The 72,089-nt window shown below is 41.5% G+C and overlaps 1 pseudogene; it reads left to right on the top strand.

Moving 5' to 3' along the window:
• The first annotated feature begins 31,957 nt into the window (after window positions 1–31,957).
• On the top strand, window positions 31,958–52,031 carry LOC147452048 (putative alkaline/neutral invertase B; annotated as a pseudogene).
• Window positions 52,032–72,089: the final 20,058 nt, after the last annotated feature.

A 72,089-nucleotide genomic window follows, 5' to 3' on the forward strand; every position in this document is an offset into this window, starting at 1 on the left:
AAAGTTATGTCTTTGTGAGTGAGTGTATTGTGCACGAGAGAGAGTGAGAGTTTCATCTTGACGCTACACGCGCACCAGTGGTCGGAATCGAGTGCGGAGAAGTGCAACCTGTTGCCCCCAACGAGGGCTACGCACCAATATCTACATTGTGGGTGTACGGTCTGGTTTTGCGAACTCGATCCACGAGCTACATCTGGTGATTCGGTGAGAATACGTCATCCGTTTTTGCATTTCAGCATATCCACGCGTTCGCATCGAGTAGAGCTACACATTAGGCACTTTAGTTTTCGGAAACAATGACCTACAAATTTCGACCAGACATCCTACGTGATTTTGCACCAGGTGTTTAGGGTTGGGATTTTGGTTCATGGACCTTAGGGAGAGCGACCTATTGGTGTTAATAGGGTCTCCTTCCAGTTCTGTGGCGTTTCGAGAATGTTTGATGGGTATTTGGCTCTTGAAAGCGTTGTAGGAAATCTCCTCTTATGCACTCCTGAAGGCTGTAGCTTAGACATTGGGTAGAGACCTCTGTAGGAAGTAGTCAAGAGTCGGTCGAGTGTAGGTTGACACCCTATGCTTGCTTCCACGCGCCTGCTGGTCGAGCTTTATCATTAGCTGACAAATCTTGTTAGCTGAGTTCTCGATGTGCTTATGTTCGTTGCGGCGTATCCGCCAACATTGGCGCTGCTGTCGAGGACGAAAACCCTAGGTAGGTGACCGAGACTAGTCCTTGAGGATAAGGATTCTCTGGCTTGCCAGAGTCATGTTTTACATTTAGATAGGATCAGAGGGTGGAGGACTCTCTAGGTCTTAGGAGGAGTCTAGGGAGCGAGTGTCTGGCCTAGATCCTTTGACTTAGTGTTAAGGCGGTTACGCCGCTAGCGGAAGCTAAATAGCGAGAACTCAACCAACAACAGAATTTGTCAGACGAGGACGGAGCTTGACCCGCAGGCGCATGGAAACAACTAGGTGGGTGTCAAATCACCTACTCGACCTTCTAATGACAATCACTACTAAGGAAATCAAATCTAAGCTCTAAAATACGCAAGTGACTGAAATCCGTACTACGAACAAATGCTATACGAAACAGGATCTAGAATCATCGAATCGATCTCAAACTCAAGGGGAAGTCTATACACTAGGTAAGAACAACACCCTAAAGACTTGAACTGCAAAATCAACCTATAACCACTCCGTACGGTAAACGCGTATGAAGACAGGCCGAAAAATACAGGTGACCGAAACTTGACCCCGATGGTACGAATGCGTAGCTCTACTCGTTGTGGTTCTATAGATATGCTGCACGCTCTATTCCGACACAGGAGTTGGAAGAAAACTCACACCGAAGCTCGTAGGAACTTACCACACGTAGAAGCCGATAGTGCGCACTCTTGGTATCTGTGTGTAGCTCTCACCGTTGCTAACACAATGGTGGTGTTGCTTCTCCAATGGCGGCCCCGTAGCTCGCGTAGCAAGGAGATAAGACTCTCTCTCTCTCTCTCTCTCTCTCTCTCTCTCTCTCTCTCTCTCTCAGACACAGTCACGGCGCTCAAAAACTCACTTTGATTAATAATTGAATCCTCCTTTTAGGTTACAAAACTTTGGCTTATATACCTCAGCCTTGGAGGTGAGAACATCTCTAGTTATTTACATCAACAGGTGAAATTACTTCGGGATTACAAGCTGGAAACTCAATTGAGTCCCGTTACTTAATGAATGGCTCAAATCAAAATTAATGTCGGAAAGACATTTATTACAATCAATGGTTACAAAATGATGGGTGTGAGCAAAAATGCGGGTGTGATCCTCTGCTGGCTCAACACTCCCCCCCTCCGCGTTCATGTCGTCCCTGACATGAATTTTAGGCTTGATCAATAGAGTCCTGTCATCTTGAGCATCTGCAAATGTGATTCGTAGCGTAGGTTGTCGATGGTCAAGGTTGGGCCGAATATTTTGCTTTCGTGAGTGAAAAAGCCGGTGTAGAAAGCTTCTTCGAATGTTTGCATGTGGAAGCTAGGCAAAAACATAATTCTTTGGTATAAGAGATGTAACACCTTTGGTGATGGCTGCAATGAAAGATCATACATCATATCCGTCACTGTGTCGGCCGTCGATAGTAGACTCGAGGTAGTGGCTTTATCTGGCGCGAACACTTCAATGCATGCTAAGAGAGTCCTGCAGATTTTCTTTAGCATCTGACACGAAAGGTCAGGAGAGCCAGTAAAGAGTTTGATGGTGCCCGTTAGGGTTTTCACCATGTAGGCTTTACCTATTCTCTCTCCTTCCTTTGGTCCTGGCATCCTTGGGTAATTAAGCCAATTTGGCTTCTTTTCTGCAATCCTGCCATGCTCTTTCCAGCTTCTGACTCTTGGCACCGGGCAGAAGGTTGCATCCTCCCGAATCTCCTTTGGAGCCTCTACCAAGTAGATGAGGTAGGCTGGGTATTTGTTCAGCCAACCTTTCCTCCATCTAGGTTGAGAATCTACAATCTTCTTTGATTGTTCATCCTTTGTGATGTCGCCTTCGTAAAGAGCGACATACTGCTCCTCCTCTATTCTCTTTTTCGTCTTTATCACTTCAAATTTCATCAGAGGGAAAGGCAGGCTGGGTTGCATCCACTCTTCATGGAGCACTTTTGTGTCTAAACCTTGAAGTCTAATGGAGATGAGGAGTCTCCTTTCCCATTCCATTTCCGCCTTGGCACTTTCCTCTGTTGACTTTTCTATTTGGTCCTGGAGCCTGTGTTCTTCTTCTTCAGAGATTCCTGAAGTTGAGGCCACTTCTTGAACTGGGGCTGGATCTTCAATTGTGGTTGCCTCTCCAGTTTCTGGTAGCTCTATGGCTGCTCCCCCTGCTTCTTCTTGTGGTGGCTCTGTTTCTCTTCTTTGTTGCTCTTGGAGGTCTTGGAGCTGTTTGCGGAGGGCCTCATTTTCTGTCCTTAGTGTTTGGTTTTCTGATGTGAGCCTCTCCTCTGCAGCCAATGATCCCTCCGCCATGTGCAATCTTTGCACTTGCTCTAACCTTAGCTCTCTTTGCAAACTTCTGACCTGATCTTCCAGAGCTGTTACGAGGGCTCCCTCTTGTTCTGTTCCTGCTCTGCTAGCTCTAGGGGTGGTCCTGAGTCTCGTGATTGTCCTTTCTTGAAGTTCGACTCTTTCCCTTAGCTCAATGAGCTCATCCTTGGCTGCCTCCAGCTCATCTTCTATTCTCTCCTTTGCTTCCTGTGAACTTGTTACCTCTCTTGAAGCTTCGGCTAGTTGGAGTATCAAGCCATCTCTCTCGTTTTCTGCGTCGTAGAGTGATGCTTTATGACTTTCAGATTCAGTCATAGCATTCTCTAACTTCTTCTGCAACTCTGCTTCCTTTTGTTTTGCTGTCTCAAGTGCTACTTCCTTTGCTCTGGATCTTTCTTTAATCTTGCTGAGCAGTTCATGCACCATGTGCATGTCTTTTTCATCTTCATCTGTCAACTTGACAGCTCTTTGTGCCACCACCTCCAATGGCTTCGGCTCGTCCATTTTCTCTTTACTCTCCATTGTACCCTTTGTCTTTTCCTTCGTCCCTTTCCGATCATCTTGTTTCCGTAGGGATATCCCATAAACTGCCTCCAGGGCCTCTTCTTCACTGTATCCGATCGCTACCAGATCCTCATAACCATCTTTCTTTTGCTGAACTGGATCTATCTCCTTTTCCTTGGTCCCGGCCTCCGGCTTTTCCATAATTTCTGTTTCTATTTCTATTGTGGTTTCCTCCACAATAATTCCATCTTCTTCGGGCTTGGTACAACAGTAGAAGAGGGCTGATTGTCCTCAGTCATCTTGGCTTTCCCTTTGTTTGCTTGCCCGTCTTTCTCTTGAGGTTCAGTAGACTCATCTATTTTTTTCTTCCCCTTGTCGTCCTTTTTCAGCTCAGCTTTTAAAAGTTGTACTTCCTCTTCAGTATAAGGCTCGACAGGTTGCTGCTCCAGTATGGCCTCCGACTCCTCATAAGCTCTAATATATTGATCATATTGATCAACATGTGGCCTGGCTGAGCTGGTTCCGACTTTAGTGGGGTCTGGCACCCACATTTCTTCAAAGTCCCCCTTTAGAGCTCTTTCCGCTCTAAACTGCTCTACCAGCCTTTCCATTCTTGCGGCTTTTTGACTTTTGGTTTGCTTGGGATCGGCCTTCTTCTTCGCTTTCTTCTTGAGCGGCTCGTCCACAGCCTCTTCAGGTTCTGAAACCATTTCTAGTTTTCGGCGTGCTCTTGTGGACGCCCTCTTGGATACTTCTTGCTGTTCTTCCTCCTCATCGGCTTCTCTAAGCCACTCATTCTGGGAGGGAATCCGCGGCCCTTGATCTCTAGCTCCAATAGCTTCATAAGCTATTCTTGTTAGGATTTCTCCTCCTCCTATGTACTTTGGTTTCTGGTTGTGCATGGCGATTACTTGCTCGTGGATGTATTGAGCATAATTCACCTCTTTTGGCATGTTGCTCTTTAGTGCCCATGTGATGGTTGTCGCAATGGCATGGGGTGGTGTAGTATACTTCTGCGGTCTTTTACTGCACACATGGAAAAACTGGTTGTATAACCGGCAAAGGGTTGCCGCTCGTTGATCTGCCATATCTCCGTAGGTTGTATTTTGTTTCTTTGATCCATAGACCTCTATGGCCTCCCTTCTTTCTCTGACAGAACTCCCTTTGTTGTGCAGCTTCAATGCATCTGCAATGAGCTGTGGAGTGATCTGTACTTCAACTGTTTCTCCATCCATGGCTGTCAACGTGGCTTTCCCATCCTTCTGAATGGATGTTGCCAACTCATACACTCTTCTTGTGTCTACACCTGATGGTCTCGAGGTGAAGAACCTGTGTAAGTCAGCCTTTTCCAGGTATCTGCTGATGTTCTCTGATCTGCTATAATCCACTAATTCTCGTGGGATCATAGGCACATCGACCGATTGCCCTTGAGGATCTCTGAAAGTCCCCTGGTAGATCTTTATTCCCTCTTTTTCTAGTACTGCTTCCTCCACCCAAGTCTTGGTTGGCTTGAGGGTTTCTGTTGGAATATCAAAAGGTTCTGCTTCTGCAAGAGCATCCTTGATGGTTGGTCTTTTTCTCTTAGTTGCCGATGACTTAGCGGAATCCATGGATCCTGTAACTCCAATTTCAGAAGTTAGCGTCTTTTTAGTACTGAAAGCCGAAATGAAGCTTTTAACTATTCAAATGACTTGAAAATTGAAACATGAGCTATTCAGGGCCTAAGGATGCAATGTAGGTGAAAAAATATGCAAACTGGGCTCAAAAACATGCTTGAGACATCATACGCGTATGATGTCTTTTGTGTCAGAATGACTTCATATTGTTTGTGCTTGTAGCTGATAGTGTATACATGAGTATCATATGCTTGGATATGAGTTTGGATCCCATTTGGTCAAGTTTTGGCCAGTTTAGTCCGGTTCAGGCTCTTGGAAAAATTTTGAAAGGGAATTGGATTTTATGATCCAAATTGGGTAAAACTTGGTGGATTACTTTCAAATGGCATGTAGAACACTTCTGTTTGGTGGTTGAAGCCTTGAGGTGCCAAAATCACATAGTGAGACATTATACGCGTATGATGTCTTTTAGTGCATTTTTGGACCAATTTTCTCTATAAGCTTGGTTTTGGCTTTAGATAGGCTTATTCAGTGGATTTATCAAGTTTGGATAGAATTTGGACTAAAAATGGCTCTGGAGACATCATACGCGTATGATGTCTTTTTCATCAATTTTTCATGGGATTGGTTCTGTGGACTCTCCATGTGCTAGTGAAGGACTGTTTATACTCAAATCTTGGTTTGGACTTGAATATGTTGGATTTGGGACAAAAATAGGCTTTGTATGAAGGATTTTCTCTTAATTGGGCTAATGGGGTGATCCACCTGACCAAATGGTTCCAAACTTCATATGTAGCATGTATTAGATATATATAATGGATGTATGATGACAAATGAGCATTTTTGGCTCTGTAAGTGCAAATAGACATTATACGCGTATGATGTCTTTTGTGTCAAAATGGTGCTTTTTGGTTCCAGATAGCTTGTAGATGTGTTAATCAACAATCCTACAAAGTTTCAATGAGTTTGGAGTTATTTTGACAAAATTAGGACCAAAAATCAATTTTATGGCCTACTTTGCGTCTTTTTGGTTTTCCTTGGGTTTTCTAACTCCAATTCTCATGATACTTGGTTCATAGGATGTGATTAACATGTGGAATGAGACTATGCACTCAAATGTTGAAATGAATGTGAAAATCATGCTGTGAGACATCATACGCGTATGATGTCTTTTCTTGAAATGTTGGTCTTTTTGTGCAAAGAATGCTTTGTGCTAGTGCCCTGAGCCCTGCTAACTAGTTTTCAACTTAAAAAGTCATCAGTTTAGCTAAAAAGCCCCCTTATAGGCATTTCAGTCTCCGAAGTCGTCTTTTTGCCTTGGAGTTGAATTTCTTCAACTTTTCTTCTTGAGAGTTGCATTTCCAGCTCATTGGATATGTTGTGAAGCCATCCAGTTGGTTGGACTTGACTTTGGCTCCCCGTTCTCCATCTTTATCCATTTGGTTGCTCGAAAGCGTCTTTTTCACCATCGGTAAGTGAATCAGCTTTCTTTTGGGTTTTGCTTGCAAACATAAGTCATCCATGTATAGTTGAAACTGCTCGTGAAGTTTCATGTCATTTGGTCGTCAATTTTAGCCGTTATGCCAAAATGACGCTTTGTGTGTCCGCAGCCAAATCGGTTGTTCTGACTTACTTTTGGTGATCCAAACCTGGAGATACTCCATGGTTGCATTGCCCTCGATGTTGTTAAGCTTCCTGAGAAGTTTTGTGTCGTTCCGACAACTTTTTTCTGTTTGCCTCTTGCAGGCTCTGTTGACCTAGGGTTTTTCCAGTCGTTCTTTCTCGAGCTTTGAGTGCTAGAAACTCATCTTCTATGTTAGGGTAACCCACCTCTGAGTTCTTGCAAGGTTTGGTTAGGCGGTTGTGCCCCTACCTAGCGTTCTTCCCCATTCCCCGTCTGCTCTTGTTTCTTGGTTTTGGTGAGTTTTCGCGACAAAAGTTAACGATAAGCATCAAAAGCTTATGGCAACGATTCTACCTCTCATGTCTGGTGTCCTCTGAGCTCTCGTAGCAGTTGTAGAAGGCGGTAGAAGGTCGGATGCTCCTGTGTGCTTTTTGCTCTCTCCAAGAAGGTAATAGTGGAAATGAGCTTGATAGTGAAGTGAAAAATACTTAACTTCGGGCTTCCCGGATCACTTGTTACCAAATTTGACATGTGCTCCTATCTCATCGTGAAATGCACTTTAGGATTTGAAATTTCTCAATTTGGATTCCATTTGACCTGTTTCTGAGTAATCTGTCCACTTTGCCAAAATTCTGTCATTTCGGGCTTTCCACAACTTTTTCAGAATTGTACCCAATTTTTACCACGGGTTGCCCTTGTCATTAGGATCATCACCGTCTATTCTTTTCTTCTTTCCGATCTCATTTCACCTGCTTTTTTATTTTTCTTTTATTTTTATTAAGAAAATCATAAAAAATAAAGGAAAATAGCAAATTGAAGCCAAAAAATTCCAAACATACACGATAAATAGCTGGTAACCCTGTGTATATGAATATACACTTCTTTGTGATTTTTAGACTTGGATTACCATTTTTTTCCACTTTTTAGCTCCAAAAACACTCTTATTTAGTGATATTTACACATCTAGAGACCCAAATTCATCATTTGATCTCTTCTTGTTGCAAAACAAGCTATATAAGGGCATAAATATTATCAATATCCGCAATCAAACATAAAAAATTGCAAAATCATGTAAGACACTGCCCTTGTAATATAATTTTTTTTTCTTTGTTTTTTCCGCTTGTAGCTGCTTTGTAGCTCCTGTATACCTCCCCCCCTCCTAGTCTGAGTCCTCCCGGACGACTATGAAGTGTCTGTGGGTGAAGCATTGTAGTTGTTTTGGTCATAAGTTCCCAATGCAATTGTAGAGCGATGATACAACAGTCTTTCCAATAAAGCTGCTCTTTGTTTGATTGATGGATTGGTGGTCGGGTTTTGGGTTGGTTTTGGCAATTTGGTAGTAGAATCAGTAGATGGATTCTTCGTTACCTTGTTGTCTTTTTTCACAATCCAAATCTGCTTCCGCTTTGCTTGTGCTTGCCACAAACTCTTTGCGACCCAAACCTGCTTTGTTCTGTGTGTTGATTTCCTTGGCTTGAAATACCTAGGAGTTTCCGTTGATTGTATTGAAGGGAGTTCCTTTTTACAAATCTTTGGGATCCAAATTTGCTTGCTATAGCTTTGTGCCGTCATGAACTTCTTTGGAATCCAGATCTGTTTTACTGTCCTTGATTGTCGGGGATCACTCTGTTGTTGGTATTGAAGACTCTGTTTGTGTTTTCTGGCACAGCCTTTTTTGGTCTCCATACCAATGTTGACTCCGTTTTATCCCAAGGTTGAGCTGTTATCTTATTGCTTGTCTTCCTTATCCAATGTTGAGAGTTCCTCGTCGACGAGCAATCCAGTTGTGTAGAAACTTTTGGTTGCCATTGCTTCTTCTTTTTCTCTGTTTGTTGTTTGACCTTGTCCGTGGATTCTTCCTTTGGAGTTGGCTCTGCTCCTTTGGTGAACTTAACTGATTGACTTTCACCTTCGTATTTGATAAGCACTGATTTAGAACTCCAGTCAATCATTGCATTGTATTGCTTCTGCCATGGTTGTCCTAGCAATAATGGATGTTGTGTAGCTTGGTCTTCAACCACGTAAAACATATGAGGATACACATATTGGTTAATCTGTATATGTAAAACTGTGCATCCGACAGTTTTGATTGAATTCTCAGAGTAACTCTTTAACTCTTGCTTGGCAGTTTGTAATTTCGTGTCATTTGTCAATTGTCTATACAAACTGAGTGAAGTAGGTTAGCTTGAGCTCCTGAATCCAATAGTGCTCTGGCTTTGATTTGGTTGGTTCCTACTTTGCATTCAATGATGGGTTCTTCTTTGTCATTCCCCATTTCTGTTATACTAACTGCGTTTATTCGTATTGCTCCTTCATTGCGCTGTTTCTGACGCAGTAGTCTTCTTTTCTCCATTCTTTCCTTCGCCTCAGCTTGCGCTTCCTCTACAATCTTTTTCTTTTTTTGGACACGCAGCTTTTCTTGATGTATTTTGAGAAGCATGTCTTGGGTTAGCGGCAAAAGATACTTTTTCACTCTGCATCCACTAATCCAATTGGGCATTTCTTCTCCGTCTAATGTAGCAAGCTTGACGGCTCCACTTGGTGATAGATCTTTAATCACCAGAGGTCCCATCCCTCGCTTTTTAAGCTTTTAGCATGCTGTTTCAGAGTGTAAACTAGGACATAGTCCCCAACTTTAAACTCTTTAGTCCGCACATGCTTATCAAAAAATTCCTTTTGTCGCCTTTTTTGAGCGTAGATGGAAGCTACTGCTTTTAGGCGAAGCTCATCTAGCTTTTCCAGGTCATCTAATCTATCAGAGAGCTCGTGCCCTGTCCATTCTAGATCCTTAGCCACCCTTAAGGTTGAAATCAAGAATTCTATTGGCAAGATAGCATTTAGCCCAAAAACCATGTTATATGGGGTCGTTCCTATTGATGTTTTATATGCTACCCTATATGCCCATAATGTTGAATGCAACTTCTGGTCCCAGTCAGTTCTCGACTTAGATACAATCTTCGTAAGGACCGTGCATATGGTTTTGTTTGTTGCTTCAGCTTGTCCGTTTGCTTGTGGATGATACGGGGCTGATTTCCTATGGATTACCATGAATTCATCTAGAAGGATATCTATCACTTCATTTATGAAATGTGTGCCTCGATCACTCACAATTTCTATTAGCAATCCATATCGTACAAAGACGTATTCATATAGAAATTGTGTCGTGGTCCTGGCATCTGCTTTTTGAGTTGCCTTTGCTTCAACCCACTTTGTTAGATAGTCTGTAGCCACAATAATGTATTGTGCATGAGTCTTATATGCAGGAGGTGAAATGGGTCCAACATAATCAATCCCCCATTTTGCAAAAGCCCTTGCCCCCATCATTGGTCTAAGCGGCATATCATCTCTTTTAAGTGGTACTTTGGTCCGCTGACAGTCATCACACCGTTTAACGTATTCCTCAGCGTCCATATGTAATGTTGGCCACCATATTCCTACGGCTAAGACAAGTTTTGCTGTCTTATCACCTGAGAAATGGCCTCCACCTACTCCTCCATGAGCTTGCTCCAGGATTATCACATACTCAGACTCTGATGCACAAATCCTAAGCTGGTTGTCTTTACCTCTCTTATAGAGTTGATCTCCTATTAAAGCGTAATCTCTAGCTTCTGTCTCTACAGATTTCTGACGAGCTTTTGACGTTCCTTCTGGGAAAGTTCTATTTGTGAGATATTCAACAATATACTGACTCCATTCTGGAGCGATCATTATCTGATATAATGTTGAATACTCGGCTGGCGGTTTTGATGAACGTACAATACATACTGTGACATATTCATGTACGCTTTCTTTCATTCCTGGCCAATAGACTCCCAATTGTAACAAATTCCTATATGTGTTCCTTCTTGAACAATGAAATGCACATTCCTGAACATGTGCTTTGCACAGATATATATTATATTCCTCAGGATTGATGCATAGTCGTAAAACATGATCATTTCCCAATTGATACAACCTTCCTGCAATCAATTGAAGATTCTTGGATTGCTGAATAGCAATATGTTTCAGGTTGTATTCTCTTCTATCGAACTCTCCTCCATAGGTTAATAGGTCAACGACATTTTGAGACCACTTAGGTATCATTTCTATGTTGAACAAGTACGCGTCTGGCATGTCGTCATCTACTCCTATAGGGTCTTCTCCATTCGTCAATCGCGAAAGATGATCAGCTCTAAGATGTGTTTTTCCTTTCTTTACTACTACCGTGAAGTCGAATTCCAGTAAGATAATGAACCATCTCACTATTCTCCCGGTATTGCATGGTTTATTCACTAGGTAGAGCAAGGCTTGGTGATCCGTAAAAAACACAAACTTGTTGGCTAGAAGATAATGCCGAAATTTCTTCACAGCATATATCATTCCTAATCCCTCTCGCTCTGTTGTGGTGTAATTCTTCTCTGCATGGTTGAGCTGTCGACTGGCGTAACAGATAGGAAAATCCATGTTTCCTTCTTCTGGCTGAGCCAGAATGCATCCTATTGCATATGCAGAAGCATCTATGTGCACATGGAATATCTTCTCCCAATCTGGTGATTTCAAGACTGGAGCAGTAATGAGTGCCTCTTTCAATTTCTTGAATGATTCCTCACACTCCTCTGTCCATTCAAAGTTCACTATTAGCCTGTAAAGTGGTTGGCCTATTATAGCGTACATGTAAATGAATCGTCTATAATATCCGCAATGTCCCATAAAGCTCTGTACTTGTTTCGCATTGGTTGGTCTAGGCATATCCACTATAACTTTTATCTTCTCTAAATCCGTGGATATTCCGTTTTGTGAGACAATATGTCCCAGAATTCTGCCCTGTCGGACCATAAACACACATTTCTCAGGATTGAGACAAATGCGATATGTCCTACATTTCTCAAATACTTTTCTTAGGTGTTCTAGATGCTCATCTCTCAGTAGAGAATGTACACATAAGTCATCCATGTATATTTCGAGAAACAGCCTTAAGTATTCTTTGAAAGCATGCGTCATCAGCCTCTGGAAGGTTGCGGGAGCATTGGTTAGACCAAAAGGCATAACCGATAAGCATAAATTCCCCACTCCGTTGCAAAAGCTGTTTTATGTTGATCTTCCAGTGCTATGGCTAGCTGGTTATATCCTGAAAAACCATCAAGAAAGGAGTATGCTGTTTTCCCTGATACACGCTCTAGAACATGATCAGTTATCGGCAGGGGATAATTGTCCCTGATTGTTGCAGCATTCACTTTCTTTAAGTTGACACACACTCGGAGTTTTCCGTTCTTCTTAGGTACTACCACAATCGGAGATACCCAATCAGTGTGTTCAATCTCGTATATGAATTCAGCTTCCATTAGCTTATCTATCTCTTCTTTGATTCGCTTAGCAAACGTATCATTATATGTGTATGGTCTCTGTCTGCTAGGCTTTGCGTCTTGTTTCAGTGGGATTGAGTGTTGGCATATCGATGGGTCAACTCCCTTTAAGTCCTTATAAGACCATGCAAACACATCCCTATACTCTCTGAGAAGACTCAAAAGTCTCTCTTCCTCGCCTGGAGACAAATCTGTGGCTATGTACACCGGTCTAGGTGTCTCACCTGGAGCTGCTAAATCAACTTTTTTTGCATCCTCCGGTCCGTCATAAGATTCGTTCTCCTTCCTCTCTCGAATAGGTGGGGTTAATATCACCTTCCTATCCTCTATTGTGAATTTCCTATAGTGAGAGGGAACATCCATGTTTTCCTTGATTTTGACGTTTTCGTCCTCTCCACTCTCAATTTCTGTCGTCCAAACTTCCTTCAGAGTTTTCTTGAGCTCTCTGTACTTGTTTCTACGTTCTAACTTGGACTCCGTGTATTCTCTGTTGCGCTTGTTCTTTTCTGATTTTTCTGTTTCAGTTTTCGTTCCATTCTTTTGAACTTGATTTCTTGAGCCTCTTTTGTCTTTTCGTAAGCTCTTTTGATCACTGCCTCTCATTCTTCCAGAAATCTTATCCTTAACACAATCTTCAGCCTTTACTAGCATTAGGAATTGATTTTTTCCTCTTATTCTAGGCATCGGATTGGTTCTAACCCCTTTTGTTTTTCTCTTTGCTCTATAGCGTTTCTGGCGTTGTTTAGTTTGGTTCGGAAAATCATAAAATCGGACATCCGTTATAGTTTCTTCGTTTCCGCTTGAATTGTCCGTTGACTCGTTGTCTGCTTCATTTCCCCACTCTGGATGATCGGGAATGTCGTGAAACACCTCCTCTTCATCTTCCTTTTCCAGTGTATCGTTCTTTTCAGTTTCTTTTTCGAGCACAGTTCTCAACATGAAATACGGAACCACGTCGTACCCGTCCTTGTCGCAAAATTTCGTTGTGGGACCATTCGGAATTGCACAAACATCTAGGGTTGCTAGAATGTGTGTCCATTCTAATGGTTCAAACGTGTCCTCTGGAAAGGGTTCTCCTACATAAGTTTCGTCTTCGATAGCCCTTTCTAAAACACATTCTTCTCGTTTCAGACTTCCACATTTCGAAGCTCCACACATCCATAACTCCTTGGGTTTACCTAACCAAGCTGGAAATTCGGATCCCGCCAAAGTAGCTGAATCAAACTCCTCTACCGGTGTTCGGTTCACATCTTTGTAGCTATGGTCTTTCAGGTTCACACGTGTAGTGGTTTCCATATTTCTCAAGTATATGTGATCGTAGCCCCAATCTTGGACCATTTTCAATTGTCTCATGAATGGTCTTCCCAGTATGATATCATAGTTATTCTCCTTGCCAAAATCGACAATAGCGAAAGTATGTTCGTATTCAATGCCGCAAGAAGTCACTACAACTTTCTCTAATAACCCCATAGGTTTCTCCATGTGTCCATCTGCTAATTGGAGTTTCAACCTAGTCTTCCTTATTGCTGGTTTCCCCCATTTTTTCCAGATTTCTTTTGTAGCAATGGCTACCCCAGCTCCGCTGTCTAGTATTGCCATTGTGTTCACTCCTTGGAATTCAACTGGTAAGGTTGTATTCCCCTCTTCACCTTCGCAATACTCTCCGACCTTGTTTAAGGGTACAGGCTTAGCGTTCTTTTGTGGCTTGCTCAGCTCCTCAATGCTCTCTTGCAATCTCGATGTTGGATCTTTTATCCCGAATTTCTCCAAGCATTTTCCTACAGTGGTCCACATATGTGGTCTTAGCCTCAAAAGCTCAGCTAGAGTGATAGTGCATGTCACTGGTGTTGACAAAATCTCTATCAATCCTTGCGAGTCCATGACTTTTTCTGATGAGATTTTTCGTGAGGGAAGTGCTCTAATCTCGGATTTTGCTTCATACTCTCCTAAGTATGAAGGTAAGGTTTTCAGTGAATGAGGTTTGCTCTCCATTGTTCTAACAGAGCCCCCATCTCCCCAGTAAGATTGCAGATCCAAGTCCACTTGAGATCCTGCCTCAAATTCCACTATGGGAGGATTCCTGATGTCCTTTTCCCAATTTGTCTGATTAGCTTGGCAACTTAGCTCGTTTGCAAAGTTTGCCTCTCTCACTTGTTTCCAAAATTCATTGTAATCCTCATCTTTTCCGTAAATCCTCTGTATGACTGGATGAAAACTCTCTATCTCCTGATCGGTTGTGTTCAATACTATGCGGTCATCCTTTTGTGTATTTTCAGGCTTTTGTGCACTGGGAGTCTTTTCAGCTACCCGTGAAACGATAGTCTCTTGCTGAATTGGGTTTTCCTTTCCACAATTCATTGTTTCTTTTGGTGGTTCTAATAAGGCTTGTGCAGTCTCGATCATTCTCTGGCACATTTCAAGTCTCTGCTTTTCCAATTCTGCGTTTGGGTATGTCATCCACCTCTGTTCTTGTGTTTGGTTGTTCTTTAACCTAGCTTCGTAAGCTCTCATCAGTGCGTCCAATGGTTCGTGTACTTTGTCGACTAGCACTGATCCCCCTGAGCTTAAGCTCGTTGTTTCTTGGATACTCTTTTGTTTCGTTCTTTCCGGGCTCATCTCTCGTTTCCCATTTTGACTCTCAAGTTTTTCTAATCTAGCTTTAGTTTGCTTTAGTTCCTCACCTAGAATAGCGTCTTCACGTTCTTTTCTCAACTTCATGCGTGCTTTTCTAGCTTTCCATGTGTTTTTCTGACTCCGCGGTCCGTGACTAACCACTTCAGTCGCCAACTTTCCATTCTCAGGTTCTCTAGTGGTTTTCTTAGCTTGAGCTCTAGTAACAACTTGCGTTGGTATCAGAGTTTCATTTTCAGACCCACTGCTGGTAGGAATAGTTTCTAACATATTCAATGTCATCTTTTGCACTTTGTTTGGATTCTTTGAACAATCCTCAATGAAGTGAGTAACCCCACACTCAGTGCAATAAGCGAATGATTTCCGTATGTGGGCAAACATTCATCAGATGGTCACCTCCACACTTGTAACAGGGTCCTAGTGCTGGTCTTGGTCCCATTTGATTCGTCCTTTGTGGATAGGATGGTCTCTGTCCTGCTAACCCTCCATGAGCTATGAACATCAAGGTCCTTGCGTCCAAATTGTATCTCTCTTCATCAGAAGCACTTGTAACTGTTGGTGTTCCAACATTCCCCATCATGCCCCATGGTTCTGGTTGTTTTGGTTCTTCTGGTGGGTAATACACTGTCGAAGACATGTGTGCACCCGATTCTTCGTAATAGGCTTGAACAGGCACTAAGGCTTGTTCTTCCTGATTCTCTAAGGTTGGTGCATATCTAATGCCCACTGGTCTTGCTCCTGGTAAAGGTGGTTGTTGTCCCAATACCGGTTGCGGTCTTTCTATCCCCATAGGTCCAGGTACATTTCCCGTTGGGTATCGAGGTACTGGATGTACTTGAGGTGGTGCTAATTGAGCAGGAGGTGCATACTGGCGCTCCCTTACATACCCTTTGTTGTAATAACACTCCTCTGTTGGATGATTTGTCCATTTTTGTTCAATAGCACACCATTTCAGTGTTTTTGGCAATGGTTTTTGGTATGGTGCCATTCTTTTTAGAGCATCTTCTATCATTTGCTCTACATTTGGCATGGTTGTTGTTTGAACATTCTTTTTAGTGGTAGTCTCGCTCGCTACGGAGGAGGAGCTACTGGATGCAAAATCTGTATCCGCTGACACCTCTCCATAAACCGTACAGTTATCCACTAAGTACAATGCCTCTCTCGTTACTTGCTCGAAACTTGTACAAGCTTTCAAGTGCAAGTCCTTCTTGAGAGTGTCGTTCCTCAGTCCCTCAATAAAGAGAACAGATAGTCTGTCATCTTGTGGTCGTTCACGTACTGGACATCTCTCAATGTATTGTTTGAAGCGAAGTGAAGCTTCCTTCACTTTTTCGTGTTCTCTCTGTTTAAAAGCATATATTTGTGAGACCGTATTGTGCTTAATCCCTCGTTTTGAGAATTCCTCGCAAACTCTCTTAGCAAATGGTCAATGTCATGGAATCCCCCAATGTTCATTGGTTGAAACCATGTCAATGCAGTACCTTCTAGAGTAAGACCAAATCCCTCGTATTGTGTATGGAAATCTGTTATCTGCTCAGCTCTTAAAACTTGCTTAAAGAGTGACACATGTGCATACGGATCTCCTGAACCACCATACTTCTTTGGCATACACTTGGCTACTTGAGATGGTCTCATACGTCTATGATCTGCTACCAATCTCATTGCTCCTGTGTCTCGGCTAAAGCTTTCTCTAGCATCATGGACTTCATGGGTTACCCTTGTCGGTTCCCCCGCCCTGAATCTACTACTAGGAGGTAAATGTGATGGTTCCGCTTCAAACCTTGGACCTGGCGTGGTATAGGTGGGGATTGGAACTGCACTACCTCGATTCGTCTCCATTGACTCTCGGAATGTAATGATCCCATTGGTCCGAGCTTCGAGTCCCAAGGTTGACTGAAAGAGTCAGCAACCTGAGTTCTTTGTCCTCCTGTTGTCATTGAGTTTTGCACTCCATTTGTTGGTGCTGGTCTATGTGAGCTAGAAGTAACATAATACTGATGTAGTGGTCCCCCAAAGTATGTATATCCTTCTAATTCTTTCTTGCCCATTGTTGAGTATTGCCTGCCATACTTATCGTAAGCGGCAATTTTCACTTCCGATCCCTCTGTGTAGGTAAAGACATAGAGTCTTTTTTGGTCTGTCAACTCTCCAGTGTAGGGTTCTTCACATCTATAATAGAGATCTTGCTCCCCATTATTATATTTGTACAGCCCCACATAGATGTTATCAGTGTTGATCCTTGTAGTTTGATTCTCTCTTCTTAACCTCGCATTAGGGAAGTTCATTATTGGTGCTTTCTCCTCGAGTTCTTCATTTATTTTGGCTTTGGTGCCCATCAATCCCCACTTGTCCACAATGTTAGGGTTTAGGACTACCAAGTACATGGTACCCTCGTCATCTAGATATCTATCTCCGCTATAGCTCACAGGCACTAAGTCCTTGAACTCACTAGGTCTTTCTTCTATCTTTACACAATAGCGGTCCATTCCATCTTTGTAGATCTTGGCACCTTGCTCATTGTCGTACTGGTATTTTATGAACAGTAGCTTCATTGTGGCGGAAGGGTTTGATGATCCTGCTGCCATATTTTCTCTGTTGTTCAAGTTCAAGTGTTCCAAGTTTTTGGTGAAAATCTCGTAAGATCTCTCCGAAGAAGTATCAGAGACACTTCCTTCAAAGATCGGCTCTAATGGTTGCACCCAACTTTGGTTTACACTTCCCTCGGTTGATATGACACTTGCTGGTTCCCCTTGTTTTGGTTGATTATTCCGGAGATTCCTGCCCGATCTCAAATTCATCAATTCCCCTAAAGGACTGTAACTTTTCCGTCTCGGCAATTTGTTTTCCCCAAGTTTTTGTGGTCAGAATTGATCCAAACTGATTGATACTTGGTCAATTGTTTAATCTTGTCAGTCGGACAACTTCTGTTTCATCAAGTGAGAATTTTGTTGCAGTTATGCTGAAAAAGACATTATACGCGTATGATGTCTTTTTTCACAGCTTTTGACTATTTTGGTTATGCTCACTCTCAGTGGCCCCTTTATGCTCTGTTCACTCACAAAATTCAGTTTGAACTCTGTTTGAGCAAGTTATGGCTAGTTCAGGCTTTTCTTGGCAATTTTCCGCTTTTGACTTGTTTTTTGGGTCAATTGTGATCCAAATGGGATGAAACTTGAAATATAACCTCTAGACAGCTATTACAATGGATCTGTGTTAGCAAAGTATCAAAATATGTCCAAAATTAGGTCAAAGACATCATACGCGTATGATGTCTTTTTCATCAATTTGGGTCCAAACTTGATATTTATGCTTCCAACAGTGTTTGTAACAATCTTGTCAGGTCAGATTTCAAAAATAAGTAGTGGATGTGCCAAAAGACATTATACGCGTATGATGTCTTTTGTCCCAGATTTTGACTATTTTTGGTTTTAAGCCTTCTCCAATGTTTATAATTGAGTTTCAAGTGTTTTTGTCAGGTTTGAATGTAAAAACAAGATCTGAATCCAAAATTTCCTATTCTTTGCGTTTCTTGGACTCCGACTTGTCTTTTTGGGTTTCTTTGAGTGTTAATGCCCTTGTTTTAAGTTGATCTTAGGGTAAAACCCCCCTTCTAAACACTCTGGCAATGTCAAATTTTCAATTTTAGTCTCTGTTTAGGTCCTAAGACATCATACGCGTATGATGTCTAAAGTTGCAGATTTCCAGTTTTTCAGCACAGAACTCTTCCAATAGCTCTTTTAAGTGCTCAGCAACAATCAGTTACACAGAAAATTTGTCTGAACTTTGTTTATTGCATATTTCACTACCAAAGCGACTTTTTCAGTGATCTAACATGCAATCAAACACATCAAGCAAATAGAACACCAATTGATAGCTCTAGATCAGGATCAAATCAGGCCCTACCTAAGCTACTTCTAATCATAAAATGGATTTTTTGCAATTGAAAATATAAAGAGATTTACTACCACACAAGGAGTAGCAAATGCTTTTTATGTCAACAACCACTTAAACACCATCAAAAACAATCTAATCTAAGCTAAACTAAAAATACTGTCAACACGGAAGACCCAGGAATACCCCACTTCCTAGTATCTTTCGAGACCTTCGGAGGCCACCACTCCTAGATCTTTTCTAACTAAAGTATACAAAGTAGTTTATACGACTCACCTCGTAGGATTAGTCTAAGGTCACCTACTTAGGGCTCTCGTCCCCGGCAGCGACGCCAAATGTTAAGGCGGTTATGCCGCTAGCGGAAGCTAAATAGCGAGAACTCAACCAGCAACAGAATTTGTCAGACGAGGACGGAGCTTGACCCGCAGGCGCATGGAAACAACTAGGTGGGTGTCAAATCACCTACTCGACCTTCTAATGACAATCACTACTAAGGAAATCAAATCTAAGCTCTAAAATACGCAAGTGACTGAAATCCGTACTACGAACAAATGCTATACGAAACAGGATCTAGAATCATCGAATCGATCTCAAACTCAAGGGGAAGTCTATACACTAGGTAAGAACAACACCCTAAAGACTTGAACTGCAAAATCAACCTATAACCACTCCGTACGGTAAACGTGTATGAAGACAGGCCGAAAAATACAGGTGACCGAAACTTGACCCCGATGGTACGAATGCGTAGCTCTACTCGTTGTGGTTCTATAGATATGCTGCACGCTCTATTCCGACACACGAGTTGGAAGAAAACTCACACCGAAGCTCGTAGGAACTTACCACACGTAGAAGCCGATAGTGCGCACTCTTGGTATCTGTGCGTAGCTCTCACCGTTGCTAACACAATGGTGGTGTCGCTTCTCCAATGGCGGCCCCGTAGCTCGCGTAGCAAGGAGATAAGACTCTCTCTCTCTCTCTCTCTCTCTCTCTCTCTCTCAGACACAGTCACGGCGCTCAAAAACTCACTTTGATTAATAATTGAATCCTCCTTTTAGGTTACAAAACTTTGGCTTATATACCTCAGCCTTGGAGGTGAGAACATCTCTAGTTATTTACATCAACAGGTGAAATTACTTCGGGATTACAAGCTGGAAACTCAATTGAGTCCCGTTACTTAATGAATGGCTCAAATCAAAATTAATGTCGGAAAGACATTTATTACAATCAATGGTTACAAAATGATGGGTGTGAGCAAAAATGCGGGTGTGATCCTCTGCTGGCTCAACACTTAGGTTGACTTAGGTAGACTTAGATAGTTTTAGGCATTAGTTGAGTTGTGGTGTAGAGAGTAAGAGTTGGATTGGTAGAGGCGGTGAAAGGAGATCTTGAGAGTCCGGAGAGGCCAGGAAGCAACTGAGACACCAATATCACAATTTCACATGATGAGTAGGAGTAGGGTAAGTAGGACATCATGATCTATGATCTGGAGCACTTCATGCATGTTAAAAGAGTTTTTAGAAGCTAAAGTGACGTTCAAAAGTTTCTGTGAGTGTTTCTGATAGAGCTAGAGAGCATCAGGAATACTTCTGTCAGGAAAAAATTAAATTTTAAGCCAAGAGACATCCTACACATAAGATGTCTACAGGGTGATCTGGTGGAAATTTGGAAATTCTGAGTTGACCAGTGTGTTCAGAAGGTAGGTTGTACCCTATTTTCACCTGGAAAGTACCATATCTTGACAGGATAAGGCCAAGTAGAAAGGAAATTGCCAGACATCCTACCCAAATTGTGCCAAGGCATTATTTTAAGACCAAAACCATAGGATGGCTACATGAGCATGATCTGCATGATTTATTGAGTGCCTAAGAAAGGTTTCATCTCAATTGGATGAGAAAATTGGGTTTTAAACAAACTTTAGCATTTTTGATTGAAAAGGGCTAGAATAGCTAAAATTGGGGTCTTTTGAAATCCAAACTAAAATCTAAGCATAACATTGGGTTGCTGACATCAAGGGGAAGCTATGGCTCAAGTTTGGGGTCAAACAGGCCATATAGACATCCTACGCATAGGATGTGTTCTGTGTGATTTAGCACTCCAAACCTAATTTTGAGCATACCAAAGTGGTACACCTTAAGGGGAGTATATGCTTTGCATTTGAAGCCATTTTGAGCAGTTAGACATGCTACGCGTAGAATGTCTAATGCATGAAATTGAAGCTAGAAACTGATTGTAGGCATAGTAGGGTGTTGTGTAGCCTGAGGCAAGTCTCCTAGTCAATTTTGGTCCAAATTGGAGTTGATTTGACTGGTCAGACCAACATCAGGCTGCTGGAACAGATTTCTGACCAATTGACCAGCTTATAGGTGTTCAAATCAAAAGGTAAAAATAGTTGTGGACTCAGCACATCAAGGGGAATCTATAGTGCAAACTCCAGGCAAAATAGAGCAAATAGACATCCTACGCATAGGATGTCTATAGGGACTTAGTGAAGAGAAAAGTTGACAGAGAAAATAGAGTGATGTTCCAATTGACTTAAGAGTTCCAGAACTTCTTTCAAAAGTGAAATTGGACCTTGTTTGAGCTTTTGACGGAGCAAAGACGGAATTAAGACTTTCCATGTAAATTGACCAACATCCGAGGGAAGTATAGTTCTAGATTAGCAGACCTCATCAAGAACATCCGAAGTGTATAAAATACAGTAGTGGTTGAGGTTAACCCTCCAGTTATACCAATCATTACTAAGACCACCTCTAGCAATTAAATGCTTTGATTCAATTGCCAAAATTAAACGCTTGTGTACATGTATATTCAGCGGCAAAGCAAGAAGTTGTGCGGAAACTGATCCTTTGCCAGGTGAGTGGTTGGATTTGTGTTAAATTGCATTTCTAAGTTTGATGAATTTAAGATCAGGAAGACACATTCTTAGAGATCAAAAGGTGGCAGGTGATCAGGGTAGCTTAGTGTCTACTGACGAGAGTCTAACTCAGGTAAGGCTAGATCCACTAGCACCGATCATTGAGGAGGGTAGTGATACTAACACTTCATCCGATAAGTCCTTCTTCATGATGGGCAGTCAACAACTAGGAGGTTTTATCCGATGAAGGACCAATGCTAGGAGAAAGCAACCTCCCAAAATCCTTTGAGCAATTCCAAGTTCACTATAATCTTCTTAGAAGGAATAAACTCGAGGGGAGCCCTAGTTTATTCTGACTATCGAGGACGCAAGTGTATTTGTATAGAAGAAAGACCTGCTCAGAGACTGGAGATAATTCGAGACTATGATGATGGAGATAGATTCCGAGACAAAAAGAGGAACCACTATCTGATAGTTAATAACCCTGAGGATTACAACAGATATGGAGATAATGTGGCAAAAAGAAAAATGGTTTCAGAGACTCAAGAACCGCCTCCAAACATTGATCGACTTGGAGATCTTTTTATGAATGATAAGAAAACAACCAGGGTCTCTACTTATAATGAGAATGTGGAAATTTAGAAGCATGAGAGCGAGGGAGTAGTCTCTTACTTTCGATGCAAAGAACCCTACCCAAACGAATTAAGCAAAGACAAGGTTCTTTACTTATTCTCTTATGAAATTGCTATGGGGAAGGATATCATTTTTGTTGATAGGTACAGGCGAGAATACAAACGTATTCTCCCAGAGGAGGTAGAAAAGGCAGCAGTTGCAGAAGCATCAACATATGCCCCCGAAGAAGTGCCAAGGGTCACCTACATCCCTAGCAAATCGACAAATCCATTTTCAGAAAAGTATGACGCGACCTCACATTCTAACCGACAACAGACATTCAACTACCAAAACCAACCAGCAACTCAACCATCATTGCAGGCATGGCTTCGACAGAGTGCAACATTAGAACAAGACCAAAACCAAGATGGTTATCCAGCCGCACGAGGACTAAGGGATTTACAAGAACCACCACTCTATTCATGGTATCAAGGCGAGAGTAAGCGAAAAACTTAAGGGTCAATAGAGCCTGGAAGACAACCTATAGAGCGAGTTCGAAGAGATGAACCATCTCTTGCAAAAACTGTCTGAAATTATTGCTTAAGAGCACCTCTGGGAGAGGAACCCGCCCACTACCGAAGGCCAGAGGAGGTATATCGAGTAGGACGAGGAGAACCAATGATGAGATTTGTAGACCATTGGAGAATTAGACCTTCTCAGGTGCAAAAATGGGTAAACAAGAAATACACGGGAAACAGAGATCCTAGAGATCATGTAGCAGCCTTTGTACGTGTAATTAGAGCTGAAGAGATGTTAGACTTCCCTACCCAATTTGCAGGGTTTGGACTGACCCTAGAGGAGGATGCTGCTACTTGGTTTGACTCTGCGGAGCATAGAGACTTTGAGTCTATGGAGGAGGTGTTTGACGAGTTTAGTGAGGAATTCTCACAAAGGGGGATAGCTCATAATACTGTCTCACAAATCCATAAATTCAAACAGAAAGAAGGGGAGTCGGTGTGAAAGGAAGCACTTCGACTAAAAAGATATAAGTTCTGCCCTGTGGAAGAACTGCCAACTCAGTCCAGACTTATGCTTATATTTATTCAAGGACTGAGAAATGCAGATCTCTAGAAGGACTTACATATGAAGAGAGCATGACGTTAAATGAGTTAACTAAGGAGGCTCTTTACCTTGTAGACAATTGTGCGGTCTACAAAGAGGGTGAATTCAAAGATCTTGATGATGATTTATCCTCACAACAAAGTGGAAGCAAGTCCGCTAAGACAGCACCGAAAGGAGAAGTAGTTGTAAGCCAGGAGCAGCTTGTAGAGGAAGTGCTAAAAAAGATTAACCTGTATGCCAAACCTCAGGCTAAACAGCCAAAGTGGTGTGCTATTGAACAAAAATGGACAAGCCATGTGACGGAGGAATGTTATTATAACAAGGGATATATGAGAGAACGACCTTATGCTCCCCAGGCTCAGGTAGCATCTCCTCAACTTCCACCGATGCCTAAGTATCAAGCAGGAAACCTATCAGGACCTATAGGTGTAGAAAGACCACAACCAGTGTTGGGGCCGCAACCACCCCTACCAAGATTACGACTAGTTGGCATAAGATACACACCAACCATAATCGAACCAAAAGAGAAGTCTTTGGTGCCTATGCATGCATATTACAAAGATCCCAATGGATATGCTGTAAATCCTTTCTATTATCCACTGGAAGAACCCCCAACGCCAGAACCATGGAGCATGATGGGAAGTGCAGGACCACCAACAGCTGCACAGGTAGCAGGAGAAGGAAAATATAGCTTGGATGAACTAACATTTTTGTTCATAGCCAACGGAGGCATGGGTGGGCAGAGACATGCGTACCAACAAAGAGGAGCTCAAGGAGCACCTCAACAGCCTAAGGGACCCTGCTACAAGTGTGGTGGAGACCATTGGCTAAGAGATTGTCTTCATGATGAAATCATTAGAGTCAATGCATATTGCATCGAGTGTGGAATTAATCATTTGATTCTTGATTGCCTTAAGAACCCGAGCAAAGGAGCAAAAACTACCTTGAACATGTTGGAAGCAGTGCCTTCCAGTGGAGGGTCAAAAAACGAGACAGTAATACCTATTAAGGCAGTGACACGAGCCCAAGCTCAAAGAATGACGAATGAACCCATAATTGAAGAGCCAAAAACCAATGCCCCAAGTTCAGAAATGAAAAATCAGAGAAGCACTTGGAAAGCTAGAAAGGCGCATATGAAAGCTACGAGAGAACGAGAGCAAACAGCTCTATCCAAGGAGTTAAAACACATGAAGGATAGATTAGAGCGGTTAGAGGATCTAGCTAGTCTAAGCTCACACACTGCGGCAACCATAGTACCCAAGAAAATAGCAGAACCCAAAAGTGCAGGATCAGGAGGATCAGTGTTGGCAGAAAAGGTAAATGAGTAGTTAGATGCACTTTTAAAAGCTTATGAAGCCAGACTCAAAAACAACCAAACCCAAGAGCAAAGATGGATGACTTGTCCATATGCCAAAATAGAAAAACAGAGGTTGGAAATGTGTCGAAAGATGATTGAAACAGCCCAATCCTTGATAGAAAACCCGCTTGGTAAACTTGCAAGTTGGCATGAAGTACCAGCTCCAACCCTTATCAAACCAACTTTAGAGAAACAAGTAGACACGAAGGAGGGACTCACGATTGCCTCTGAGTCTAGGAGAGAACCTATCATAGTGCCCAATACAACAGATGAGACAATTAATGGTTTTCAGCCTAAGACATTGGTAGAAATGAGTAAGGATTGTAACGGTCTAGATGACCTGTGGAAGCAAATCCGTGATGCCAACGAAGCTAACTGGGTGAGCTACCAAATGAATAGCACGAGAAAAGAGAAAAATGAGATCTTGCCTCCTATTGAAGAATTTGAGGAAAGATCACAAATGAACATTGATATGCATTCACAAGGGGGAGACCAGGGATCAATTATTTTGGGGCACATCCAACCAGACTCGCTAAAAACTCTACCCTCTTACCTAGGGGAGTATGAAGCCACAAGTCTGAGGTGAGAGCAATCCCATCTCAAAGACTTTCTTCTAGAAAAGTGATGGATTCACAAGGGTTGATTGAGTTATTGTCCACCCCTGTGGCATGCACAATCACACTAGCCGAACTCCTGAGGTTACGACCAAACATGTGGACCACAGTAGGCAAATGTTTAGAAAAATTTGGAGTAAAAGACCCCACCTCAAAGCTTCAAGAAGGGATCAGAGAATTGGACAAGCCTCAACTAAACACTAGGCCAATACCTTTAAACAAGGTTGGAGAATATTGCGAGGGAGAAAATGAAAATACCACTCTACTAGTAGAATTCCAAGGAGTAGTTTCCAAAGCTATTCTTGACAGTGGAGCAAGAGTCGCTATCGCCACCAAGGAAATCTGGAAAAAATGGGGAAAACCAGCTTTGAGAGCTACCAGAATGAAATTGCAACTGGCAGATGGGTTCATGGAAAAGCCTATAGGACTTTTAGAAAAATTAATTGTCACCTCGTATGGAATCGAGTATGAGCATACATTTGCAATAGTCGATTTTGACAAAAAGAACAATTACGAGATCATCTTGGGAAGACCATTCATGAGACAATTAAAGATGGTCCAGGATTGGGGTTACAACCACATATACATTGGAAAATTTCGGAGGTCATTTGGAGGGCCTTGTGAGAAATTGTATTTCTCTCTAGAAACCTTTTTTAAAATGCACTTGCACCTTTTGAGTACGTCCAAAAGGACAACCAGACACTCCAAAAAGTAGATTTATATTCCCAATCGTCCTTGAAAACGGTCACTTTTTTATTTAATGCGAGCATCTTTTTCAGCAGGCAAGTGCGGCGCATTCAATGCAGCTTACGTCATCACTGAAACTTGAAAAGTCACAAACTATGAAATAGTGATAGATTTTGAGGCTTTTGACACCACCAATGCGTCCGGAATGCCAAAATACCCTAAAAACGAATGTCTACTTGTCTCATTCCGACATCCGGAGAGGCAAAAAATATCAAAAAACCCCAAAAAATGGGCTTTTTACTTAAGGCGCGCGAGGAGGCATTCTAAAATTCTGGAATGCCCCCCTGCGCGCCGTTAGTACAAAGCTCTTTTTAGTGGTTTTTGGACACTTATCTTTCAAGAAAACCCCTTTTTAGAAAAAAATTTGACATTTTCCTCTAAAAAAACTCTCTAAAAATAGAAAAAAAGGGGCTTTTTACTAACAGCGCGCCAGGAGGCATTCCAAAATTTTGGAATGCCCCCTCGCGCGCCGTTAGTAATATGTTCTTTTAGGGGTTTTTGACATTTTTTGCCTCTTTGGATGTCGGAGCGAGGCAATTGGACATTCATTTCTAGGATATTTGGGCGTTCCGGACGCATTGACAGTATCAAAAGTTTTAAAATTTTCCACCAATTGATAGTTTTGTGACTTTTTGACTTCTAGTGATGACGTAAGCCGTATCAAATGCACCGCATCTACCTTCTGAAAAAGGTGCTCGCATTAAATGAAAGAGAGTGATCGTCTTCAAGGACCACTAGATTATTAAATGAGGAGAGGGACACCTTTTATATTTTTGTTAATATCAATCTATTTTTCTACGTAACGTAGGCTCTTCTCTCATTGGAGGAGCTTATTTTCCTCTCTCTTCCAAAAGGCCCTCCAAAAGACCTCCAAAATCTCCTAATGCCTCAGACATGGTGAGACTACAACCAAAATACACCTAAAAGACCATAGTTACAAAGATGTGAACCAGACACCAGTGGAAGAGTTTGATTCAGCTACATTGGCAGGGTCCGAACTCCCAGCATGGTTAGGGCAAATAAAAGAGCTATGGATGTGCAGAGCTTCACATTGTGGGAGCTTAAAAAGAGAGGAATGCGTCTTAGAAAGAGCTATTGAGGTGATGGTAAGGAGGAGTCAGAAAAAGGAAACATGAATGTACCATCCCACTATCGAAAATTCACCATCCAGGACAAAAAAATCATATTGACACCACCAGTTAGGGAAAGAATAAACCAGAAATCTTACGATGGGCCGGAAAATTCAAAACGGATAGACCTCGCTGCGCCAGGCGAAGAGCCTCAGCCGGTCTATATCGCAAAACTGATTTAGAGCCTGAGGAAGAAGAACTGCTACCATAACTTCTCAAGAAAGTATAAAGATGTGTTTTTGTGGTCCTACAAAGACCTCAAAGGAGTTGATCCATCGATATGCCAACATACAATTTCTTTGAAATCAGATGCCAAACCTAGCAAACAGCGTTCTTACACATATAATGACACATTTGCTAAACGAATCAAAGAGGAGATTGACAAGCTGATGGGGATGCTGAATTCATCTATGAAATCGAACATACAGATTGGGTGTCACCCATTGTGGTTGTCCCCAAAAAGAATGGAAAGCTGTGTGTGTGTGTGTAAACCTCAAAAAGGTAAATGCAGCCACCATAAGGAATAATTATTCCTTGCCTATCACAGAACATGTACTTGAGAGGGTGGCTGGGAAACGGCCTTATTCCTTTCTAGATGGGTTTCCAGGGTATAACCAACTGGCAATTGCAATAGAGGATCAACACAAAATAGCGTTTGCCACAGAATGGGGAATATATGCGTATAGAGTTATGCCTTTTGGCTTGACCAATGCCCCAGCTACCTTTCAAAGGTTAATGACTCATGTGTTCAAAGAATACCTGAGAATATTCTTAGAAATATATATGGATGATCTCTGTGTACACTCTCTTCTACGAGAAGAACATATTGACCGTTTACAAAAGGTATTTGAGAAGTGCAGAACATATTGAATCTGTCTTAACCCGGAAAAGTGCATTTTTATGGTTAGGCAAGGCCGCATCTTAGAACATATTGTCTCAAGAAATGGCATAACCATTGACCTAGACAAAATCAAAGTCATAGTAGACTTGCCCAGGCCTAGTAACACAAAACAAGTGCAATCCTTCATGGGACATTGCGGATATTATCGAAGATTCATATATATATGTATGCAGTCATTGCACAACCTCTGTATCACTTATTAGTTAGTTTCGACTGGACTGAGGAGTGTGAAACTTCATTCCAAAAGCTGAAGGAAAACCTTGTATCAGCACTTGTACTTAAAGCCCCAGATTGGGAAAAGATATTCCATGTTCACATTATGCATCTGCATATGCAATTGGGAGTATTCTGGCTCAACCTAGAGACGGAACAATGGATTTCCCAGTTTGTTATGCGACCCGATATTTAAATAGTGCAGAAAAGAACTACACAATCACTGAAAGAGAGGGGTTAGGAATGATTTATGTTGTAAAGAAATTTTGGCATTATTTGCTCGCAAACAAATTTGTGTTCTTCACAGATCATCAAGCTCTTTTGTATTTGGTAAATAAACCATGCAATACTGGGAGAATTGTACGTTGGTTTATTATATTGCCAGAATTTGACTTCACAGTGGTAGTCAAAAAGGATAAAACTCATCTATGGGTGGATCATCTTTCAAGGCTGCAAAACGGTGAAGCTCCTAAAGGAGTAGATGATGACATACCTGATGCTTATCTTTTCAGTATTGAAATGATACCCAAATGGTCTCAGGAAATTGTTAGCATTCTTTCCTTTGGAGGTATATTTGAGAACAAGGAAGAAAAATCCAAACAACAAATAATTCGACAAACAAAAAACTTCCAGTCGATTGCAGGACGACTGTATCATCTAGGCTCGGACCAAGTTCTACGATTATGTATAAATCCGGAGGAATTCGAGTGTTATCTTGAAGAAGCACACGTCCAGAATTGTGCATTTCATTGTCCAACAATGAAAACACACCAACGACTCAAACAATTAGGGGTTTTTTGGCCAAGTATATATGCTGACACACATGTTTATGTTAACAATTGTCCTATATGTAGTGTCAAACGACCAGTGGATCACGCGACATTGTTTCAGGTAAACATTGCACGTGCATGGAGTCAATATATCGTTGATTTCTTAACCACAAGGGCATTTCCTGAAAACATAACAAAAGCACGGAAAAGGGCTATAGAGATGGAGACTCGCGACTTTAATTTAATTGGGAATCAACTCTATAAGCGAGGAAAGGACAATCAATTTAGAATCTGTGCAAGTGAAAGTGAATATCTGTTGATTCTAGAACACGCACATGGAGGCATAAGTGGAGGCCATTTTTCAGGCGATAAGACGGAAAAAATTGTCTTAACCACAGGAATATGGTGGCCTAAATTGCATATGGATGCTGAGGAGTTTGTAAAGCATTGTGACGCATGTCAGCGCACCAAGGTACCGATAAAGAGAGATGAGATGCCACTACGGCCAATGATGGGAGCAAGGGCATTTTCAAAATGGGGAATTGATTTTGTGGGGCCTATTTCACCCCCTGCATATCACACCCATACCCAATATATCATTGTGGCTACGGACTATCTCACAAAATGGACGAAATCCAAGGCAACACAAAAAGCAGACACAATAACCACTACACAATTTTTGTATGAGAATGTCTTTGTACGATACGGATTACCAATAGAAATTTTCAGTGATCGAGGAACACATTTTCTCAATGAAGTCATTGAGTATCTGCTAGAGGAATTCATGGTCATACATAGAAAATTTTCTCTATATCATCCACAAGCAAATGGACAAGCTGAGGCCACAAATAAAACACTATGCACTGTTCTGACTAAAATTGTATCAGAGTCAAGGACAGACTGGGATCAACAGTTACACTCAACACTATGGGCATACAAGGTAGCTTACAAAACATCAATAGGAACAACACCGTACAACATGGTGTTTGGTCTAAACGCTATATTACCTATAGAGTTTTTAATTCCAACTCTACGAGTAGCGAAACGATTAGAATGGACAGGGCATGAGCTCTCTTCAAGAATCGATGATCTTGAAAAGCTAGATGAACTTCGATTGAGAGCTATAGCTTCGATCTATGCTAAAAAGAGAAGACAAAAAGAGTTTTCTGACAAGCATGTGCGCACGAAAGAGTTCAAAACAGGTAATTATGTACTTGTTTATACCTTGAAGCAACATGCCAAGAAACTTAAAAAGCGAGGGGTGGGACCCTTTGTGATTAGTGACTTATCACAAAGTGGAGCTGTCAAACTTGCTACATTAGCAGGAGAAGAAATGCCAAATTGGATTAGTGGGTGTCGATTAAAAAAGTATCATTTGTCACTAACACAGGATATGCTTCAACAAATCCATCAAGAAAAACAACGAATGAAAGAGAAACAGAGGGTACGAGAAGAGGCCCAAGCAGAAGCAAAAGAACGCATTTCAAAAAGAAGGCTTCTCCGACAACAACAACAATGTGGATCACCTTTGCGAATAAATGCTATTCGACCAATGAATTTTGGTGAAGACATAGTGGAGCCAATAATTGCAGTCAAAGTGGGTAGCAATCAAGTTGAATTGACGGCATTTCTTGATTCTGGAGCTCAAGCAAATCTGATCTCCTACAGATTATACAAACAGCTCAAGCCCAAAGGTCAACTACATCCTACTCCACAAGTGCTGGAAAGTAGTACATCACATTCGCTAAAAACATTGGGCTGGACTATATTGCATGTACAACTACATCAATATATTTACCCACAAAGGTTTTATGTGGTTGAGGATGAAAGCACACAACACCCCATGTTGTTGGGACAACCTTGGCAAAAAGGGTATAATGTGCAGATAGATTGGAATACGGATGCAGTCAAAATTCAGCATGCACACGAACAATAGGTGGTAGCCTTTGCTCAGCAACCTCGGAAGAACCAGATGGCAGCAACACAATCACTGAATAAAGAACCAAAAGGATGGGTTCCACTAAAGAGCAACACGATACCCATGGCGAACAAACAAAGAACTGCCAACCATGTTCACTACAAACATCTAACAACACAGACCACCGTGCAAAGATCAAAGTTAACAACATGCGAGAAACAAGTATGGGTGCGGAAGGATAGAGGTGACATGGTAGACACACCACGATACAACAGAAGAAGTCAACGGAAGCACACAGTTCAACCAAAAACCAAGGGAATAAAACATACATGGATCCCAAAGAGAATTCTTAGTAACAACTTAAATGCGACTCGCATTTGGATCCCGAAACCAAAGCAACAAGAACTCCCTTCAATACAAACAACATCGGCAAGCAGACATACACTACATATGATACCGGCAAACCGATCAATGTGGGTGGCAATCAGCAGCACAACAATGACAACTGCGAAAGTAGCAATGAACCTACAAAAACCTCCAAAACAAAGCTACAAATGGAAAGCAAAAGAGACAAATAATGTGGCCAATTCCGCCACGACAATTCTCTCCCAGGAGACAACCATGGCCATGTCGACAATCGTGGAAAACCAAGCAACTTTTGCAAGAAAGACAATCAAACAGCGAGCTGTAGAGTTACAACTTTTACTTGCAAAGAAACTCAGCCAACCAAATCAACAACAAACAGGAAACCTCGACAGCGAATGCCAATAAGCATCTTGCTTATACCCTCCTCTTGCACAACATTGATTTTTCCATGCATTGACCGAGTATGCATTATATAGGGCCACATTACACGGCTGAGCATTAGCACATTTTTTACTCCATGCACGGCACATACACCGAGGCAATACCTTGTCGTCCGAGAGGACTCCGGCTAGGAGGGGGGGTTAAACTAGAGCCTTTGCCATCAATTGCCAAATCAAGAACACTGCGTTTTAATGCTCAAGTTCGAAACAACACAGAGTACCTTTGAGCTCGCTTGTTCTACTTCTGGTTAGTAGAATTATTTAGTGGACCTGTATTTTTTTGATAAGTTGATGTCTTTATGTAGAAGACTCTATGCCATAGCATATACTAATAAGTTGCTGCAAGTCTTTGTGCGGTATTTTGTACCCAGTGCTCTGGCCTTTCTAATGAATGGCAAACTAGAGATTGTCAAGAATTTCTTGTTGAAGGCACTGCGGCTCCAATCTAATTGGGAGAAAAGAATTGATAACTTCAGTTTGGGAAAAGGTGCCATGCGTGCAAGTTTCAAGGTGCTCCATGATCCCATTCGGAACAATGACAAGATCATGGCCGACTTTGGGGAGAGCGCTATTGGAAGGGTGGCCCCTGTAGATTCTGGGTTTTGGTGGATCATTCTCCTGCGTGCCTACACAAAGTCCACAGGAGATCAAAGTCTTGCAGAAATGCCGGACTGCTAGCGTGGAATTTGTTTGGTTCTTAGTCTTTGCCTTTCGGAAGGTTTTGACACATTCCCAATGCTGTTGTGTATTGATGGTTGCTGCATGGTTGATAGCAGAATGGTAAGCAAATAGCTTAACCAGTACACACAATTTTCAATTTTCAGTCTTCTGCGTGCTAGGGAAGTGTGTTTTTGTGAATGCATTTGGGTTGAGGTGTGCATGCATTGGCTCGGGGTGAGTAGATGTGCTGTTTTCTATCTGTTTTTGTTGAGCCAGCAGAGGATCACACCCACAATTTTGCTCACACTCATCATTTTGTAACCATTGATTGTAATAAATGTCTCCCCGACATTAATTTTGATTTGAGCCATTCATTAAGTAACGGGACTCAATTGAGTTTCCAGCTTGTAATCCCGAAGTAATTTCACTTGCTGATGTAATTAGTTAGAGATGTTCTCACCTCCAAGGCTGAGGTATATAAGCCAAAGTTTTTGTAACCTAAGGGATTCAGATTATTAATCAAAGTGAGTTTTTGAGCGCCGTGACTGTGTCTGAGAGAGAGTGAGAGAGAGAGAGTCTTATCTACTTGCTACGCGAGCTACGGAGCCGCCATTGGAGAAGCGACACCGCCATTGTGTTAGCAATGGCGAGAGCTACGCACAGATACGAAGAGTGCACGCTATCGGCTTCTATGTGTGGTAAGTTCCTACGAGCTTCGGTGTGAGTTTTCTTCCAACTCGTGTGTCAGAATGGAGCGTGTAGCATATCTATAGAACCACAACGAGTAGAGCTACACATTGGTACCATCGGGGTCAAGTTTCGATCACCTGTATTTCTCGGCCTGTCTTCATACGCGTTTACCGCACGGAGTGATTATAGGTTGATTTTGCAGTTCAAGCCTTTAGGGTGTTGTTCTTACCTAGTGTATAGACTTCCCCTTGAGTTTGAGATCGATTCAATGATTCTAGATCCTGTTTCGTATAGCATTCGTTCGTAGTATGGATTTCAGTCACTTGCGTATTTTAGAACTTAGATTTGATTTCCTTAGTAGTGATTGTCATTAGAAGGTCGAGTAGGTGATTTGACACCCACCTAGTTGTTTCCGTGCGCCTGCGGGTCAAGCTCCGTCCTCGTCTGACAAATTCTGTTGTTGGTTGAGTTATCGCTATTGAGCTTCCGCTAGCGGCGTAACCGCCTTAACATTTGGCGCCGATGCCGGGGACGAGAGCCCTAAGTAGGTGACCTTAGACTAATCCTACGAGGTGAGTCGTATAAACTACTTTGTATACTTTAGTTAGAAAAGATCTAGGAGTGGTGGAGTCCGAAGATCTCGAGAGATACTAGGAAGTGGGGTATTCCTGGGTCTTCCGTGTTGACAGTATTTTTAGTTTAGCTTAGATTTGTTTGTTGTTTTGTTGGTGTTGAGTAGTTGTTGATAGAAGAAGAATTTTCTAGTCCGTGAGTGGCAATGGATCTCTTTAAAATCACAATTACCAAACCCATTTTATGATTAGGAATAGCTTAGGTAGGACTTCATTTGATCCTGATCTAGAGCTAGAAATCATTGGAGTATTTGCTTGATATGGTTGATTGCATGTTAGATCACTAAACCGTCGAGTTAGTAGTGAAACTTGCAATAAACAAAAGTCAGAGAAATTTTCTGTGTATTTGGGAGTTGCTGAGCACTAGAGACAGCTTTAGGAAGGATTCTGTGCCAAAAAACTGGAAATCTGCAACTTTAGACATCATATGCGTATGATGTCTAAATGACCAAACAGAAATTTTGACTTTACCAGAGTGTTCAAAAGGGGGGTTATACCCTAATTCCAACTTAAAACAAGAGCATTAACACTCACAGAAACCCAAAAAGACAAGTCGGAGTCCAAGAAACGCAAAAAATAGGAAATTTTGAATTCAGACCTTGTTTTTACATTCAAACCTTACAAAAACACTTGAAACTCAATTATAAACATTGGAGAAGGCTTAAAACCAAGAATAGTCAAAATCTGGGACAAAAGACATCATACGCGTATAATGTCTTTTAGCACATCCACTGCTTATTTTTGATATCTGACCTGACAAGATTATTACAAACACTGTAGAAAGCATAAATATCAAGTCTTGACCCAAATTGATGAAAAAGACATCATACGCGTATGATGTCTTTGACCTAATTTTGGACATATTTTGATACTTTGCCAACACAGATCCATTGTAATAGCTGTCTAGAGGTTATATTTCAAGTTTCATCCCATTTGGATCACAATTGACCCAAAACAAGTCAAAAGTGGAAAATTGCCAAGAAAAGCCTAAATTAGCCATAACTTGCTCAAACAGAGTTCAAACTGAATTTTGTGAGTAGACAGAGCATAAGGGGGCTACCGAGAGTGAGTATAACCAAAATTGTCCAAATCTGTGAAAAAAGACATCATACGCGTATAATGTCTTTTTCAGCATAATTGCAATAAAATTCTCACTTGATGAAACAGAAGTTGTCCAACTGACAAGATTAAACAATTGACCAAGTATCAATCGGTTTGGATCAATTCTGACCACAAAAACTTGGGAAAACAAATTGCCAAGACGGAAAAGTCAAAGTCCTTTAAGGGAATTGATGAATTTGAGATCGGGCAGGAATCTCCAGAATAACCAACCAAAACAAGGGGAACAAGTAAGTGTCATATCAACCGAGGGAAGTGTAAACCAAAGTTGGGTGCAACCATTAGAGCCGATCTTTGAAGGAAGTGTTTCTGATACTTCTTCGGAGAGATCTTACGAGATTTTCACCGAACACTTGGAACACTTGAACCTGAACAACAGAGAAAATATGGCAGCAGGATCATCAAACCCTTCCGCCACAATGAAGCTATTGTTCATAAAACACCAGTACGACAATGAGCAAGGTGCCAAGATCTACAAAGATGGAATGGACCGCTATTGTGTAAAAATAGAAGATAGACCTAGTGAGTTCAAGGACTTAGTGCCTGTGAGCTATAGCGGAGATAGATATCTAGATGACGAGGGTACCATGTACTTGGTAGTCCTAAACCCTAACATTGTGGACAAGTGGGGATTGATGGGCACCAAAGCCAAAGTAGATGAAGAACTCGAGGAGAAAGCACCAATAATGAACTTCCCTGATGCGAGGTGAAGAAGAGAGAATGAAACTACAAGGATCAACACTGATAACATCTATGTGGGGCTATACAAATATAATAATGGGGAGCAAGATCTCTATTATAGATGTGAAGAACCCTACACCGGAGAGTTGACAGACCAAAAAAGACTTTATGTCTTTACCTACACAGAGGGATCGGAAGTGAAAATTGCCGCTTACGACAAGTATGGGAGGCAATACTCAACAATGGGCAAGAAAGAATTAGAAGGATATACATACTTTGGGGGACCACTACATCAGTATTATGTTACTTCTAGCTCACAAAGACCAGCACCAACAAATGGAGTGCAAAACCCAATGACGACAGGAGGACAAAGAACTCAGGCTGCTGACTCTTTCAGTCAACCTCAGTACTCGAAGCCCGGACCAATGGGGTCATTACATTCCAGAGAGTCAATGGATACAAATCGAGGTAGTGCATTTCCAATCCCCACATATACCACTCCAGGCCCAAGGTTCGAAGCGGAACCATCACATTTACCTCCTAGTAGTAGATTCAGGGCAGGGGAACCGACAAGGGTAACCCATGAAGTCTATGATGCTAGAGAAAGCTTTAGCCGGGACACAGGAGCAATGAGATTGGTAGCAGACCAGAGACGTATGAGACCATTTCAAGTAGCCAAGTGTATGCCAAAGAAGTATGGTGGTTCAGGAGATCCGTATGCACACGTGTCACTCTTTAAGCAAGTCTTAAGAGCTGAGCAGATAACACATTTCCATACACAATACGAGGGATTTGGTCTTACTCTAGAAGGTACGGCATTGACATGGTTTCAACCACTGAACATAGGGGGATTCCATGACATTGACCATTTGCTAAGAGAGTTTGCTGAGGAATTCTCAAAACGAGGGATTAAGCACAATACGGTCTCACAAATATATGCTTTTAAACAGAGAGAACACGAAAAAGTGAAGGAAGCTTCACTTCGCTTCAAACAATACATTGAGAGATGTCCAATACGTGAACGACCACAAGATGACAGACTATCTGTTCTCTTTATTGAGGGACTGAGAAACGACACTCTCAAGAAGGACTTGCACTTGAAAGCTTGTACAAGTTTCGAGCAAGTAACGAGAGAGGCATTGTACTTAGTGGATAACTGTACGGTTTATGGAGAGGTGTCAGCGGATACAGATTTTGCATCCAGTAGCTCTTCCTTCGTAGCTAGCGAGACTACCACTAAAAATAATGTTCAAACAACAACCATGCCGAATGTAGAGCAAATGATAGAAGAGGCTCTAAAAAGGATGGCACCATTCCAAAAACCATTGCCAAAACCACTGAAATGGTGTGCTATTGAACAAAAATGGACAAACCACCCAACAGAGGAGTGCTATTACAACAAGGGGTATGTAAGGGAGCGTCAGTATGCACCTCCTGCTCAATTAGCACCACCTCAGATACATCCAGTACCTCGATACCCAACGAGAAATGTACCAGAACCTATGGGGATAGAAAGACCGCAACCGGTATTGGGACAACAACCACCTTTACCAGGAGCAAGACCAGTGGGCATTAGATATGCACCAACCTTAGAGAATCAGGAAGAACAAGCCTTAGTGCCTGTTCAAGCCTATTATGAAGAATCTGGTGCACACATGTCTCCAACTGTGTATTACCCACCAGAAGAACCCAAACAACCAGAACTATGGGGCATGATTCGGAATGTTGGAACACCAACAATTACAAGTGCTTCTGATGAAGAGAGATACAATTTGGATGCAAGAACATTGATGTTCATAGCTCATGGAGGGTTAACAGGACAAAGACCATCCTATCCACAAAGGACGAATCAAGTGGGACCAAGACCAGCACTAGGACCCTGTTACAAGTGTGGAGGTGACCATCTGATGAATGTTTGTCCACATACGGAAATCATTAGAATTAACGCTTATTGCACTGAGTGTGGGGTTACTCACTTCATTGAGGATTGTTCAAAGAATCCAAACAAAGTGCAAAAGACGACATTGAATATGCTAGAAACTATTCCTACCAGCAGTGGGTCTGAAAATGAAACTCTGATACCAACGCAAGTTGTTACTAGAGCTCAAGCTAAGAAAACCACTAGAGAACCTGAGAATGGAAAGTTAGCGACTGAAGTGGTTAGTCAAGGACCGCGGAGTCAGAGAAACACATGGAAAGCTAGAAAAGCACGCATGAAGTTGAGAAAAGAACGTGAAGACGCTATTCTAGCTGAGGAACTAAAGTGAACTAAAGATAGATTAGAAAAACTTGAGAGTCAAAACGGAAAATGAGAGATGATCCCGGAAAGAACGAAACAAAAGAGTATCAAAGAAACAACGAGCTTAAGCTCAGGGGGATCAGTGCTAGTCAACAAAGTACACGAACCATTGGACGCACTGATGAGAGCTTACGAAGCTAGGTTAAAGACCAACCAAACACAAGAACAGAGGTGGATGACATACCCAAACGCGGAATTGGAAAAGCAGAGACTTGAAATGTGCCAGAGAATAATCGAGACTGCACAAGCCTTATTAGAACCACCAAGAGAAACAATGAATTGTGGAACGGAAAACCCAATTCAGCAAGAGACTATCATTTCACGGGTAGCTGAAAAGATTCCCAGTGCACAAAAGCCTAAAAATACACACAAGGATGACCGCATAGTGTTGAACACAACCGATCAGGAGATAGAGAGTTTTCATCCAGTCATACAAAGGTCTTACGGAAGAGATGAGGATTACAATGAATTTTGGAAACAAGTGAGAGAGGCAAACTTTGCAAACGAGCTAAGTTGCCAAGCTAATCAGACAAATTGGGAAAAGGACATCAGGAATCCTCCCATAGTGGAATTTGAGGCAGGATCTCAAGTGGACTTGGATCTGCAATCTTACTGGGGAGATGGGGGCTCAGTTAGAACAATGGAGAGCAAACCTCATTCACTGAATACCTTACCTTCATACTTAGGAGAGTATGAAGCAAAATCCGAGATTAGAGCACTTCCCTCACGAAGAATCTCATCAGAAAAAGTCATGGACTCGCAAGGATTGATAGAGATCTTGTCAACACCAGTGACATGCACTATCACTCTAGTTGAGCTTTTGAGGCTAAGACCACATATATGGACCACTGTAGGAAAATTCTTGGAGAAATTTGGGATAAAAGACCCAACATCGAGACTGCAAGAGGGTATACAAGAGCTGAGTAAACCACAAAAGAACGCTAAGCTTGTACCCTTAAACAAGGTCGGAGAGTATTGCGAAGGTGAAGAGGGGAATACAACCTTACCAGTTGAATTCCAAGGAGTGAACACGATGGCAATACTAGACAACGGAGCTGGGGTAGCCATTGCTACAAAAGAAATCTGGAAAAAATGGGGGAAACCAGCAATAAGGAAGACTAGGTTGAAACTCCAATTAGCAGATGGACACATGGAGAAACCTATGGGGTTATTAGAGAAAGTCGTAGTGACTTCTTGCGGCATTGAATACGAACATACTTTTGCTATTGTCGATTTTGGCAAGGAGAATAACTATGATATCATATTGGGAAGACCATTCATGAGACAGTTGAAAATGGTCCAAGATTGGGGCTACAATCACATATACCTGAGAAATATGGAAACCACTACACGTGTGAACCTGAGAGACCATAGCTACAAAGATGTGAACCGAACACCGGTAGAGGAGTTTGATTCAGCTACTTTGGCGGGATCCGAATTTCCAGCTTGGTTAGGTAAGCCCAAGGAGTTATGGATGTGTGGAGCCTCGAAATGTGGAAGTCTGAGGCGAGAAGAATATGTTTTAGAAAGGGCCATCGAAGACGAAACTTATATAGGAGAACCCTTTCCAGAGGACACACTTGAACCATTAGAATGGACACACATTCTAGCAACCCTAGATGTTTGTGCAATTCCGGATGGTCCCACAACGAAATTTTGCGACAAGGACGGGTACGACGTGGTTCCGTACTTCATGTTGAGAACTGTACTCGAAAAAGAAACTGAAAAGAACGATACACTGGAAAAGGAAGATGAAGAGGAGGTGTTTCACGACATTCCCGATCATCATGAGTGGGGAAATGAAGCAGACAACGAGTCAACGGACAATTCAAGTGGAAACGTAGAAACTATAACGGATGTCCGATTTTATGATTTTCCGAACCAAACTAAACAACGCCAGAAACGCTATAGAGCAAAGAGAAAAACAAAGGGGGTTAGAACCAATCCGATGCCTAGAATAAGAGGAAAAAATCAATTCCTAATGCTAGTAAAGGCGGAAGATTGTGTTAAGGACAAGATTTCTGGAAGAATGAGAGGCAATGATCAAAAGAGCTTACGAAAAGACAAAAGAAGCTCAAGAAATCAAGTTCAAAGGAATGAAACGAAAACTGAAACAGAAAAATCAGAAAAGAACAAGCGCAACAGAGAACACAAGGAGTCCAAGTTAGAACGTAGAAGCAAGTACAGAGAGCTCAAGAAAACTCTGAAAGAAGTTTGGACGACTGAAATTGAGAGTGGAGAGGACGAAAACGCCAAAATCAAGGAAAACATGGATGTTCCCTCTCACTACAGGAAATTCACAATAGAGGATAGGAAGGTGGTATTAACCCAACCTATTCGAGAGAGAAGGGAGAACGAATCTTATGACGGACCGGAGGATGCAAAAAAAGTGGATTTAGCAGCTCCAGGTGAGACACCTAGACTGGTGTACATAGCCACAGATTTGTCTCCAGGCGAGGAAGAGAGACTTTTGAGTCTTCTCAGAGAGTACAGGGATGTGTTTGCATGGTCTTATAAGGACTTAAAGGGAGTTGACCCATCGATATGCCAACACACAATCCCACTAAAACAAGACGCAAAGCCTAGCAGACAGAGACCATACACATATAATGATACGTTTGCTAAGCGAATCAAAGAAGAGATAGATAAGCTAATGGAAGCTGAATTCATATACGAGATTGAACACACCGATTGGGTATCTCCGATTGTGGTAGTACCCAAGAAGAACGGAAAACTCCGAGTGTGTGTCAACTTAAAGAAAGTGAATGCTGCAACAATCAGGGACAATTATCCCCTGCCAATAACTGATCATGTTCTAGAGCGTGTATCAGGGAAAACAACATACTCTTTTCTTGATGGTTTTTCAGGATATAACTAGCTAGCCATAGCACTGGAAGATCAACACAAAACAGCTTTTGCAACGGAGTGGGGAATTTATGCTTATCGGGTTATGCCTTTTGGTCTAACCAATGCTCCCGCAACCTTCCAGAGGCTGATGACGCATGCTTTCAAAGAATACTTAAGGTTGTTTCTAGAAATATACATGGATGACTTATGTGTACATTCTCTTCTGAGAGATGAGCATCTAGAACACCTAAGAAAAGTATTTGAGAAATGTAGGACATATCGCATTTGTCTCAATCCTGAGAAATGTGTGTTTATGGTCCGACAGGGCAGAATTCTGGGACATATTGTCTCACAAAACGGAATAACCACGGATTTAGAGAAGATAAAAGTTATAGTGGATATGCTTAGACCAACCAATGCGAAACAAGTACAGAGCTTTATGGGACATTGCGGATATTATAGACGATTCATTTACATGTACGCTATAATAGGCCAACCACTTTACAGGCTAATAGTGAACTTTGAATGGACAGAGGAGTGTGAGGAATCATTCAAGAAATTGAAGGAGGCACTCATTACTGCTCCAGTCTTGAAATCACCAGATTGGGAGAAGATATTCCATGTGCATATAGATGCTTCGGCATATGCAGTAGGATGCATTCTGGCTCAGCCAGAAGAAGGAAACATGGATTTTCCTATCTGTTACGCCAGTCGACAGCTCAACGATGCAGAGAAGAATTACACCACAACAGAGCGAGAAGGATTAGGAATGATATATGTTGTGAAGAAATTTCGGCATTATCTTCTAGCCAACAAGTTTGTGTTTTTTACGGATCACCAAGCCTTGCTCTACCTAGTGAATAAACCATGCAATACCGGGAGAATAGTGAGATGGTTCATTATCTTACTGGAATTCGACTTCACGGTAGTAGTAAAGAAAGGAAAAACACATCTTAGAGCTGATCACCTTTCGCGATTGACGAATGGAGAAGACCCTATAGGAGTAGATGACGACATGCCTGACGCATACTTGTTCAACATAGAAATGATACCGAAGTGTTCTCAAAATGTCGTTAGCCTATTAACCTATGGAGGAGAGTTTGATAGAAGAGAATACAACCAGAAACATATTGCTATTCAGCAATCCAAGAATCTTCAATTAGTTGCAGGAAGGTTGTATCAATTGGGAAATGATCATGTTTTAAGACTATGCATCAATCCTGAGGAATATAATATATATCTGCGCGAAGCACATGTTCAAGAATGTGCATTTCATTGTTCAAGAAGGAACACATATAGGAATTTGTTACAATTGGGAGTCTATTGGCCAGGAATGAAAGAAAGCGTACATGAATATGTCACTGTATGTATTGTATGTTCATCAAAACCGCCAGCAGAGTATTCGACATTATAACAGATAATGATCGCTCCAGAATGGAGTCAGTATATTGTTGAATATCTCACAAATAGAACTTTCCCAGAAGGAACGTCAAAAGCTCGTCAGAAATATGTAGAGACAGAAGCTAGAGATTACGCTTTAATAGGAGATCAACTCTATAAGAGAGGTAAAGACAACCACCTTAGGATTAGCGCATCAGAGACTGAGTATGTGATAATACTAGAGCAAGCTCATGGAGGAGTAGGTGGAGGCCATTTCTCAGGTGATAAGACAGCAAAACTTGTCTTAGCCGCAGGAATATGGTGGCCAACATTACATATGGACGCTGAGGAATACGTTAAACGGTGCGATGACTGTCAGCGGACCAAAGTACCACTTAAAAGAGATGATATGCCGCTTAGACCAATGATGGGGGCAAGAGCTTTTGCAAAATGGGGGATTGATTATGTCGGACCCATTTCACCTCTTGCATATAAGACTCATGCACAATACATCGTTGTGGCTACAGACTATCTAACAAAGTGGGTCGAAGCAAAGGCAACTCAAAAAGCGGATACCAGGACCACGGCACAATTTCTATATGAATACGTCTTTGTACGATATGGATTGCCAATAGAAATTGTGAGTGATCGAGGCACACATTTTATAAATGAAGTGATAGAGATCCTTCTAGATGAATTCATGGTAATCCATAGGAAATCAGCTCCGTATCATCCACAAGCAAACAGACAAGTTGAAGCAACAAACAAAACCATATGCACGGTCCTCACGAAGATTGTATCTGAGTCGAGAACTGACTGGGACCAGAAGTTGCATTCAAAATTATGGGCATATAGGGTAGCATATAAAACATCAATAGGAACGACCCCATATAACATGGTTTTTGGACTAAATGCTATCTTACCAATAGAATTCTTGATTTCAACCTTAAGGGTGGCTAAGGATCTAAAGTGGACAGGGCACGAGCTTTCTGATAGAATAGATGACCTGGAAAAGTTAGACGAGCTTCGCTTAAAAGCAGTAGCTTCTATCTACGCTCAAAAAAGGCGAAAAAAAGATTTTTTTGATTAGCATGTGCGGACTAAAGAGTTTAAGGTTGGGGACTATGTCCTAGTTTACACTCTGAAACAGCATGCTAAGAAGCTTAAAAAGTGAGGGATGGGACCTCTGGTGATTAAAGATCTATCACCAAGTGGAGCCGTCAAGCTTGCTACATTAGACGGAGAAGAAATGCCCAATTGGATCAGTGGATGCAGAGTGAAAAAGTATCTTTTGCCGCTAACCCAAGACATGCTTCTCAAAATACATCAAGAAAAGCTGCGTGTCCAGAAAAAGAAAATGATTTTGGAGGAAGCGCAAGCCGAGGCGAAGGAAAGAATGGAGAAAAGAAGACTACTACGTCAGAAACAGCGCAATGAAGGAGCAATACGAATAAACGCAGTCAGTATAACAGAAATGGATAATGACAAAGAAGAACCCATCATTGAATGCAAAGTAGGAACCAACCAAATCAAAGCCAGAGCACTATTGGATTCAGGAGCTCAAACTAACCTACTTTCACTCAGTTTGTATAGACAATTAACAAATGACACTAAACTACAAACTGCCAAGCAAGAGTTAAAGAGTTACTCTGAGAATTCAATCAAAACTGTCGGATGCACAGTTTTACATATACAGATTAACCAGTATGTGTATCCTCATATGTTTTACGTGGTTGAAGACCAAGCTACACAACATCCATTATTGCTAGGACAACCATGGCAGAAGCAATACAATGCAATGATTGACTGGAGTTCTAAATCAGTGCTTATCAAATACGAAGGTGGAAGTCAATCAGTGAAGTTCACCAAAGGATCAGAGACAACTCCAAAGGAAGAATCCAAGAACAAAGGTAAACAACAACCAGAGAAAAAGAAGAAGCAATGGCAACCAAAAGTTTCTATACAACTGGATTGCTCTTCGACGAGGAACTCTAAACATTGGATAAGGAAGACAAGCAATAATATAACAGCTCGAACTTGGGAAAAAACGGAGTCAAAGTTGGTATGGAGACCAAAAAAGGTTGTGCCAGAGAACACAAAGGTGGAAAACAGAGTCTTCAATACCAGACAACAGAGTGATTCCAGACAATCAAGGACAGTGAAACAGATCTGGATTCCAAAGAAGTTCATGACGGCACAAAGCTATAGCAAGCAAATTTGGATCCCAAAGATTTGTAAACAGGAACTCCCTTCAGTACAATCAACGGAAACTCCTAGGTATTTCAAGTCGAGGAAATCAACACAAAGAACAAAGCAGGTTTGGGTCGCAAAGAGTTTGTGGCAAGCACAAGTGAAGCGGAAGCAGATTTGGATTGTAAAAAAGAACAACAAAGTAAAGAAGAATCCATCTACTGATTCTACTACCGAAGTGCCAAAACCAACCCAAAACCCGACCACCAATCCTTCAATCAAACAAAGAGCAGCTTTATTGGAAAGACTGTTGTATCATCGCTCTACAATTGCATTGGGAACTTATGACCAAAACAACTACAATGCTTCGCCCACAGACACTTCATAGTCGTCCGGGAGGACTCAGACTAGGAGGGGGGGAGGTATACAGGTATACAGGAGTTATAAAGCAGCTACAAGCGCCAAAAACAAAGAAAAACAAAAATTATATTACAAGGGCAGTGTCTTACATGATTTTGCAATTTTTATGTTTAATTGCGGATATTGATTATATTTATGCCCTTATATACCTTGTTTTGCAACAAGAAGAGATCAAATGATGAATTTGGTTCTCTAGACGTGTAAATATCACTAAATAAGAGTGTGTTTGGAGCTAAAAAGTGGTAATCCAAGTCCAGAAATCACAAATAAGTGTATATTCATATACACAGGGTTACCAGCTATTTATCGTGTATGTTTGGAATTTTTTGGCTTCAATTTGCTATTTTCCTTTATTTTTTATGATTTTCTTGATAAAAGTAAAAGAAAAATAAAAAAGCAGGTGAAACGAGATCAGAAAAAAGAAAAGAATAGATGGTGATGATCCTAACGACAAGGGCAACCCATGGTAAAAATTGAGTACAATTCGGGAAAAGTTGTGGAAAGCCCGAAATGACAGAATTTTGGCAAAGTGGACAGATTTCTCAGAAACAGGTCAAACGGAGTCTAAATTGAGAAATTTCAAATCCTAAAGTGCATTTCACGACGAGATAGGAGCACATGTCAAATTTGGTAACAAGTGATCCGGGAAGTCCGAAGTTAAGTATTTTTCACATCACTTTCAAGCTCATTTCCACTATTACCTTCTTGGAGAGAGCAAAGAGCACACAGGAGCATCCAACCTTCTATAGCCTTCTACGACTGCTACGAGAGATCAGAGGACACCAGACATGAGAGGTAGACTCGTTGCCATAAGCTTTTGATGCTTATCATTAACTTTTGTTGCGAAAACTGACCAAAACCAAGAAACAAGAGCAGACGGGGAATGCGGTAGAATGCTAGGTAGTGGCACAACCGCCTAACCAAACCTTGCAAGAACTTATAGGTGGGTTACCCTAGTATAGAAGATAGGTTTCTAACACTTAAAGCTCGAGAAAGAACGACTGGAAAAACCCTAGGTCAACAGAGCCTGCAAGAGGCAAACAGGAAAAAGTTGTCGAAACGACACAAAACTTCTCAGGAATCTCAACAACATCGAGGGCAATGCAACCATGGAGTATCTCCAGGTTTGGACCACCAAAAGTGGGTCAAAACAACCGATTCGACGACAGACACACAAAGCGTCATTTTGGCATAACGGCTGAAATTGACGACCGAATGAAATGAAACTTCACAAGCAGCTTCAAATATACATGGATGACTTATGTTTGCAAGCAAAACCCAAAAGAAAGCTGATTCACTTACCGATGGTGAAAAAGACGCTTTCGGGCAACCAAAAGGAGAAAGATGGAGAACGGGGAGCCAAAGTCAAGTTCAACCAAATAGATGGCTTCACAACATATCCAATGAGCTGGAAATGCAACTCTCGAGAAGAAAAGTTGAAGAAATTCAACTCCAAGGCAAAAAGACGACTTCGGAGACTGAAATGCCTATAAGGGGGCTTTTTAGCTAAACCGATGACTTTTTAAGTTGAAAACTAGTTAGCAGGGCTTAGGGCACTAGCATAAAGCATTCTTTGCACAAAAAGACCAACATTTCAAGAAAAGACATCATACGCGTATGATGTCTCACAGCATGAATTTCACATCCATTTCAACATTTGAGTGCATAGCCTCATTCCACATGTTAATCACATCCTATGAACCAAGTATCATGAGAATTGGAGTTAGAAAACCCAAGGAAAACCAAAAAGACGCAAAGTAGGCCATAAAATTGATTTTTGGTCCTAATTTTGTCAAAATAATTCCAAACTCATTGAAACTTTGTAGGATTGTTGATTAACACACCTACAAGCTATCTGGAACCAAAAAGCACCATTTTGACACAAAAGACATCATACACGTATGATGTCTATCTGCACTTACAGAGCCAAAACTGCTCATTTGTCATCATACATCCATTATATATATCTAATACATGCTACATATGAAATTTGGAACCATTTGGTCAAGAGGATCACCCCATTAGCCCAATTGAGGGAAAATCCTTCACCTAAAGCCTATTTTTGGCCCAAATCCAACATACTCAAGTCCAAACCAAGATTTGAGTAGATATAGTCCTTCACTACTACATGGGGAGTCCACGAACCAATCCCATGCAAAATTGATGAAAAAGACATCATACGCGTATGATGTCTCACTATGTGATTTTGCCACCTCAGGGCTTCAACCACCAAACAGAAGTGATCTACATGCCATTTGAAAGTGAACCACCAAGTTTTATCCAATTTGGATCATAAAATCCAAATCCCTTTCAAAATTTTGCCAAGAGCCGGAACTGGACTAAACTGGCCAAAACTTGACCAAATGGGATCCAAACTCAAATCCAAGCATATGATACTCATGTATACACTATCAGCTACAAGCACAACCAATATGAAGTCATTTTGTCTCCAGCATTTTGAGCCCATTTTGCATATTTTTTCACCTACCTTGCATCCTTAGGCCCTGAATAGCTCATGTTTCAATTTTCAAGTCATTTGGATAGTTAAAAGCTTCATTTCGACTTTCAGTACTAAAAAGACGCTAACTTCTGAAATTGGAGTTACAGGATCCATAGATTCCGCCAAGTTATCGGCAACGAAGAGAAAAAGACCGACAATCAAAGATGCTCTTGCAGAAGCGAAACCCTTTGACATTCCAGCAGAAACCCTCAAGCCAACCAAAACTTGGGTGGAGGAAGCAGTATTGGAGAAAGAGGAAATAAATATCTACCAGGGGACTTTTAGAGATCCTCAAGGGCAAGCGGTGGATGTACCGATGATCCCACAGGAATTGGTAGATTATAGCAGGTTAGAAGATATCAGCAGGTACCTGGAAAGGGCAGACTTGCACAGTTTTTTCACCTCGAGACCATCAGGTGTGGATACAAGAAGAGTGTACGAGTTGGCAACATCCATTCAGAAGGATGGAAAAGCCACATTGACAGCCATGGATGGAGAGAAAGTAGAAGTACAGATCACTCCACAGTTCATTGCAGACGCATTGAAGCTGCACAACAAAGGGAGCTCTGTCAGGGAAAGAAGGGAGGCCATAGAGGTCTATGGATCCAAGAAACAGAATGAAACCTATGGAGATATGGCGGACCAAAGAGCGGCAACCCTTTGCCGACTGTACAACCAGCTTCTCCATGTTTGCAGTAAAAGACCGCAAAAGTATATGACACCGCCCCATGCCATTGTGACCACCATCACATGGGCATTAAAGAACAATATGCCAAAAGAGGTGAATTACGCTCAACACATCCACGAGCAAGTAATTGCCATGCACAACGAGAAGCCAAAGTACATAGGAGGAGCGGAAATTCTGACAAGAATAGCTTATGAAGCTATTGGAGCTAGAGATCAGTGGCCAAAGGTTCCCTCCCAGAATGAGTGGCTTAGAGAAGCCGACGAGGAGGAAGAATAGCCCGAAGTATCCAAGAGGGCGTCCACAAGAGCACGCCGGAAACTAGAAATAATTTCAGAACCTGAAGAGGAAGTGGACGAGCCGCTTATAAAGAAAGTAAAGAAGAAGGTTGCTCCCAAGCAAACCAAGAGTCAGAAAGTGGCAAGAATGGAAAGACTAGTGGAGCAGTTTAGAGCAGAAAGAGCTCTAAAGGGTGACTTTGAAGAAAAGTGGGTGCCAGACCCCACTAAAGTCGGAGCTAGCTCAACCAGGCCACATATTGATCAATACGATCAATATATTAAAGCTTATGAGGAGTCAGAGGCTATTCTGGAGCAGCAACCTGTCGAGCCATACACTGAAGAGGAGGTACAACAATTAAAAGCTGAGCTGAAAAAAGACGACAAGGGGAAAAGGAAAGTAGATGAGTCTACTAAGCCTCAAGAGATAGACGGGCAAGCCGACAAAGGGAAAGCCAAGGAAGCCGAGGACAGATATCCCTCTATGACTGATGTACCAAGCCCGAAGAAGACGGGAAAAATTGTGGAAGAGACCACAGTAGAGGTGGACACAGATGTTATGGAAAAGCCAGAAGTTGAGACCAAAGAAAAGAAGATAGATCCAGTTCAGCAAAAGAGAAATGATTATGAGGATCTGGTAGCTATAGGATACAGCAAAGAAGAGGCCCTTGAGGCATTTTATGGGATCACCCTACAAAAACAAGATGAACGGAGAGGGACGGAGGAAAAAACAAAGAGTACAAAAGAAAGTGAAGAGAAACTGGACGAACCGAAAGCACTAGAAGAGCCAAAGCCAGTGGAGGTGGGGGCAGAAAGAGCTTTAGAGTTGACAGATGAAGATGAAAAAGACATGCACGTGGTGCATGAACTGCTCAGCAAGATAAAAGAAAGATCCAAGGCAAAGGAAGTAGAGATGGAGACAGCCAAACAAAGGGAAGCGGAGTTGTAGAGGAAATTAGAGAATGCTATGACTGAATCTGAAAGTCATAAAGCATCACTCTATGACGCAGAAAACGAGAGAGACGGCTTGATACTCCAGCTAGCCGAGGCTTCAAGAGAAGTAACAAGTGCACAGGAAGCAAGGGAGCGGATAGACGATGACTTGGAGGCGGCTAAGGATGAGCTCATTGAGCTAAGGGAGAGAGTCGAGCTCCAAGAAAGAACAATCACTAGACTCAGGACTACCCCTAGAGCTAGCAGAGCAGGAACCGAACAAGAGGGAGCTATCATACCAGCTTTGGAAGACCAGGTCCGAATCTTACAAAGAGAGCTGAGATTAGAGCAAGTGCAAAGGTTGCACATTGCAGAGGGATCATTGGCCGCAGAGGAGAGGCTCACATTAGAAAATCAAACACTATGGACAGAGAATGAGGCCCTCCGCGCTCCAAGATCTACAAGAGCAACAAAGAAGAGAGACAGAGACACCACAAGAAGAATCAGGTGGAGCAGCCATAGAGCTACCAGAAATTGGAGAGGCAACCACAATTGAAGATCCAGCCCCATTGGCTTAATTATCCCAGGATGCCAGGACCAAAGGCAGGAGAGAGAATAGGTAAAGCCTACATGGTGAAAACCCTAACGGGCACCATCAAGCTCTTTACTGGCTCTCCTGACCTTTCATGTCAGATGCTCAAGAAAATCTGCAAGACTCTCTTAGCTTGCATTGAAGTGTTCGCGCCAGATAAAGCCACGACCTCGAGTCTACTATCGACGGCCGACACGGTGACTGATATGATGTACGATCTTTCATTGCAGCCTTCTCCAAAAGTGTTACACCTCCTATACCAAAGGATTATGTTTTTGCCTAGCTTCCACATGCAAACATTTGAAGAAGCTTTCTACACCGGCTTTTTCACCCACGAAAGCAAAATATTCGGCCCAACCTTGACCATCGGCAACCTACGATACAAATCACATTTGCAGATGCTCAAGACGACAGGACTTTATTGACCAAGCATAAAAGTCATGTCAGGGACGACATGAACGCGGAGGGGGGGAGTGTTGAGCCAGGAGAGGATCACACCCACAATTTTTCTCACACTCATCATTTTGTAACCATTGATTGTAATAAATGTCTCCCCGACATTAATTTTGATTTGAGCCATTCATTAAGTAACGGGACTCAATTGAGTTTCCAGCTTGTAATCCCGAAGTAATTTCACTTGCTGATGTAATTAGTTAGAGATGTTCTCACCTCCAAGGCTGAGGTATATAAGCCAAAGTTTTTGTAACCTAAGGGATTCAGATTATTAATCAAAGTGAGTTTTTGAGCGCCGTGACTGTGTCTGAGAGAGAGTGAGAGAGAGAGAGAGTCTTATCTACTTGCTACGCGAGCTACGGAGCCGCCATTGGAGAAGCGACACCGCCATTGTGTTAGCAACGGCGAGAGCTACGCACAGATACGAAGAGTGCGCGCTATCGGCTTCTATGTGTGGTAAGTTCCTACGAGCTTCGGTGTGAGTTTTCTTCCAACTCGTGTGTCGGAATGGAGCGTGCAGCATATCTATAGAACCACAACGAGTAGAGCTACACATTGGTACCATCGGGGTCAAGTTTCGATCACTTGTATTTCTCGGCCTGTCTTCATACGCGTTTACCGCACGGAGTGATTATAGGTTGATTTTGCAGTTCAAGCCTTTAGGGTGTTGTTCTTACCTAGTGTATAGACTTTCCCTTGAGTTTGAGATCGATTCAATGATTCTAGATCCTGTTTCGTATAGCATTCGTTCGTAGTACGGATTTCAGTCACTTGCATATTTTAGAACTTAGATTTGATTTCCTTAGTAGTGATTGTCATTAGAAGGTCGAGTAGGTGATTTGACACCCACCTAGTTGTTTCCATGCGCCTGCGGGTCAAGCTCCGTCCTCGTCTGACAAATTCTGTTGTTGGTTGAGTTCTCGCTATTTAGCTTCCGCTAGCGACGTAACCGCCTTAACAGTTTTCAAGTGACGATGTTGTATGACTACCAGGGTATATATGGTTATCCGATAGAGATCCAGGCTCTTTTTTACATGGCTTTACGATCTGCCAAATTAATGCTGAAACCCGAAGGGGACGGAAAAGAATTGCTTGAGAGGGTTGAAAAGCTATTGCAAGCGTTGAACTATCATATACGATCATATTTTTGGCGCGACTTTGAGCAATTGAATAATGTGTACAGGTATAAAACCGAGGAATATTCTCATACTGCTCTCAACAAGTTCAATGTGATACCATACTCTATCCCAGACTGAGTCTTTGATTTTATTCCAATGAAAGGGGGCTATTTCATTGGAAATGTTAGCCCAGCAAGGATGGATTTCAGATAGTTTTGTTTGGGCAATTGCATTGCAATTCTTTCATCATTAGTGACACACGAGCAAGAGATGGGTATCATGGATTTGCTGGAGGAGAGGTGGCCTGATTTGACTGGGGAAATGCCAATAAAAATTGCTTATCCTACTTTAGAAGGCCATGAATGGAGAATTATGACAGGTTGCGATCCCAAGAACACAAGATGGAGCTATCATAATGGAGGCTCGTGGCTGGGTAAGCATTTCTTAGACTTCAGCTTGCTGAATTTCCTCTTTTCAACTCAGACTGACATTGATTATCTTTCCCGCTTTATTTTGGTTTGCAAACAGTGCTTATATGGCTCTTCACAGCAGCTTGCATCAAAATAGGCAGATCGCATATGGCGAGGAAAGCCATGGAGCTTTTGGAAAGCAGGATTTCCAAGGACCATTGGCCAGAGTACTATGATGGTACGTTTGGTAGGTATATTGGTACATTTACAAAGCAATTCCTAACTAAATTGAGTTCCAGTGTTAGAAGCACATCATGCTGATGAATCTAGAAGTAGTTCTTTTTCAATGGTCGTGGTCCCGGGCCCTGGCTGGTTTGTGGATGAGATTATAACTTACAAACGTCCAACCCTTATCCAATGTTGTGTCCTTTCCATCCATCGAGACAGGAAGGAGGTTGATGAGTGTGAATTTGTCTGAAATTGTTGGAGAGAGGCAGAATTGATGCGATTCCCTTAGAAGCGAGTACAAGCATCAGTTTTCAAAAAAAGGGGAATTATATGTGTGTATTTTTCTGAGGACATTAATAGAGAGGTAGGATTGACGGATTCCCTTAGAGGCGAGGACAGGCATCACTTAAGGGGAATTACATGTGTGTGTTGTTCTCAGGACATTAATAGAGAGGTAGGATTGACGGATGCCCTCAGAGGTGAGGACATGCATCACTTAAGGGGAATTGTATGTGTATATTGTTCTAAGAACATAATTGAAATTTTCCCCTGCATGGTGAATGTTGGATTGTGTCCAATAGCCCTTCCTAGAGGAAGGGCACTCGTGAGAGTTGCCCTTCCCGGGGAAGAGCAAGGTTACCCTGCAATTTTCAGCCCTGGTTCCAGTGTTAGAAGCACATCATGCTGATGAATCTAGAAGTAGTTCTTTTTCAATGGTCGTGGTCCCGGGCCCCGGCTGGTTTGTGGATGAGATCATAACTTACAAACGTCCAACCCTTATCCAATGTTGTGTCCTTTCCATCCATCGACAGGAAGGAGGTTGATGAGTGTGAATTTGTCTAAAATTGTTGGAGAGAGGCAGAATTGATGCGACTCCCTTAGAAGCGAGTACAAGCATCAGTTTTCAAAAAAAGGGGAATTATATGTGTGTATTTTTCTAAGGACATTAATAGAGAGGTAGGATTGACGGATTCCCTTAGAGGCGAGGACAGGCATCACTTAAGGGAAATTACATGTGTGTGTTGTTCTCAGGACATTAATAGAGAGGTAGGATTGACGGATGCCCTCAGAGGTGAGGACATGCATCACTTAAGGGGAATTGTATGAGTATATTGTTCTAAGAACATAATTGAAATTTGGAAGGGTCATTGAAATTTTCCCGTGCATGGTGAATGTTGGATTGTCCAATAGCCCTTCCTAGAGGAAGGGCACTCGTGAGAGTTGCCCTTCCCGGGGAAGAGCAAGGGTACCCTGCAATTTTCAGCCCTGGTGGGCTTATCGAGTTGCATATAAAACAACACTCAATGCTACGCCATTTAATATGGTATATGGGTTAAATGCAATATTGCCTATTGAATTTTTGATTCCCACACTAAGGGTAGCCACACAATTGGACTGGATGGGGCATGAGCTTTCAGAAAGGTTAGAGGACCTTGAAATTAGATGAGTTACGACTCAATGCTGTAGTAGCCATATATGCAAAAAAAAGACAACAGAAAGAGTTTTTTGACAAAAATGTCAAGAACAAGGACTTTAAAACGGGCAACTATGTCTTAGTATACACCCTTAAACAGCATGCCAAGAAGTTAAAGAAAAGGAGAATGGGGCCTTATTTGGTCCAAGAAATATCGTCCAGTGGAGCAGTAAAATTGTCGACTCTAGATGGAAAAGAAATGCCGAACTAAATTAGTGGGTGTTGTTTGAAAAAATATCATCTACCTTTAAAATCGGAAATGTTGTTTCAATTGCATTATGGCAAAGCCTATAGACAGGAACATCAAAGAATTCAGGACCAGGCACAACAAGAAGCCAAGGAACGCATTGCTAAGCGAAAGCAGTTTCTCAGGACAATAAACATGGTCACACCAATGATGACTGACGAATATCCTCTTTCGACATTCCGAACAATCGAAGCGGATATACAAAGCGAAGAATTAGCAAGGACAATAATAGACCTTATGGCTAAGGACGATAGCACCATTGACAACTTGGAAGATATGTGGTGTAGTCCTTACATAAAAGCTTATGCAGGCACATAACAAGTTGAAATCTATGCATTGCTTGACACTGGAGCAAAAATGAGTGTCATCAGCTTTGAGCGCTTTCAGAAACTTGGACCAATGAGGAAGATCCCAAAGACACACAAGTTGAAAGTAGCATCGGGTGATGAGGTGACCACATTGTGGTCTATTATATTACCAATCACAGTGCAGGCACACCCGTACACTACCAAGTTCCATGTACTACCACCAAGTAGATCAGCAACGCCGTGTATCTTAGCAATGTCATGGATGAAAGCTAACAGGGTATTCATTGATTTGGATATGAATGAAGCACTGTTCAGAAATGAAAACTTTTCAGAACCCTTCTTATCATATGACCAATACATGTCAAGGTGGAGACAGGAGTCAATACATCCGCAAGGCATTGACCAACAACAAACAAATTTTACATGTCAAGAAACGTATTATCAAAAATCAACAATCATGCAGGGAACCAGGCAAGTTTAGGTACGGTGTACAGATCTAGCCGAGGCCCAATTTAATCAAAGGCGGAAATATAAAGTTTGGATAAGGCAAGACAGCCTAATTCCTGTAAAAAAGTGGACAGAACAACAGACAAAACACCAAAAGCCAGCAAAGCTTTAAAGAACAATAGTCAACCAGACGAATACGCAACATACTATATTGGTATGGCGGCCAAAATTACCAATTCAAAACGTGCCAACAACACAAGTATGGATGCCAAAGATGACCACCGAACAGTTATCTACAACTGTCAATGCCAAGCCAAATCATACAACCAGCACAAGGAAACAAGCAGAATCCACAACAATAACTACAAGGATCTGTAAGACCCAAGTGATCCAATGGAAAAGAAAGAATGTTCCACCAGAAAATGCAACAAAATATACAACAATATCGACTTCAAAGGATCCACATACGCCAATTCAAAAACCATGGAAAACTATCAAACAAAGAGGAGCAGATTTACAACTTCTTCTTGCAAAGAAAATCTGCCAGACAACTTAGGCTACCACAGGAAACCTCAACGAAAAATGCCAATAAGGGAATCGCTTATACCTTCCTCATACACCGCATAAATTCTTTCTACATGCATTGACTGTACACGCATATAGGTCTACATTCCACGGCCTGCATTAGCATGAGTTCACGCCCATGCACAACACATACCCTTGATGATACTCTGTCGTCCGGTAGGACTCCAACTAGGAGGGGGGGAGGCATTCCAAATGCGGACTCACGTTATATATTAGAGGGCAATGTTTATGATTAATTTTTCAACCATTTTTGTGTTTTATTGTGTGATTTTGGGAAAAAGAATATTCCCTCATAACTAATCAAAATTGGGGACCAAATGATCATATATGAGCCCCTAGGGATGTGTATATACTATAAAGAGAGTCAAATCTGGCCAAAAAACGTCGAAAAATAGCAAAAACTAGGCCAAGGTTGACGATTAAGAGTGAGAATGTACATAGACGAGAGAAAAGTGAGCTACAAAGTGTTTTTCTTTTCATTGGTATTTTTATAGGTTAGAATTGCTATTTTCGGGTTATTTTGGGATTTATTTGCTTTATTTTAGCCATTTTCTAGCAAAAAATATACAAAAAAATCCATAATCCAGATGGAAACACAACAGAAGAGACGCCTGATCAGAGCAAGGTAAAGAAGACACAAAAAAAGTAGGGACTGCCAAGGTGACAGGGCAAAAATGACCACCGTCATGACGGTACCTCCAAAAGGAGAAATTTGCAAAAATTGTAGAACTGGAGCAAACGAGATCCGAATCCGGAAATTTGCGAGCCTAAACCGCATCTCACAAAAAGTTATGGCCACAGGTAAAAGATGGGAAAATTTTGTGTTAGAGTCTCAATTACATATAGAGAGGCTAGGCTAGAAATCTCTCATTTGAGTCATTTTCCATTGTGAGAGAGAGAGAGCTCCCTACAGCAGTTGAGACTTCCAGGAGCTCACCCATCGCGCACGGTCACCAGATCGACATCAGATATGAGAGGTATGCTCGTCAACACTGACTCTAAGTGTTGTTTACTTCAGTTAGTCGCAAAACTTTGCCAACACCACCATCACAACCTGTGCACACATACTGTAGACCGGTTGTTAGGAAGACCTAGAGGCCACCAAATGGAACCAAAATTGAAAGGCACAATGCCTATAGCTTAGGGATCAAGCCCATGACCTCGGAAAGCGTGAAGGAAGCTGCCCAGAAAACCCTAATTTCAGAGGACCTGCAGAAGGGCAGTTGAACCAAAGTGATCGGAAATGAGCCAAAACTCATAGGCAGCAAGCCAATAACCTCGACAAACCAGCTGAATGGTTAGACCATGAAAAAGTTCGTCAAAACAAAGCCTAAAGTCCCTATCTGACGGGAACTGCGCAAAGCGTCACGATACTCTAACGGGCCGACCAAGTGACCAAATGACACCAAATTTGACAGAGTACATCCAAAAGAGGTCAACTACGAGTTGGAATGTGTCCACTCAAGAAAAAGCTCTTCCACTAGGGCAAATGCCAGCAACAGGCCAGAAAGATGTGCAAATGGTCGTTCTTGGTGATGTAAACACCAAAACAACAACCGACTGCTTTGACGAAAGGTCAAAAGGAAATGAAAGTCATCCGGGGTCATACAATAACCAAAAGGAACGGCGACCATCACCTAAGTGGTCTACTCCGACTCCAGAACCAGCTAAGTGCTGCAAACAGGGAGTACACTCTTCTAAATTGATTAAAACTTAATGTGTGTGTCTAGGAGAGCCTACTAACACCATTGTGGTCAACTAACATAAAAAAACTTGTAAAAATGACTAGATACTTAGTCTATCGCGATAGACTTGCTATTACAATTAGACAAGTAAAATTTTGATTTTGACTTCATGAGGGGTGCTAACAAGGAATAATGACCACAAATATCAAATCAAAGTGAAAAATTGATCTCTCTTAGCCAAGTAACCCAGTCTATCGCGATAGAATTACTATTTTTATCTTTGGGGGAAGGCTTTTCAAAATTTTCACAAGATAGACTTGGGGAAGCATATGTAGGCAGTACACCAAATTTGGTGACAAGATGGACTCATATGGCAAGCCGAGATAGACATGACAGCAACTCAGAGTCAGAACAAGGCATCTCAAGGGCAGACAATTAAAATTCACATGTGAGAGATCAAGCAACCTTACATCAACTAGGAGAAGTCAGACAGATGATCACAGAGCCAAAATATGACAAAATGACACTAAGTCCCAGTCTATCGCGATAGACTAAGCAGAGTGATACTAGGCCATGTTATCAAAAATTGGAATCAACAGTTGGCTTCAGCATGATGCAAGAGGACTACCCACTAAGTTTGAACCCAAAACAACACAAAATGAATGAGATAGACCAACATCTCCTTGGAAGGAATCTTGAAAAATGGAAGTTGATCCAAAAAGGGGTCACTTGACATTCATTTGAGGTGGAAATAGGATCAGATCATGTGCAACACATGAGAAACCAAATGGTGGAGTCACAAGTGCAAAATATGTCAAAAGATGGCCAGTCTATCGCGATAGACTGAGCAAAAATTGCAAATGAATTGATTTTCAGTTTGTGACTATAGGGTAACCTTACATGCCCTTTGCACATACACCACACAAAATTTCAAGGCATTTGGACTTGTTCTCCTTCACCAAAAACAGTAATTTGAAGCCGTCAGAGTCGAACAATGGAAGAGCTTGTCTATCTTCTAACATTTTACCTTAACTCATCTTGGGATTAAGATGCATGATTAAGTGATAATCAATTTAGAAGAGAAGTACTATGTTTGTACGTTAACTGTTATTTGTGAATACAGGATCCATGGATGCTTCTCCTGGAAAAAGAAAAGGCAAGAACCTAGCAACGGAAGGTGCAATGCCCTATGCACTTCTACCCAATTCACTAAATCCAGCGGCCACCTGGATACCTGTAGACGTGCAACAGGCAGCAGCCTTTCAAATCTATCAAGGTTCATATGTGGATGACAAAGGAAATTTAGTGGATACAGTGATGATCCCCAAGGACCCACCAATATCTAAGAAAGAAATTGTTCGAAATTAAACCAAAAAAATCCATTGTCATAGATTATAAACTATAATGTGTTCTCTCACAAGCCAGCACATGGCCTTTCTCCATGTCAATCCACTAAGGACAAGCTTCAATCTCCCATGAAAAATCTTTTGCAATTTTTTTGAATACATGCATGAACTCGGTATGTTCAATTGTGTCCACATTCTAGCAATTAGTGGAATCAAAAGAAGAATCTATCGAGGCACCAAAAAGGCCAAAAATCTTGACAAAAAATGTAATGCATACATTATTTGTGCATATATGTAAATAAAGTAAATTACATTGCAGTATGATAACAAAAGTACTTGTATGTCAATCTTTGTGTAGCCATATTCAAAGTGTCTATTTTTTTGAGGGCTTGTTTATCATCGTCTTTTGTTCTCATTTCCAAAGACACCTCCAAAGGGAAGAGATAAGGCCTAGCTTCGAGTTTTATCTCCTCAAAGTAGAACATTAGGGTGCAATTAGGTGACAATACTACATCTCCACATGTGCCCAACATATCCGTCACCAATTGTGATGCTCTATTAAAGACCGTAGCCCAAGAGGCCCTCCCGACAAAGCCAACTTGACTCCAGAAGAACCATTCTATACTTTCTTCAAAGCATAAAAACTTAGTATTATGAGAAGACTCACATTCTATAGACATGGTCTCCTTCTTTGATGCCATACACAGCTCTAGTGAGATTGTCTACTGCTAGAAGAGATAACCACAACAACTTGGTCTATATTGGAGCAACCAAAACAACAATTAAGTTGATCTCCTTCAATGTTTCTCAGCTTCCGAGGCCCTATTTCAATGAAAAAACTTTCGCTAGCCAATCTGAATCCAAGTGTGGGTCCAAAACATTAAGGAGCTTACAAAACCCAAAAATAATGACCTTAGAAATATGTCGTTTAAACCATACCATTCACACAACTGAACTTGAAAACAAGAAAGGTATCATCTTATCATTGTTCTTTGTCGTGAGGTTGTGATATATTCTCTCATGCACTTTCTTTAAATCCTCATTAGACAAACTCTCATGAGAGAGCTAATCCACCCTTGCATTATATTCCTTGGTCATTTACATTGAACACGAAAGAGAGAGAAGGAATTATGCTTACATCATATGTAAATCATGCAAGATATTTATGTGTTAGTGGATACCATGAATACTGCCCCTTAGAATATTATTTTCTTACATCCGCAATTAATTTTTGATCCTTCTCGTGTAGATCTTTAAGGTAAACATTAGGATCCGTAGCACAAATGTGAGACAAATTCACAATCTCATCCCGAAGATGTGTAGTAAACAGAGAATGGGAATTTATACTAGTTACACCCAAGAAAAGAATTTAGGACTTGGAATTGAGATTAAAATAAAAATGAATTCCAATTAATCCTTACAAAGAGCACTTACAAGTTCATTCTCTGAAGGTTGATGAGCAAAGCAACCTCAAGAACTCTGGTGGGATCCGTAATTGTACAAAGAAATTTGTTGTGCTTATATTTTGATGTAGAAAATTTTTCTTTTATGGCTTGAGTCCATGCCACTTTTCTTTGGTTTCCCTCCCAAAAAAAGAACATATGGCCCACAAAACTTGACAACCTTGGATTATTTTGTAACCTTATCTCAAACTCTTTATTAACATCTACCCTTTCTTTTGTCTATCTCAGACTACGTCCAATATTATGCTATTTCTATCTTTAAGAATTTGTTTACTATTCGTAGTGATTTTTTCAAAAATTGAAATTAAAATGATAAGGTATTACAAAAAAGGGATGATTAAAGGGACAAATCAATTTGAAAAATCTCAAGAAATAATTTAAATTACAACTTGACATGCAGAGATGTTTTGAGATATACGATAAAGTAAAATATCTTACACAAAATATGCAACTTCAAAAATATTCCTTCCCGTCTATATAAAAGCTTCAATATGCCACATTGATGGGCCACAATCTATATTAAAACCTTACATGAGTAAAGGATATTCTAGACTATCTTATGAAGTTCTTTCAGCTTGGTTTAAAATATCCAAATCACTATGGCTTATCCATTTTTTTTCCTTCATGACAATGTCGAGACATGTCATTGTTTATGGTCCTTCCAAAACACAAAAGCTTATCATCATGTTTGGATAAAAGACATAATGAGCTTTCTACAGCTAATATTAGAAGTCACTTTTCACTCAAGGCTGCAATGTTTACCCTACATCCTTTGACATTGCCTAGTGATAAGGTGAAGTTGGAAGAGATTCCAATAAGCACACGGGGAGAGGGGTATTTTCTTGATCATGAATACTCCCAGTCCTACAAAGTTTGCATAACCAATATTGGTGCGTTACCTATGAAGCTCATATCCTCTTAGATTGGATGGACCCTTGAAAACCATCACAAGTGCAATTGAAATGATTTGAGCATTGCCTAAATAAAGCTGATTGTTTCATTCACTAAGTCAGGTTAGAGAGATTGTTAAAGTGAAGGCTACTAGCTCATTAGGATGGATATGTTGATTATGAGCTTTCAGCTGCTTCTGGTGACTCATTTGGGATGGCGGGGATGAAACAGTGACACGATAGTCACTTGTGGATAGATTACGTCACTTGTAGTTCAGATTCATTCATGGGTGCTGTGAGATTCAACAAATGTTCTGGACATCTCGGATGTGTAAATGTAGATTTCCCATACTACACTAGGTTCAAGATATGTAATGAAGTTCACTGGAAAGGTTGACTAGTAAAATCTCCACCATGTGGGCTGGTATCCCAATAGATATGGAACTTTGAGTTGTATGCATTGATTTCAGGCTCCAGAATGTGTCGCCAGTTGTCCTGCTGCTATCTACTACTATTTTTTGAGAATAAATCATATGCTACGAGATGTGTTCTTCATTTGGGGGAACACAAAATTCTTGTAGAGAAGGAGAATCTAGAGCATCAAAGGTTGAAATTGATACACTAATGAAGAAACGTGCTACTCTAGAACCGTTCACAACTACAAAGTAATTGAAGTGCATGACAACACATGATATTATTATGGGATAAATTAGTTGTTGAAGGTGAGCATGTCTCAACTCCCATGGTTATCAAATAAACAAAGAATTGAAAGAACTTTGGAGATTGCAAAGAAATCAGAGAAAATTCTTGCTAGAGGCTTGGATGTTGATTTTGAAACCCAAGAGTAAAATCAGATATCCTTACATACAAGTGTGGTTTTTCCAAGACAACTTGGGAGAGATAAATTTTTGAAAGGTCCTGATAGTGGGATTGACTTGGTTAATAGAATGAGGTCAGACAGAAACCCTGAAATTGTGTGGATCCATTTTGATCAGGTTCATCGTGTAAATGGAAGGCCAACCATGTCTACACATGTTTATGTCCTGTTTATGTGAGAGTTAATAACAATTGCTACTTGTGAGTTTATAATAGAGAACAAGTTTGTGCAAATTGCATTTTGAAAAATTCTTAATAGGGTTTTCAAGGATGCATGCTTTGCAAAGCTAGAATTTAGAGGCTTTATGAGTGATGAAGCCAATGCTAGTTGGATTGTAGTTTGCACAGTTTATTTTGGAGGTGCCAAGAATGTCGCACCTGGCAAAGAAAGATCCTGTGCATTTCACTCGGAGAAATCCATGATATGACACACAATCAAGTGTTTTTCTCCTTTGTCTCAAGAAGAGACACACAAAATCCTATGCCCCAAGTGGAGATGTGCCCTTTCAAAGAATCAAGCTGTTATTTGCAAGGAGGAACTATGCTGCTTCTTGAAACGTTGGAGAGGGGGAATGGGGGAACATGCCCGACACAAACACAAGGTCCTCTCTATAGCTCAGGTGTGAGGGCCATGTCTGGGGACCACCGACTGTACCATCTCCACATGGATACAATGTGATCTCCGACATCCCTCCCGCTTGAGACCGACACCAATACAGGACTCCTCCTACTCTTTGACATCCGTGAAGCTATCCCCTTACTCCTCCCTTCGAATTTGTAAAACAAACTTGAAAGCAGACAAACTTGAAATGGACAATGCATATGCTTTCTATAATGAGTTTTTGCTTTGGTGTGATCTATGCGTGATATACACAAAACATTCGAGATGCACCAACTTACAACTTGGTCAATTAATCAAAGCTTCCTTTGAGTGCTTATGCACAAGTAAAACCCTTCTATGCATGGTAGTGTAAAAATGGTGAAGTTCCTAAGAGTGGACTTGTTAGTGTATCGTAAAATATGCATGTTATAGTGTATGAATGATTAACAAAGTATTCTTTAGAAAGGGATTTAGGCGTTCCTTTAATACTGTGGAGAGGATTAATCAAGTGGCTTAAGGAGGTTTAAGGTTTCGAAACCTTACTGTGTAGATAGTAGGGTCTTCTCCTTGCTTTGGACGAGTAACGGCAAGCGTATTGACGTGGCCGAATCTTTTCCGCTCCCCTTTGCTTGCAAACCTCCAATTTGGTTATGGAAATAGAAAGAGATTAAGAAAAATTCAAGCTATGGAAAGCTTGTAGGTTAAAAGAGAGAAGGCTAAGAGAATAATGGTAATTTGGATTATGGTTATGTCTTCTCCTTAGAAGAGAAGTGTGTGTAGGTGTGTATGAAGAAGGATTAGCATTTGATTTTCATGGCTCACTATCAAGCTTGCACTATCAAAATGTGTCGAGAGATGAAGTGAAGTGAAGCGTAGCGAAATGTAGCGAAACGAAGAGAAGAAGTGTTTAATGAGTAGGGAAGGCCTCCTTTTAAGATTAATTTGATAAGGCCTTTAACTTATCGTGATAAGTTACTTTACATATTTTGATAGGCTTTCTTCCTTCTCAAAGATTCTCCAACAAGCTACTTATGCAAGAAGCTAATTTCCTACAAGTGGCTTATGCATGAAGCTACTTTTCCTACAAGTGGCTTCTTTAACAAGCTACTTTCAATTAGTGGATTTTTTTTTTCAACAAGTGAGTTTTTCACCTTACCCTAATCTTTCTTTGTTTTCTTATGCACATTTATATTTTCTAGAGATAAAACTAATATCCCATGCATTGGTTATATCCATGTTCCCACGGTGATAACCGAAAGGGTCTCATGGATAACTTTGCATTGATTATACCCATGTTCCCATGGCTGAAACCGAAAGCATCTCGTGGGTAGCTAGGGTGCTTTACTCGATCGGATTCGGAAAGTCGACGGCTTAGATACTTCAGCAAGTGTAAGGCTAAGAGGAGGACCTTACAAACTCCCCAACAAAAAGAAAGATATGTCCTCAGCTCGAAATAAATAAGGAAGCTGGGAAATCTTCATTCGCACGTTACACTTTCAACTTCTAGGTAATGCTAATTTACCCTTCCTTGGCTGGCTAGCCTATATAAGTTGCACTATATTTTCATTTCTTCCAGTATTATTCCCTTTGTATTTCACTTTTCTTTCCATCCCTTGTTAAAATTCCTTAGGTTTGTCTCTTTACTCATTGTCTTACGTTATGGATCGGTGGCAAGAGCTAATTTTATCTGTAGCCATTCTTCATCTACAACAAACAAGTGAATCCGTGAGGAGAGATTTTGTGGAGCGATATGGGCGCCTGCTATTTCCTCACTTGGGAACTTCAGTAGCTCAAACCAAATGGCGGACATTTCAAAATATAACAAGGGTGACCCTTTGGGGTTGGGATCACTTTCGTAATAATGTCCGTTTGGCTATGGTTACTGAAGCTATGGGTTTGGGTCCTCGATATTACTGCGTGATGAGGTCAATGCATCAAGGTTTTTCAGAATGGGTCTTTTTGCTTGCTCAATTCCTTCCTCATCAAAAGATATATATTTACCCTCATTTTGATTTACCACTTAGAGGGCCCTTTAACTTCACACCTCATACTAGAGAGATTAGTGCAATAATTTCAGAGTGAATCTTTCCTATTGATGAGAGGCCTAATATGTGCCCTGCTTGTGATAGTTGCTTCTGTGATCATGTAATGGATGGACTTACTGGCCTCTAGAAAATGTATCTTTGTTATATCCCTTAACAAGTTCATCATGTTCTAAGATCTTGGTGCCTGTCTTAAGTCCTTCTTTCTCTGATTTTTCTTGATGGATATAATGAAATTGGTCATGAGTTCTTATATCTTGTATTTGATAGAGTCCTTGAGAGAATTTCAAACTTAGCTAAATCTATTTATTGATTTTGTAATTCCATACACAGATCCAAGTCACAAGATGTAAAGGAAAACACTAATCTCGTTATTATTTAGCAAAAGATCAGTTACAAAAGTTCAATAAGAGAGAACTTGGATTTTGTAGTTACATGGGTTAACATGGTTTAGTTTGAGTACAAAAAAGAGGAGAATCTTGATAAAAAAGATGAGGAAACTGAGAAGTAAGGCGTTCCCAATCTTCCCAAGAGGCATCTTCAATGGGGTAGCCCTTCCACTGGACTAAAGCCTCCTGAATTGTTCGATGTCGTAGCTTCCGCTCCCTCATGTCCAAAATTTGTTCTGGCTCCATCTAGAATTCTTCCTAGGTAATAAGAATAGTATCTTCGCCATTTAGGATGTGAAGGGGATCTACAACATATCTTTTTAGCAAGCTGACATGAAAAACATTGTGCACATGCAAGTGAGGGGGTAAAGCGAGTTCGTAAGATTGGTCCCCTATCCTTCTCAAAATCTCAAAGGGTCCACAATATCTATATGCTAACTTCTTGTATTTTCCCAATTTGAGTGAACTCCTCTTTGGCTTGACCCTAAGGAAAACTCTATCTCCTGCCTTAAAAATCCGGGGGGGATCTATGTAAATCAGCATAACTCTTTTGCCTGTCACTTGCTCTCTTAAGGTTCTCCCTTATTATTTTGATTTGATGATCCATTTCTTCAAGTGTATTCTTTGCGGCAGGTACTGGGAGACTTGGGTCGGCCATTCTGAGTGGATGATACAATCTTGTCCATAAAGATCTTTGAATGGTGACATTCCTAGGCTTCTATGGTAGGAAGAATTATAAGCAAATTCCACTAAGGGTAAAAACTTGATCCAAAGATGAGGTTACTGACTGCAGTATGACCTCAACATATCTTCTATGACTTGATTAACTCTTTCAGTTTGTCCATCTGTCTCTGGATGATAGGCTGAACTTAAGTTTAATTGAGTGCCTAAGGATTGGAACATGGCCTTCCAAAACTTAGAGGTAAACTTGGCATCACGAGCACTGATTTTCCTAGCAGGTATTCCATGTAATCTGACAATTTCTTTTACAAAAATTTGAGCAATATCTGCTGCAGAGGCAGTGGTTTTGACTGGGACAAGGTGAGCTACTTTGGTGAGTTTATCCACCACCACAAAAATTGAATCAAAATCTTCAGCAGTCTTGGGTAACCCTGTTACAAAATCCATACTGATGCACTCCCACTTCATTGTAGGTATATCCAATGGTTGTAGCCTTCCAGGAATCTTAACTCTTTCAGCCTTCACCTTTTGGCATACCAAACACTTCTTAACATACTCTAAGGTATCCTTTTTCATCTTAGGCCAGTAGAAATTCTGTTTAAGAGAGGCAAACATTTTGTGATAACCTGCGTGAGCTGCAAGGGGAGTTTCATGAGCTTCCTTTAGAATTTTGCATCCTTAAGCATGTAGGTATGCACAATCTATTCTTGAAAAATAAGAGTCCATCTTGAATAGAGTAGCCTTCCAGATATCTTTTCTGAACCTGAGCTTGGATTTTTTGGATCAACGGACCAAATTACTCATCAGTATGGAGGGCGTTTTGAACTTCTTCGGGTAGAGTTGAATAGACTAGCGTAATGGCAAGGGCCACTACTCGTCGGCTTAGAGCATCCACAGCTTGATTTTCCTTGCCTGGTCTAAATTTGATCTCAAAAGTAAACTCTTGTAGGAATTCAACCCATCGCCTTTGTCGCATATTGAGATCTGGTTGGGTGAAAATCCACTTGAGACTTTTGTGGTTAGTAACAAGTTCAAACATCTGACCTAGAAGATAGTGTCTCCACTTTTTGAGTGCATGAACCACAGCCAGTAGCTCAAGGTCATGGGTGGGATAATTCTTCTCATGAACCCTGAGCTGTCGTGATTCATAAGCTATGGGATGGCCTTCTTGCTGTAGGATTCCACCTATACCTTGTATGCAAGCATCCACTATCACCTCAAAGGTTTTTTTTGAAAATCTGGAAGTTTGAGAACAGGTTCACTGGCCAAAATCTCCTTTAGTTTGTTGAAGGCTTTATCCCTCTTATCTGACTAGATAAAGTTTTCCTCCTTCTTAGTGAGTTCAGTGAGAGGGCCTGCGATGAGGGCATAGTTTTTAATAAATACTATACACCATCCTGTGAGGCCAAGAAATCCCTGTACTTTTGAAACAGTCTTGGGAATGGGCCACTGAACTACAGCTTCCACCTTAGCTACGTCGGGAGAAAGACCATCCTTTGAAACTATGTATCCCAAATAGGCAACCTTCTCTACAAAGGAAGAGCATTTTCTATGCTTGGCATAGAGTTGGTCTTTTCTGAGAATCTCCAAGACATGGCGTACATGCCGTACATGATCTTCTCTAGTCTTTGAATATATAAGGATGTCATCAAAGAAGACTAGAACAAAATCATCTAACTCTGTCCTGAAGATGTCGGTCATGAGATAGTTAAATGTGGCAGAGGCATTAGTTAGGCCAAAAGGCATGACAGTGAACTCATAATGCCCAAACCTTGTGTTAAAAGCTGTTTTTGGAATATCCTCCCTTTTTATCCCAACTTGGTAATAGCCTGACCTGAGATCAATCTTGGTGAAAAATTTGGAACCACTGAGTCGATCAAGCATCTCATCTATGCGAAGCAAGGGATACTTGTTCTTGACAGTGCACTAATTTAGGCCTCAAAAATCTATGCAAAGTCTGAACGTTCCATCTTTCTTCTTTTGGAAGAGTATAGAAGCACCCCAGGGAGAGACACTGGGTTTGATGAAACCTTGTTCCAAAAGCTGAGTCAATTGATTCTTCAGTTCTATGGATTCGGAAGGTGACATCTTGTAGGGACTCCTTGCTATTGGTTGGGCACCAGGAATGAGCTCGATCTCGTGTACTAATTCCCTAGGTGGTGGAAGAGTTGTCAATTCCTCTCGAAATATATCTTGATATTCGTTTAGCCATTCAGGCTCTGATTCTTCTGATTTGGTCCCTGGTTTATTGAGCCTTATAACAAAAATTGACAGTCCTTTCTTTAACCCCTTAACCAAACGACTGGCTTTGACCACCTTCAGGGGAGCTTTCCATGTTCTGCCTTGCACTAAGACTTGTTCACCCTTTGAGTTTGAAAAAGAGATGCTTCCTTCGCTGCAATGGATGTTGTCTTTACTTTTGCTCAGTCAATCCATCCCTAAGATTCCTTCAAATTGGCCCATCTTTGGGATTCTTTCAGATATACAAGTCTAGTTAAATTGTTTTAAAGATAGACCCTTCAAAAAGGTAAACTCTTTGTTATTTTTCTCTCCTTTAAAACTTTTTTTTTTCTATTATGTCAAAAACTTTTTACATCTCGGGGAAATACTTACTGATATAGGCTTGCACTTCTTTAGTAATTTCTAGACATCAAGTTCTTCCATCTCTTGCTTTTGGACAATTTTGAGTACTTCCTCTTCTTGAGAGGTCCACATCATCTGCAATTTGAGAAGTTATTTTCCATTACCTCACCCTTTTCTATAATAGTCAATTAAGACCTTTATCTATCCAAGGATAGAAACCACGCTCTGATACCACTTGTGAGGGCCATGTCCGGGGACCGCCGACTGTACCATCTCCACATGGATACACTGTGATCTCTGACATCCCTCCCGCTTGAGACCGACACCAAGACAGGACTCCTCCTGCTCTTCGATGCCAACTCAAGGGGGTGATAACATTCAATTTCTCTCATATGGATCCCTTAGCCCCGAAGAACCTCGCTTATCGATCAATCTTACCAATCGAAGTCATCAGACTAACGTGGAACTCAACTTCCAGGGTCAACTGGGGGAGTTCACCCTCGCTTTTTTCCCGGTTAGGACCGAGCACAGCCATCAATGTGTTCCCCTAAGGTGAGTGTATTATAATCTACACGAATCCCTCGATCCCAAGTTGTTCCCCACTCCGTAGATTGAAATCCCTTTCCCCTGCTTGGGACTTAATTGCTAAAACAACATAAAACTCGGTTCAACTTTTCGGCCAACAATTAACCCTCTGGAATCCGCCCACCCACCGAACCATTTGATAAATGCACCTTCACAAGGTAGTACTATGATACTAGAAAACAGTATTCCAATCATGGCGAACCAAAAATACATTTCAAGCATTTAAAAGCAGCATGCAAACTGTTGCATACCCTTGCAAATGTGCATTTATCAGGTCGTTCCCACTTTCTCCTTTATAGAATATTTTCACTTCCTTTTTCCTTTATTACTAGTAAGATTATTTAGTTATCTTTCAGGCAATCACATATACTTCTCCAGGCATATCCCGATCCTTGTCCCAGGACTAGGGTATCCTGTCTCCTCCGCCACGTGAGAAGGCGTCGCCTTTACACAGATTCCAATTCTTATTTTTCTTTATCTTGTGTGGGAAAGGCTTCAACAATAACCTACTTTAGGTTCCTTTTAAATCAATATATCCGAGAAGAAGAGCAAAGGTCCGACTGATGAGGACAATTGCGGAATAGCCCATTTAGGTTCCTAGCTTTTCTAAGGTTCCTTTTTACCAAATAATTTGAAGAGTTCCTTAATTAAATCACATCCTCCTCCCTTTTCATGATCCCTCCATGGATCCTTTTTCCTTCCTCCTTTTTCCGTCGGCATTAGGCCTACCCGGACTAGGCCGATTTTCAGACGCATCCGCGGGTCACATCCACTCGACCGCGACACACTCCTATTCAATCCCATTTCCAGGGCAATGAATGAACCCTGAGCTCAAACATAGACCAACGGTTATCAGCCCTAGCCGAAAAGGACCATCCCCTATTGTATCCCAGAGGTAAACACCTGCGCCGGCCTTTTTCCAAACAATGAAGACAAGCTCACACTTAAATCGCTATGTTATGCTAGGGCTATCCACGTCGTTCTTCTCGGTAAAGTTTTTGATCCTAGTTCAAATTTTTAAATTAAGCTCCTTGAGTTATAAACCCTTAATTCCTAATTCCTTTTAATTTTCTATTCAAACAAGACCTTAAGCAAACAACGAATCTCATGGAAGTTTAAGGTTTTGTCTCTACGTAAGTTTCAAGTTATCCCCGACTTCGATGAATCCCATTTTGGTCCCTTTTCATCATTTGCAATCCATGGGGCATCTCCATGGAAGCATTGGGAGTTTTATGTTCAAGCAACACGGTCATGACATCCGTGAAGCTATCCCCTTACTCCCCCCTTTGAATTTGTAAAACAAACTTGAAAGCAGAAAAACTTGAAATGGACAATGTATATGCTTTCTATAATGAGTTTTTGCTTTGGTGTGATCTATGCGTGATAGACACAAAACATTCGAGATAAACCAACTTACAACTTGGTCAATTAATCAAAACTTTCTTTGAGTGCTTATGCACAAGTAAAACCCTTCTATGCATCGTAGTGTAAAAATGGTGAAGTTCCTAAGAGAGGACTTGCTAGTGTATCGTAAAATATGCATGTAATAGTGTATGAATGATTAACAAAGAATTCTCTAGAAAGGGATTTAGGTGTACCTTTAATAGTGTGGAGAGGATTAATCAAGTGTCACTACAAGAGGTTGTGTGCTCTTGTGACGCTGTTAGCGACGGAAATACACTGGGTTTTTATAACCCCCGGCGTCGCTAAAACCGTCGCTACGAGCGTCGCTATACGCGTCGCTATAAGCGTCTCTATATAGAGACGCTCATAGTGACGGTCATAGCGACGGTTATAGCGACGTTTACACAGAAGACTATAGCGACGCTCATAGCGACGCTACAGAGCCATAAATAGCGACGATTATAGCGACGCCCGAGAGAATTTTTTTTGGTGGCAGGGCATTGAATGCCCTGCCACCCATCAACCATATTGTACTTGATTCACTTTTTAAAAAAAGTGCAAGGGTAGATAATAGACCCAAAATAGTCACCCACAAGACGCATTGTTTGCAAAATTGACAATTGTACACATCATAGGCAAAATGAATTGATTGGCAAATGTAATAATGACAATTGTACAACATCATAGGCATAAAGAATTGATTGGCAAAAGGAACTGCGGTGACAAATGTAATAATATACATGGTTCAAAAAGACGTATAAAATCCGTCTCATGATACATAAGCTATGAGAAACCCTAAACTAATGCTATCTAGCTACGGCTAAACTGACGTCGTCTAGTCAGACGTCTCATCGCGTCCAAGCGGCGTATCTGTCGGATTCTGCAAAAAAAGACAATAAGACAGCTTTCAGTAAGTATAAACATATAACGACATTTATAAAACAATACAAAAAATAAAAAAGAGTAAACCCTAATACTAACCATGCCACCGCGAGAACTGAGAATGTCCATCAGGACGTTTAAGCCCTTCCTGCCTGCGTACTCGCGCTCGTACGGTGTGGGATCACGTCCTGTCATTGACCACTGTCAAAACATACAAAGATTTCATTATGTTAGAATTAAAAAACTCATAAACCCTAAACTATTGAACATAAAGAGCAATGTGAAAACACTTACAAAATCGGCCTCAAATGATGCCCATCCACCGCTCCCCAAGTGGTGCGAGCTCCCTGCCTCTACTCGCGCTCTGGCTGCATCCTTTTGTTGCTTCCACTTGTCGGGATTCTCGCGCGCTGCTTTCTTCGCATTCTTCCAATCTTCTTTGGCCAGCCAATCTGGCCTGTTCCACCCATTCTTGATTGCTTTTTGCACTTTGGAACGCTTGTGTTTGCAGTATTCGCGCATTCGAATCTTCATCAGGTCTTCATTGAAGCGGTGATCCCGTGTTGGAACGGGAAACTCATCATGAAGTATGCTGATGACTCTGTTTTTTAAATCACTTGGTACTTCACTCCATTTGTTTAGTATGTAGTGTCTAAACAGCTGAGAGCAAAGACCACGCATGCGCGAGATCACCTTCTTGCCGTCATCATCCATGATGATGCCGTCGCTGAAGTCGATGGAGTAAGACAAGCCCTCTGGCCGGTGACACGTGAACCTGGGTGTCCCGGCAGGGGTCTCTAGCGGCGTGTCGATGGGGGTACGGACGTCAGGTGTCTCCACCGGCGTCTGGGCCCCGAAGCGAGGAGTGTCGAGTGGCGTGGCTCCTGGCGGAGTAGGTAGAGGTGTGTAGCTTCTAGGAACAGTCAGCCGTGCAAAACCTGGCGTAGATGGCGATGCTGTGGCTGGTGTGGGGGCGCGCAAAGAAGGGGAGGGTAAAGAGCCTCGTCGAACACGAGGCGGTGTGGAGGCATCGGTGGCGGAATCCCCACAACAACCGCCACCGCCACCACTAGAGCGCCGGTGTCTAGACGAGTGTGAAGCTCGTCTCGTCGACGCCGAAGCTTCAGAGCGCGCCGAATGCTCCGAAAGAGAGGGAGATGCGGATGGAGTAGGAACACGCGATGATGCGCCAGAGCGATGACGCTCCACGTACCACTGTCTCTGCTGCGGTGACAAAGAAGAAAGAAACTCCTCATCATCCATACCTGCATTAAACACAAATATTTAAACTTAATATTGAATGAATAGAGTAGACAATGACGCAAAGACCATTAAATACAATGATGCAAAGACCATTAAATACAATGACGTAATGACGCATATAAATACAATGACGCAATGAATTGAGTGATAGAAGAGGCAAGTCGAAAACTCAGAATTTTCAATCAAAAGATGTGAGCGCGAGTAGAAAAGAGCGTTATACACCATGGAAGGTGCTTAGAGAGCCAGAGCTTTTACAACACGGAGCAAAATTGTTCAAATACAATATTTGTGGCTTTAAGAGATCTCTCTCTCATCCTCGCATAACTCAGCATAACTTCCTATATCTATATAGAGCTCTCCGTTTAAACACATATCCTCTGTTTCATTTTGTAGCTCCTCTACATGCACCCCATATAGAGTAGTAGCATCTTGATGCTTGTCTGGCACCACCGCAGCGGCTTCAGATTGAGCATCTTCTCTGATCTCCTCCATTGATGCTGTTGTGATTGGCACATGGTAGCCTTCATACGTCCTTGCACTACGAGGGGCTACCTCTA

Source organism: Adiantum capillus-veneris, chromosome 8 (assembly GCF_014529385.1).
Source record: "Adiantum capillus-veneris isolate H3 chromosome 8, ASM1452938v2, whole genome shotgun sequence".
Taxonomy (NCBI): Eukaryota; Viridiplantae; Streptophyta; class Polypodiopsida; order Polypodiales; family Pteridaceae; genus Adiantum; species Adiantum capillus-veneris.